The following is a 70,437-nucleotide window of genomic DNA, read 5'->3' on the forward strand; positions in this document are numbered from 1 at the left end:
TTCTGACCTAGGCTTAAGTCCATGGATGCAATAGCAGCAGTCCTGTTTAATGAAGACACTAAATGACTGTCTGCTCAAGTAAAAGAAGAGGTGTCAGGGAACCTGAGTCTACCAAGGACTACCTGGTCAGACATTTCCCCTCCTGGGCCTCTGGTTCCCCATCTACAGAATGGATTAATAGCCAATGCTCCCTCCAGACATAACATTGGGTCTTTCTCTGACCTGGGGTCAATGGGCAGATGGACCTGGGGGTTCATCCTGTCTCTGCCACAAAACCAATGCAACCAAGATTATAAGGAAAGCAGAAAACTCGGAAAGAATTTTTTGTAACCTGTATCTATGATAAAGTTCTCATTTCTCTTTCTTTTCTTTTCTTTTTTTTCTTTTCTTTTTTTTAGTGAGGCAATTGGGGTTAAGTGACTTGCCCAGGGTCACACAGCTAGTAGGTGTTAAGTGTCTGAGGCTGGATTTGAACTCAGGTACTCCTGAATCCAGGGCCAGTGCTCTATCCACTGTGCCACCTAGCTGCCCCCTCATTTCTCAAATATATAGAGAACTGAGTTCAATTTATAAGAATACCAATCGTTTCCCAATTGAGAAATGGACAAAGGATATAAACAGACAGTTTTTAGATGAAGAAAAAAATTATGGTCATATGAAAAAATGCTCTATATCACTATTGATCAGAGAAATGCAAATTAAAACAACTGAGGTGTCCCCTCACACTCATCAGAGTGGATGACATGGCAAAAAAGGAAAAAGGGGATGTAGGAAAACTGGAATGCTAATGTACTGTTGGTAGAGTTGTGAACTGATTGCCCTTCTGGGGGGCAATTTGAAACCATGTCCAAAGGGCTATCAAACTGTGCATACCATTTGATCCAGCAATACCAATGCCAGGTTTATACCCCAGAGACTTACAAAGAAAGAGAAAAAGACCTCTTTGTACAAAAGTACTGGTAACGGTTCTTTTTGTGGTGGCTAAGAATTGGCAAATAAGGGATTGGCTGATCAAGCTGCGGTATATGATTATAATGCAATATTATTGTGGTATAAGATACTATAAGTGGGATGACTACAGAAAAACCTAGAAAGACTTACATTAACTGATGTATAGTGAAGTGAACAGAAGCAGAAGAATGTTGTACATAGTCCCAGCAATATTGTTTGTTGAAGAATTTTAAATGACTTAGCTGTTCTCAGCTGCCCGCCTGGGACCTCTGCACAGGCCGTGCTGTGCCACGCCCGGGCTGGCCTGGATGAGTCTGGGATCTCTGGGGTAGATCCCCTCAGCATGGAGGGAACTGGGGCTTTTCCCCCGGCTGTCCGGCCTGGCATCCTGTAAGGCTCAAAGGGCTTCTCAGTTTTCCCTTGGAGGGGGAGGGGCCCCAGCCCCTCTTACACAGAAATAACCCCTGAGGGCCTAAGACTTTTTAATCTCAGCCCAAAGGCAGGGTCCCCAAATCACAATAAATTCCCACAAGTGGAAGAAAAACCTGAGGGCCTCCAAGCAACTGGAGTCCAAGCTTTCACTCTGAGTTGCTGAGTTATCAAGGGCATGTCACATGGCTAACTTGAGACTGTCTCTCCATCTAGAAAATAGCAAGCCTCCTTCTCCCACAGGGTGCAGGTGAGTCAAGTGGACTGCAAATGTCAAATTCCCATGAGAATGTGTTTATTGCTTCTCCTGAGCAGCCTCAGATGAATGGAAGGTGACTGGATCAGCAGCCATACTTTCTCCTCCATCTGAATGGACACCTCTTTCCAGAGGGTCACTTGGAGGATGTTTTTCTCTGTGTGAGAGGGCTGAAGACCTGTCTCTTCCCTTCAGGATGACCAGAACAAATGGCCAGTGTGCTGGACAGAATGACTTGTTTGGCTTTAGAAGAGTGTGAAATAGAAGAGCAACACCAGATTCTCCTACAGAATCTTCAGGTACCATCATCCCCTGCCATTAGACAGTCTGGGTTCTTCAATCCCAAATGGATCCTTTTGCCCAACCTCAACTTTCCAGTTGATGCATCATAGACTATAGGAGGTGGAGCCCTGGTGGTGGGGAGCAGTGACCCAGCCCGCCCATTGGCTTGGACTGAGTAGAGAGAACATTAAGAGCCCACTTCAAGTCCTAGCCCTGATCCCTGGGCGCCCCATGACTGTGGGGAAGCCATTCCCTTCTCAGAGCATCCCCATTCATTTTTAAGTTGGGGAGCAGCAAGCCAGCCGCCAAGGCAGGTCAAGGCCTGCCTCTGAACCTTACCTACTGAGAAGGCCTTGGCAAGCCCCTTGGTCTCTCAGAGCTTGAGGCCCTTGAGACCATTATTTCCAGAAATGGGGCCCAATTGCAAGGAAAGGGCAGAGGAAAGTGCCAGGAGATCATAATTTCATTCCCTCTCCTTAAAATGTTGGCATTTGTGCCCTCACAGAGTTGTGTGTGAGGTGACCAGGGGAAGGTGTAGTGGTGCCCTTGAAAATCCAACTCCAATATGCCTCCCTTCAGGTCAGACCTCCAAGCAGGCCCAAAGGGTCATAAGAAATGGAGAGCTCAAGGTTGTACTCAGCATGTCTGTTCTGCTTCCTTGAGCCCCCAGCCTTCCATATGGCTGGCTCCCTCAGTTCTTCCCAATGACTCCATCCTGCAGACATCTAATTGCTCAGATTCCCTTAAGGATTTGAGTCCAGCCATGGAGGAAGGCACTCATTCCATATAGGTAGACCTCTTTGGTCCTTCCCTTCCTGTCCCTGGAAGTTTTGATCTTTTCTACAATTTGCTTTGAGAGGTACTTCTTGGATCCCCCACAACCCGCTGAGTGTTAAATTCCCATATCTTTGAAGACTTAGCTCTTAGAATTATTTTTATGTGAATACCACCATTTAATCCAGTAATGTGGAGTTGAGCAGGCAGGAGGGAACCAAAGAGAGCAGGAATAGAGCAACTAATTGCATGAAGAACAACTCATCAAAGGATGAGCAGGATTGTTTCAGAAAACAAAACTGTCAGTCTTAAATGAATTGATGCAAAGTCTAGAAGTGAGCAGAACCAGGAGAACATGGTACCCAGTCGCTTCGAGATAATACAATGACCAATTGTAAAAAATGTATCTACTCCATTCAAGACCATGATCCAAGACAATTTGGGAGCACCATTCTCTTCCCCTCCATTGAGAAAAGGGTAAATTCTGAATACAGATTGAAGCTTACTTTTTCTCTTTACACTTTTTTTCTTTTATCTGCATATATATATGGTGTTTTTTTCCTGTAACATGGCCAATACAGACATATATTTTGAAGGATATCACATCTAGATTGATATCATGTTCCTTGCCTTCTCAAGGGTTAATGGGGAGAGCAAGGAAGAGAATGTTAAATTTTTACTTGTAATTTGGAAATATTTTTGGAACAAAAATATTTTTAAAGGGCATTCTTTATAATTTTTCATTGTTGCCTTATTTTATGTTTTAATAATCATCTTTATTTAAAATTGAGTTCCTGAATTCTATCCCTCTCTCCCACCTCCCTGAGGCAGTAAGCAATCAGAAATAGGTTATAAACGTGCTATTTCCATATTAGTCATTTTGTATCAGAAGACTCAAAAGAACAAAATGAAAAGAGTAAAAATTAGCATGCTTCAGCCTCTATTCAATAATATTCTTTATCTGAGTGGATACTATGCTTTGTCATCAGTCTTGGATCATTGCATTGCCTAGATTCACTAAGTTATTCAACGTTCTTCAAGGAACAATATTGTTGTTACTGTGTACAACATTCTCTTGCTTCTGTTCACCTCACTATACATCTGTTTATGTGAGGATTTTATTTTAGGATTTTCTGAAATCCTGATTTTCTTTAATCATAGAAGTATTTTATTTCCAGTTGTGATGGGTAAAACTAAATGTGTGGTCAACTTACCTGTCCCCTGTGTGGGGAAAGCTAGCTAGGACAACAGTTTAACAGTTTAGGTACTAAGCATTTCTTAAAATATATTAGAGGTTAATGAAGAGAGAACAGATGTCTCTGAAAGGATAGGAAAACCCAACTACCCTATAGGAGAGATAAGAGCTCAAACTCGACCAGCAACTGACCAAAACCAACTGCCTTACACACTGCTTCAGGCTGATTGGTTGAGGGTGGTCTCATGTTGATGTGAGGTAACTTCTGGACACCCACACTCTCTCAGCAGGGGACCCATGGTAATATTCTCACAGAGTTGCATGTAAAAATAATTTTCAACATTTGTTGTCAAGATTTTGAGTTCCAAATTTTTCTCCCCCATACACACACACACACACACACACACACACACACACACACACACACACCCATTCATATATATTTATGGGTGACCTCAGATTTTCAGTTGAAATTGGGCAAGGGTATAATGGTGCCCTTGAAGATCCAACCCCAATATCCCTCCCTTCATGTCCAACCTCAGATCAAGAGCCACCAGGTCAAAAGAGCTATAAGGAATGGAGAGTAGGGCCCAAAGTCTGCCTGAGCATGCCTGCCCTGCTTCCTTGAGCCTCTTCCTTCCACATGGCCATAGAAGATGGCACCTAGGCTCTGGCATAGCCCTGTTCACTGTCAGTGAGGGTTGTCTATTGCTCTAACCATTTCTTCTTGTCTCCTCCAGTCACTGGAAGAATGTGGAGGCCCCCGACTTCAGCACCTCAAGGGGGGGATGCTTGGAGCACAGAGTCCATTAGAATTCTATTGGATGTGTGGGCCTCCCCTGATATCCAGGCTATGAGGGAAACCAGGAAGAAACTCTGAGTGATCTATAAGGCTAGAGCTAAAGGTTTAGAGGAGGTGGGTGTGCAGAGATGCTGGAGGCAGTGTCGGGAAATGATGCTGGCTCTGGAAGACTTGTACTAGTCTATCCAGGAGGCCAACCAGAAAAGGCAGGGGGAGACCCCTTCCCCTGCCCATTCCATGAGGGCTTGGAAAGAGTCCTGCCCTTCACCCAACCCTGGCATGGAGGTCCTGAGCCTGAAGTCCCTGATGCTGAGCCCACAGGCTATGAAGCCTCAGGTAAGTACAGGACACAGGGATTTAGCAGTTCTACTCTGCCCAGATGGGACCCCCAGGGGACCCAAAGATCACTGACACTATCCTCACTGGAGGACACTAGAAGGGGCCATCAGGGTAAACTCCTTCCTATGCTACTTCCCCTTGACTACTCATTCATCTGTCCCTAGACTCCATCTGAGCCCCAGTATTCGAGCCACTAAAATGAGAGGAGGGCATGGGGAGAGGGCTTTTGGGAATAGACTTTTAAATAATGTAATTTGTTGACTTGTCACTTTTACAGGGGCACACCACTGGAACTCCATGCCAGCTTGGACTCCCCTTGGCTGGGTCAGATGCCACTGCAGGTGATCCCAAGCAGCCCCAGCCCTTTTCTCTCTGTCCCAAGCCAAATACCACAGGGGTACATCCCACATGGTATGCAACAAGGGATTCCATGGACCACAAGCCTTGTCAGCTCTATATCTCTTCACTTGATCCAGGAGAACACCTTCCAACATCCACCGCAGATGATCCCCATTCAGCTGATACCACTTCCTTCTGTCCAGTACTCTCATCAAGGGACAAATGAGTACAACTCCCACTATCAATCCCAGGACATCCCTTCAGATACTGGTTCTTCTGAGAATTTGGAAGATGAAGGAGCAAAACTACCCCGGGGGAATTCTTCCCCTGATCCCCATCTGAACAACATGTACCAGGAAGAGCCAGTTGGAAACTCTTCCCAAGAGCCTACAGCATTGACCCCAGAGATGGCTCCACTTCTGGATTCCATCCAGAGTGAGGGGACAGCTGAAAACTTCACCCTAGTCATGCTCCAGAGGAGATCTCCTCCATCCCAACAACCTGAATCCAGTATCAAGAGTCCTAGGAATTGGGGGAGTTAGGTGGGGATGTCAATAAAGCATGAGCCCTGGATTCAGGAGGACCTGGGATTCATTGAAAAAATGTCACCGGAGCTAACCTGTTATTGTGGTTTCTTTAAAGAAAGTCTGCCACTATTGTTGTCTCATTTTATTATTTTATTATTTTTAAATAAGCATTTTTAAAGTTCTGAGTTCCAAATTAGATCTGTTATCTCTGTCCCCTGGCTCTGATCAGGCAGCAACCATGCCTAATGGGCTTATCAACCTTACTTCTTAGGTGTGTCTGTCCTTTAGTTGAGCTTTTCAAGGACAGTTGAAAAGAAACAAAAAGAAGGAAAGCAGAAAAGAGCATTCTCCAGTCAATGTTCAACCAGTATTAGTTCTTTCTCTGGAGGTAGATAGTATGTTTCATCATTAGTCCTTTGTGATTGGCTTGGATCACTGTATTGTTTAGAATAGGTAAATCATTCCCAACTCTTCATGGAACAATATTGCTGTCATTGTGTACAACATTCTCCTGGTTCTGTTCACTTCACTATATGTCAGTTCATGTAAGTCTTTTTAGGTTTTTCTGAAGCCTTACTTCTCTATTTTTTAAATAAGCATTTTTATTGAAAGTTTTGAGTTCCAAACTCTATTCCTCCCACTGGCCTCCATTCCCCTCTCCCTGAGGGGGCAAGCATAAGATCTAGGTTACACCTGTAAATTTATGTAAAATATTACCATGTAAGTCTCTTTATATAAGAGGACTCGAATATAGGGGAGAAAAAATGAAAGAAAGACATTGGAAAAATCGCGTGCTTCAGTCTGCGTTCAATAAACATCAGTTCCTTCTCTGGGGGTAGATAGTATGCTTCATCGTTAGTCTTTTGGGTTTGTCTTGGATTATAGTATTGCTGAAAACAGTTATCATCCATGGTCCATCATGAATGTTGCTGGTACTGTGTACAAAATTCTCCTGGTTCTGCTCGCTTCACTATAGATTACTTCACAGAAGTCTTTCCAGGCCTTTCTGAAATCCTCCTGCTTGTCATTTCTTATAGCACCATAATATTACATTACAATTATTTACCACAGTTTGTTTAGCTGTTTCCCAATTTATGGACATCTCTTCCCCTCCCCCCCCCGATTTTTTTCTGGGTGGGGCAATGAGGGTTGTGACTTGCCCAGGGTCACACAGCCAGTAATTGTCAAGAGTCTGAGGCCAAATTTGAACTCAGGTCCTCCTGAATTCCAGGCTGGTGCTTTATCCATTGCACCACCTAGCTTCCCGATGGGAATCCCTTTAATATCCAATTCTTAGCCACCACAAACAGAGCTGCTATCAATATTTTTGTACACGTAGGTCATTTTCACTTTCTTGAATGTCTTTGGCATATAAATCTACCAGTGGTATTAGTGGATCAAAGGGGAAGCACAGTTTGCTAGTCCTTTTGGCATAGTTCCAAATTGCTCTCCAGAATGGTGGATCAGTTTACAACTCCATCAACAGCAGAGTAGTGTCCCAATTCCCCACATCTCCTACAACACCCAGCATTTTCTTGTTTTTTGTCATATTAGCCATTCTGATGGATATGAGGTTTTACCTCAGTCATTTTAATTTGCATTTCTTTGACATCCTATGCTTCACTTGCTAAGGTCCCTTTCAGAGCTGACTTTCTATATTCAATGATCTGTTTTGGCTTGAACATCCTGCAGTCAATGTCCTATGGTTTCCAGCAGGCTGTATCCTAAGATTTGCTAAGTGCTGCATGAAATGACTGTATGTGTAGAGAGCAACCCCTTTAAGGGCAGGATCCCTGGGACTGGCATCTGCAAGGAAAGCCTAGTACAATGCCCAGCAGTATAGTAATTTATCTAGAAATAGCTTGGACATTATTGACAGCTAGAGGCTAATGAGTTGGTTACCAACACCTGAAAATGTCCCCTCTTAAGTGGTTTTTCAAATTCTAGAGAATCTTTTTTTATTTTTTATTTTAGTGAGGCAATTGGGGTTAAGTGACTTGCCCAGGGTCACACAGCTAGTAAGTGTTAAGTGTCTGAGGCCCGATTTGACTCAGGTCCTCCTGACTCCAGGGCAGGTGCTCTATCCACTGCGCCACCTAGCTGCCCCTTCTGGAGAATCTTAAATACTTTTTCTGCTAAATCCTCACAAAAGCGGGAAAGAAGTCCGGGACTGAAAAGGGGTCTTTGAGTTCAGGACTGCTAATCCTTACCTAACTGAGGTGTTAAGCAGGCTGTCAATAGGCTGCTGGAATCAGGTGAGAACTCGCCTCTCCAATCTACTTGCAGGGTCTATATAAGCCTGAGGAAACTCAGTCTGAGCACATGCTGGTTGAAGAAGGCAGCTCCACGGAGACCAGCTCGAGACACTTTCTCCAAAACGAAAGGTAAAGGGCTTCTCGCTGCTCCTCCTCCCCCCAGCTCCACCAGGAACGCCAGCACCGACGCCCACTACCAGCGAGCACCATCGCTTCCCATTCTCCACCTTCTCCCTCCCGTCCCCTGCTTTTTCTCCTCTTCTGGAGTGCAATGGTGCTGTGCTAGCGACGGCTAAGCCTCTCGGGTGGGAGCTAAGGACATTGGGGGCGGGTCCCTGCACGCACCCGCTCGAATCTATGAAGCCGAAGAAGAAGAAGCGATCATCGAGCTGGCTCAAGGTCTCCGCCACCAAGAGCTCGTTGGACTTACCAGGAGACAAGAAGAGCTGGAACTTGACCTCCCAGGACCTGGGAGAGCTGGAGCAGAAGGACGTTTACTTGGACATCACCGATCGCCTTTGTTTTGCCATTCTTTACCAGAAACCAAAGAGGACCGCAACCACATACTATTTCTCCATAGATGACGAATTTGAATATGAGAACTACTTCGAAGATTTTGGACCCCTCAATCTGGCAATGGTTTACAGATATTGCTCCAAGATAAATAAGAAATTAAAGTGCCTTAAAATGACAAGGAAGAAAATAATTCATTTTACGGGCCCTGACCAGAGAAAACAAGCAAATGCAGCTTTCCTTATGGGGTGTTACATAATAATATATTTGGAGAAATCTCCAGAAGATACCTACAGGGTGCTGCTGGGTGGAAACCTATCCTATGTTCCTTTCAGGGATGCTTCCTTTCGTAATTGCACTTTCTACTTAACACTACTACACTGTTTTCAGGCAGTACATAAGGCGGTCCAGTATGGCTTCCTTAATTTTGAAGAATTTGACCTTGATGATTACGAGCATTATGAAAAAGTGGAAAATGGAGATTTAAACTGGATAATACCAGGCCGATTTATTGCCTTCTGTGGCCCTCACCCAAGACGCCGACTTGAAAGCGGTTACCACTATCATACACCTGAAGCCTATGTTCCCTATTTTAAAAGGCACAATGTTACCACCATTATCAGACTCAACAAAAAAGTATACGATGCCAGGAGATTTACAGAGGCTGGTTTTGACCATCATGAACTTTTCTTTGCTGATGGCAGCATACCTAGTGATGCCATAGTGAAAGAATTTCTGAACATCTGTGAAAATGCTGAGGGGGTTATAGCAGTTCATTGCAAAGCTGGCCTTGGGCGGACAGGCACCCTTATAGCCTGCTATATCATAAAGCATTATAGGATGACGGTTCCTGAAACCATTGCCTGGATCAGAATCTGCAGACCTGGCTCTGTGATTGGGCCTCAGCAACATTTTTTGGTGTCCAAGCAGGCAAGCCTTTGGGCAGAAGGAGACTATTACCGCAAGAAGTTAAGGGACGAGGAAAATGGGAGACATGCACCTGCAGTCACAGAAATTCTAACAGGGGTCGATGACGTTTCAGTAAGTGAAACCCTGTCCGAAGAAACTAAAGATTCCGGATCGTACAGTGACCATGATGCCGAGGACAACCAAGCCCAAAATGAGGATGAGAATGAGGATGAAATAAATGGAATGACACAAGGTGATAAGCTACTTGCCCTGAAAAGTAGAAGATGGGCAAAATTAGCCACTTCAATTCCTCTAACCCACTCCATTCCTAGGACTAAGACAGTCTTGTGGTGTTTTAAAAATGTGGCCAGAACTGAAGGAATCCTCTAGGAAAAGGAAAACAAAAGGACCTAGCACCGTTTGGAAACCAAACAAAAATGCAAAAATAAAATAAAATTCTTAGTTGCTTTCAGCTAAGAAACTTGGACAATGAAGAAAATGTAAATAAGAGTTTAATCAGTTCAAATTATTTATACTATTGAGTCTTGAGGCCAATGATTTGATGAGGAACTCAAATCTCTGTGTGAAGAAATATTTGAAGTTTGGCAAACAAACAAAAGTAACATATTGTAAATTTAGTCTCAGGTGTAAATGTGAAGCCTTCTATTGACAACAGGGTTCCAGAGTCTGTTTGGTGCACCTGCATAAATTGTGATGGCAATCATTTTAGCTCCTGGTCTCCAAAGGAATGGAGAATCCAGGCATTTTCTGTTTGTTCTTGCTACGTTCTATTAAGATGTAAAAGGAAAGTGCTTTGTTGAAAGAGTATTTTTTTCTTGATTTGCTGTAATCTGTTTTATTTCATGTTAGTTCGTCAAGTGCCACAAAACTGTTTGCTTTTCATCAAATAGTGTTTTACTGGTAACCTTACATAAACACTCTTAAGTGTTTCGGTACAAACAAAGTGGTTCTTTCAGAAAATATTTGAAAACTAGTGAAAGAATATGGTCATTGCTTTAATAAAGTATTTTAGTGAAGCAGTTACTTTTCCACTTGAAACATAACAAATCAGACTACATACTTTACCCAAAAGTTGCAAGGGAGTGCAAAATGAATTTTAATGCTCCAAAGTTCTAGGATAATATATTTTTTAACTGCATCAGAAGAGATTTATTCTGGTGCAACTGTTTAATACAATAGTCACTGGTTTAAGAGTCTCTAAATCAGAGCAAATCCATAATATAAGAAACACCATCCCCTCTGTTCTCAGGAACTTTCAATTAACCCATAGAATCCATGGAGTTTCTCAGTATGACTATATAGAAAACAAACAACAGCAAGAAAGTTGGTGGTTTTGGGAATCTATGTATCAATTCCAGAATAAGCTAGACTTTTTTGCCACCCCATTTGCCCTGTTTTACTGCAACCACTGATGGTAAATGGAATTAAAAAAAAATAGATATGACATTTTACAAGCCTACTTAAAGATATACACTTAAAGACCTTCCTATAAAAATTAGCAGTTTCCATGAACCAAGACTGGTTGTTACCACTGGAATTGAAATTCCTATTTTTTAAAAAAAGTCACTACAGCAATTCAAATGTCCATTTTATTGGCAACTTAGAATGTAAGGTTTGTTTCTAAACCTAAAACTTAAAAAACAAGATATCCAAGGTGAGTTTTCCAAAGCTGTATTATATATGCTTTTGGAATTAAACATGTATTATTACATATGCATATAATACAAGAGAGAACTTACTAAAAAACCTTAAAGTGGTAGGTGATACTTCTGTTTTGGGGAACTGGGATTAGATGAACTGGTCAATCTCAGTTGGTAACATCCCTTTTTTCCTGTGTGAGGGCTTAAAAATTTCTAGTATAGAAGCTTTGTACTTGGTCTTACACTGAAGATTTCTTTCCAAATGTCTCCTGAGAGGCATATACCATATAAAAGAATCCATCTTCCTCGTTCTCGATTTCATACACTTCGAAAATAGGTGTTGAAACTCTCACCATGCTGTGTCCATTCACCAATAGGAAGAAAGCTTGATTAGCTTTCAGCCTTAGGTGCCTTCGAATTATTTTGATTAACTCACTCATGTTGACATGATGTGGTACAAGAAATTTCGTTTTATCCAGTACAGGAAGTTGTTTCTCACCCTTGTATCTTTCTATTATCACCGGTATCTCCGTAGGATGTTGCTCTCGAATAAGCCTCACATCTTCTACTCTTTGTTCCCAGGTCCGGTGCTGCTTGAAGGTCTTCTCCGAAGGCATGGGGGGGGGAGGGCTGGGGAGGGCTGGGGAGGGCTGGGGAGGGGGAAGCGCACTTCTGCGGGTCTGACCGGCCAGGGGGCGGTGGCAGCTCTGGCGGAGGAGGCACAGGCTTCTGAGGTGCCCCTCCGGCCGGGCAGCCAGGTCAGGTGACGCCCGGCTCGTCACCATCGTCATTGCTTTAGAAAGTCAAGAAGGAGAACTGGTTTCAAAGAGTACAAATGCTGTATGACTTCATTTTTCATCCGTAAGTCCATTTAGTAAGTGAATAGTGCCCTGCGACTGGTCACTGTTTTGTTGCCCAGTAACATGAACGAAAACTTTTCTTTTTTTAAAAAAAGAACCCTTTACAATACAAAAATTATCAAGCAATTTAAATTTTTCTTATGGCACTACTTTAATTGAATTCTGCTATTGCTTTTTTCTTTATCTGATCTCCTTAATTTCAAACTATATATTGGTTTGCATCTATGGGCGTCCATTATTGGTTAAATATGAGACCTTATTTATTGCCTTTATTTAGCGTATACAAACATGTAACTATATAGTGTCTTCTTCAAACCAACGAAGCAGGCTAGTAGATGCTGAGAATATTAGATGACAATTACAGACTTTTAATTTAAAAACATGTATTGTGAGTGAGATTTTTCCCAACCCTTAGATATCAGTGATTCAATTGTGATAGTAATCAGTATAATAGACAACAACTGTTGATTTACTCCTGTTTAAGTGTTCTCTAGTCTTTTGGGTTAAGATACAATGTAACTGGGGCAGCTAGGTGGCTCAGTGAATGGAGCACTAGCCCTGGAGTCAGGAGGACCTGAGTTCAAATCCAACCTCAGACACTTGACAGTTACTAGCTGTGTGACCCTGGGCAAAAGTCACTTAACCCCAAATTGCCTCACCAAAAAATAAATAAATAAATAATAAAAAGATACAATGTAACTTGCTCTCAATGTACTCTGAGTATTCTTTGGTGGCTTAAGCAAATGCAATAAGTAGGAAAGAAATTGCATAACATGTTCCTATTGTGAACTTGTTTCTTGACCATCACCTTCCTGTTTTGGAACCAGGGTACTAAAATAGTATCTCCCAAGCTGGAATAACCAATCAGTATTTGATATGTTATGCATTAGACTTCTGCAAAAAGCTCTGAGATGATGCCTAAAATTGCCGACTGTCGGGTACTTGTTTGATCCTGTTGCCATCACTAAAGACCATGTCCATGACTTCGACATGGTGACCTTGTTAAATATTTCATTTCTGTACCATTTGCATTATGCTATGGGGAAACAATTCGAGGAGTTGGTCTAAAATTAGTAAGGTATAAATACTTTACAGCCCTGCCAAGGACATAAAAGCAGCCGGGTGACACTATTTGGGGTCTTTCAGGTCCTACCCCTGATTGACAGACTTTATTGTGAGACAGGTACCTTCTCTTAATAAACCTATTTTCTAGGGCTTGGAGACTTTGCTATTTCTTGTTCTTCATCAAACTTAGAAACTTTCTCCTTAACCCCCACTGCCAGAAAGAAAGAAAGAAAGGAAGGAAGGAAGGAAGGGAGGGAGGGAGGGAGGGAGAGAAAGAAAGAAATGCCAAATTGCCCTGGTCCCTCCCTAGCTAAGCCACCATTTCTGAATGTAAGTGATGAGGCTGTGCAGGACATGGGAGAGACGGTCCTGCCCTCTCCAGCATCTCTTCTGGTGGTTCGGACCCCACCTCCTCCCCCTCCCCTGGCACCACCTCCTACTCCTCCCATGGCCATGCCCCTTGATCTTCCTGCTAGGGATGTCACAAGATCTAATCCACCCTCCTCAGGTCCTGAGCTTGCACATCACAGGCCTCCTCTACCTGCACTTCCAGCTTCTACTCAGTTACCAGAGCAACCAGTCACTTCACCCAGGTCCCAGCCAGTCTCAGCCCTGCTCCAGCCACGCTGTAATTCTAACTCGACCTGCTGTAATTCTCCCAAACCAACCTTAGAAAACCCTTTAAATTCCAGATATGCTCATTTTGTTCATGATCATTTTGTTAATCTGCTTTTGTCTTTTATTAGTAACCTTATAAAGCATTCGTATTATGAAAGGACCAACAGCAAAATAAAGGGGTTAAAGAAAAACAAAAGAAACTTAAACTGAATAAAAATGTACAAGACAATTATCATCATATTTCAATAACCTACTTCTATTGCCATAAATGAGGACATATTTTGCAGAAATGCAGAAGTAAACAGCAAGATATTAATATGAACGTTGGGGATTTCAGATATAAAAATCCAAAATGTTCTAAATTCACTCAGAGAAATAATATCAGTTCAAATGTTACATAAGGTTTTCTATGCTATTACATCTACATTTTGAAATTAATAGTATGGGTTTGTTTTCATAGAGATTTTCATTCTTGTAAGATTCTTTTTTATACTTAGCTTAAAAAAGGAACATTTGCAAAAGTTTTTTATATTCATGTAATCAAATTTATATTTTATAATACTCTTATTAATATTAAGTTCATATTCATTAAGAATTCTCTCAAAAAAAGAATTCTCCAGTTTGAATTTCATTGTCTTTTATTCTTCCATGTGTATTTTGTTCTATTAATCTATTTCTCTATTTTTGAACCAATGCAAGATGGTCTTGATTTTATAATACAATATTAAGTCTGGAAGTATTATTCTTCCATATTCTAAATTGCTTGTTTTTCTAACTGATTATTTGATCAAATTCTATAATGTATTTCCCTGGTAAATTGGTCTATCCAGAAGGCCAACCAGAAGAGGCATGGGACCCCATCCCCTGGCCATTTCATGAGGCCTTGGGAAAAGTCCTGCCCTTCACCCAAACCTGTCATGGAGGCCTTGAACCTGAAGCCCCTGATGCTGAGCCCACATGCCTGAGTGCCCTCAGCTAAGTACTAGACACATGGATTTAGCCGTTCCTCTCTTCTCAGAGAGGACCCCCAAGAGACCCAAGAGTCATTGACACTGCCCTTATTGGAGGATACTAAAAGGGGCCATCAGGGTAAAGTCCTTCTCATGCTCCTTTCCCTTAACTAATCATTCATGTGGACTTGGCTCCATTTGAACCCCAGTTTTGGAACCAGAAAAAGGAGAAGGGGCATAGGGAGAGAGCTTTTGGAAATTGACTTTTAAATAATGTAACCTGTTTACTTGTCATTTTCACAGAGACATACTGTTGGAACCCCATGCCTGGTTGAACTCCTCAATGGCTGAGTCAGATGCCACTGCAGGTGATCCCATAGAGCCTTTATCTACTTCCCAAAGCAAAGGACAGATGGGACCATCCCACATGGTCCACCCCTCTTAACCTGTTGTTTTATACTCTGCATGTTCTTAAATGCTATTCCCCCCTCCTTAATCCTCCCCAAGGAGGTCCAGGACCCAGAAGGGGTCTTTCCTGTTTGTTTCCATGACTGCTAGGCCTTGAAGAGCTAAGGTGTTAAATGATCTGTCAATAAGAGGGCTGGCCTCAGGTGACAACCCAGCTCTCCAATCTGCTTCCGGAGTCTACTGTGGGGACCAATTTTTAATTGGGGAGTGCTAGATAAGCTGCTCCCCGCAATATTGGGGCAAGAAAGGAAACTGGCAGCCTCCTTCAAAACAGAACAAGATTTATTTTAACAAGAACGAACTTAAAAAAAAAACCACAAACAGGATCAGTAGGATCAAGGGAAAGGAAATAAAAATGGGGAAAGGGAAATTATAATACCTAAAAAATGCCACCGCCCAGGAATCAGCTAAAAATACAGCAGAATGCCTGTCCCTTTCCAGCTTCCACCTAGAATGCCCAATTCTCCTCCCCCAAACCTAGAAACACCCCACACAGCCCCAGCCAATGGGATGGCCGATCTGACAGTCACATGACTGCCCTCACTAGGCTTCCAATCAATATAATTTTGCCAGGCCCATGTAGGCTTCCGTGAATGGTGATGACTTGAGGTGCCAGAGCCCTGGGCTACAACCAGTGGGTGGAGCACCTTGCCGTTTGCGGAGCCCCAGGCCAGTGCTCCCCCAGGCATTAAAACCTCAAATAACAATTCATTCTTTACACTACACAAGCCTGAGGGAACTCAGTTTGAGCAAATTCAGAGTGGAAGAGGCAGCTTGAGCAGACCAGCACCAGCCACTTTCTCCAAGGCAAACGGTCAGGGGTGAGGAAGCTGCAGGTGGCCCACGAAGAAGCAGCGTTGTCTTTGGGATCCCGCCGCTAAGCCATTTCAGCAACCGAACCTTGGCCTCGGCTAAGTGCTCAATCAAGCGCTCGCCCTTCCGCCAAAATGCCTCCGATTATGATCAAAGGCGGCATGTGGAGGAATACTGAGGATGAAATCCTCAAAGCGGCGGTGATGAAATATGCGAAGAACCAATGGTCTCGGATTGCTTCCCTGCTGAAAAGTAAATCAGCCAAGCAGTGCAAGGCCCAATGGGACGAATGGCTGGACCCACGCATCAAAAAAACCAAATGGTCCAGGGAGGAGGAAGAAAAGTTTTTACACCTGGTCAGGTTGATGGCCACGCAGTGGAGAACCATCGCCCCGATCGTCGGGCGGACAGCCGCCCAGTGCTTGGAGCATTATGAATTTCTGCTGGACAGAGCTGCCCAAGGAGACAAGGAAGAAGAAACAGCAGGCGATCCACGCAAACTTCGGCCTGGAGAGATGGATCCGAATCCAGAAACGAAACCAGCCAGACTGGATCCCAGGGATATGGACGAGGAGGGACTCTCCGAAGCCAGAGCCCGCCTGGCAAACACGCAGGGAAAGAAGGCCAAGAGGAAAGCGAGGGAGAAACAGTTGGAAGAAGCCCGGCGCCTTGCTGCCCTCCAGAAGAGAAGAGAACTTCGGGCAGCTGCCTTATTAGACAGTCAGAAAAAAAGGAAAAAGGAGAGCGGAGTAGATTATAACGCAGAAATTCCATTGGCCAAAAAGCCTGCTCCAGGTTTTTATGACACGTCTGACTTGGCGCTGACTTGGGCAAGTTACGACAAGCAGATGTCGACAGGGAGTTGAGATCCGAAAAGGAAAGGAGACAGGAAGAACGACAAAGAACACTGGAAAAGGAAAAGGGAGTCGGATTTGCCGTCAGCTCTTCTCCAGACCAGCGGAGTAGCTGCATCGACCAAGAAGAGAAGCAAATTAGCCCTTCTTGCACCTCAGATATCAGAGGCTGAACTTCAGCGAGTTGTCAAAGCTGCGCAGGCAAGTGAAATGCCTCGTGAAACAGCCGAGGAATCCGGCCCCGTGGATTCTGCTTCCAGGACTCTTTTGTCGGAATATGATGTCACCAACGAGAGGAGCGCTCTCAGGCCCCCCAGAACTCCGACTGGCCCAGATCGAATCCTGCGGGATGCCCAGAACTTGATGGCTCTCACCAACGTGGACACCCCACTGAAAGGGGGTCTTAATACACCACTGCAGGAGAGTGACTTCTCTGGAGTGACCGTCAGATCCTGCAGACGCCAAACACGATCCTCTCAACCCCATTCCGGACCCCTAACCGCGGAGCTGAAGGGTGGACTCCTAGCCGAGACGTGACTCCTAAAGCGGCTGTCGGCACTCTGCCGGGGAGGCCTCCTCTAAGGGACAAACTGAGCATCAATCCGGAAGAGGGGTCGGCAGCTTGCAATGACCCCTCCTTTGTGAAGCAGGCAGAGAGAGAATCTGAGAACTTCTGCGTCTAGGCTTCATGAGCCTTCCTGCCCCTCAGAATGACTTTGACATTGTGATACCAGAAGTTTGGGCTCTGGGCACCTAGCTCCTGTGCCCCAAGGTCTGCTTTGTTCAGGATGGCTGGCTGGCTGATAAGTTTCTGGAGGGAACTTGAGCTGGGTAGCAAGGGAGACAAGTGGAGATTAATTATCAGATTTCATTCATGGTCTGACCTAGACTTGAATCAGTGGATGCAAGGGTAGCCTACTATGTGCGCAGGGAATTGAACCAAGGACCCCCTCTCCAGAGGATCTATAGAATGAAGTGGCTGGGGGTGGGGGGTGTCTCCAATGGCCCTCTCCAGTGAATATTCTGGGACCTTCTGGAATACTGGGCCAGTGGGCATAGGAGCTGAATGTGTACCCAAACTCTGCTATTTCCTTTGTGACCTGTGGACACCTTCTTTGGGCCTCAGTTTTCTCATCTGTCAGATGAGAGAGTTGGACATTATGACTCCATCTCCCCCACCCCACAATCTAGGATCCTCTTTTCAGCTGGAAGGGTGGGATGGCAGTGAAGAATTTGGTTTTTGGAGGTTTCCTTGTCTCATTCACTGTGGAAAAGGTTGGAAATTTTAAAAATGAAGACTAGCCTCTTGTTCTGGCTTAAGGATTTACACCAAGCCTGGAAATGTGGCCCAGTGGAAGCTTTGGCTAGGTTCAGGTGGCAGTAACTTCTTTGAATTAAGTGCCTCCCTCAGGGCTTATCAAGGAATGTGGGTGGGTGGGTGGATGATAGGGAGAACTTTGGAGGGCTTTACTAGCAAAGCAATGGGAAGGAGCAGAAGGAGTTACTCCTGACTAAGGAAGGGCTGGCACTAAATCAGCGATATGTCAAACTCAGATAGAAAGGAGGGTCCTGACTGTACAAAAATGTGGGAGCACATTGAGACTTGGCAAATGACACAGTAACATCATCCTGTTTCATCCCACTTTTTAATCTATTTTGTTACTCATTTCCCCAAATGACCAGGTACCTTCCAGGTGTCCCTCACCTTCATTTGAGTCTACTAGGAAAAGGGCAAACCCTGTACTTCTCAGGAACCCAGAAAATGGAATTGTAGAATACTGCTTGTGAAGATGAGAAGATGAACCAAGACAGCCCAATATCACTTCCATCCCTGCTCTTCCATGTGGTTTCCAGCCCTGCCCTTCAAGGGTCTCTGGCCCTTTCCACTGGGGACATTCCATGGTCCACTTGCTAAGGCCCCTTTCAAACCTGACATTCTCTGTTGAAAGATCCCCTTTGGCTTGAGCACCCTGCAGTCAATGTCCTATGATTTCCACCAGGCTGCATCCTAAGTGCTGCATAAAGTGAATGTATGTGTAGAGAGGAAGCCCTTTGAGGGCAAGTATCCCTTGGACTGGGCTCTGCAAAGAGTGCCTAGCACAATGTCTAGCAGGAGCATAACTAATTCAGAAAGAGGTGGTAAGTGACTGATTTAGAGACAACTAGCTTCTTACAAAGTTCCAAAGACCTGGTGGTGACCCCTCTTTCCTAGTCTTTAAAAGAACTCTAGGGGCAGCTAGGTGGCTCAGTGAATAAAGCACTGGCCTTGGGTTCAGGAGGACCTGAGTTCAAATCCAGCCTCAAACACATGACACTTACTAGCTGTGACCCTGGGCAAGTCACTTAACCCTCATTGCCTAAAAAAAAAAAAAAAAAAGAATTCTAGTACTCACTTGATGCTCACAAAAGAGGGAAACAAGTCCAAGACTGATAGGGGGTCTTTGTTTGCACGACTACTAGTCCTGAGTAAATCCTGTTGGAGGAGACAGCTTGAGCAGGACCAGCTGCAGCCACTTTCTCCAGGGTAAAAGGTCAGCAGAAGCCTGGCCATGAGCTTCCTTGGGCTTCAATGGACCTACCTTGTGTCTTAGGGTCAGTTTGTTGAGGATAGTTGGCTTGCAGATCAGTTCTTGGACAGATTTGGGCTGGAGATCAGGAGAATGAAATGGACAATTGTCATCTCCTTTCAGATTCTGACCTAGGCTTAAGTCCATGGATGCAATAGCAGCAGTCCTGTTTAATGAAGACACTAAATGACTGTCTGCTCAAGTAAAAGAAGAGATGTCAGGGAACCTGAGTCTACCAAGGACTACCTGGTCAGACATTTCCCCTCCTGGGCCTCTGGTTCCCCATCTACAGAATGGATTAATAGCCAATGCTCCCTCCAGACATAACATTGGGTCTTTCTCTGACCTGGGGTCAATGGGCAGATGGACCTGGGGGTTCATCCTGTCTCTGCCACATTCTACTTGTACCACCTGTCAGATGTCACTGTCATTTTCAGGCTGACTTTGGCATCAAGTGAATTCTCCTGCCTTCTGAGTGCTACGGAGGCTGTGGAAATGTCTCTGAATTGGGAGGCCAAAAATTTGGATTCTAATCCTGCTGCTTAATCCCTAAAGGCACTTAAAGGGTGTTCTTTCCCTTCCCTGAGACTTAGTTTCTTCCCATGTATATGAAGGGTGGGGACTAGGCTGGCCTCAGAAATCTCAAAATGCCCTTTCCAAAAAACAAAAAATCCCTTTCTAGTTCTTCATCTGTGTTCTTTAGAAAGATAAAAGGTCACATGGTATGCTAAAATAAGGTCAAAATGGGTTCATGATTTACACATAAACTGTGATACCATAAGCACATTAAGAGAGCATGGAATAGTTTATCTGTCAGATTTATAAACAGAGGAAGAATTTAAAAGAAAAAGAGAATTATAAAATGTAAAATAGATAATTATGATAACATAAAATTCAAAAGCTTTTGTAGAAACAAAACCAATGAAATCAAGATTATAAGGAAAGCAGAGAACAAAGAAAATTTTGTAAACTATATCTCTGATAAAGGTCTAATTTCTCAAAATATATAGATAACTGAGTCAAATTTATAAGAATACCAGTCATTCCCCAATTGAGAACTGGTCAAAGGATATGAACAGACAAAAACTATGGTCACATGAAAAAATGCTCTAAATCACTTATTTATTTATTTTTATTAATGAAGTATTTTTTTCCCATTACATGTAAAGATAGTTCTCAACTTTTGTTTATACAAACTTTCCAATTTCAGATTTTTCTCCCTCCCTCACCTCCCTCCCCGATACCCTAGACAGCAGGTAATCTGATATAGGTTTTATGTATATATATATATATATATATATATATATATATATATATATATATATACACACACACACACACACACACATACACACATAATAACATTAAACACATTTCTGCATTAGTCATGTTATAAGAGAAAAATCAGAGCAATGATGAAAAACCTCAATATAGAAAAACCACAGCACTAAAAAAAAAGAAATTAGTATGGTTCATTCAGCATCTATACTCCACAGTTCTTTTTTTTTTTTTCTGGATTTGGAGATCCCCTTCCCTCATGAGTCCCCTGGAACCCTTCTGTACCATTGCATTGGTGAGAAGAATCCAGTCCATCAGAGTAGATCAACATGCAATATTGATGATACTGTGTACAATGTTCTTCTGGTTCTGCTCATCTCACTCATCATCAGCCCATGTAAGACCCTCCAGGTTTCTCTGAACTCCTCCTGCTCATCATTTCTTACAGCACAATAGTATTCCATTGTATTCATATGCCACAACTTATCCAGCCATTCCCCAATTGATGGGCATCCCCTCAACTTCCAATACCTTGCCACCACATACAGAGCAGCTATAAATATTTTTGTACATGTGGGTCCCTCTCCCCTTTCCATGATCTCTTCGGGAAAAAGACCCAAAAGTGGTATTGCTGGGTCAAAGGGTATGCACAGCTTTATCGCCCTTTGGGCATAATTCCAAATTGCTCTCCAGAATGGTTGGATCAGTTCACAGCTCCACCAACAATGCATTAGTGTTCCAATTTTTCCACAGCTTCTGCAACATTTATTATTTTCCTTTTTTGTAATTTTAGCCAATCTGATAGGTGTCCCGTGGTACCTCAGAGTTGTTTTCATTTGCATCTCTCTAATCATTAGAGATTTAGAGCATTTTTTCATATGGGAATAGATAGCTTTGGTTTCTTCATCAGAAAACTGCCTGTTCATATCCTTTGACCATTTCTCAACTGGGGAATGACTTGGATTCTTATAAATTTAATTTAGTTCCCTACATATCTAAATCACTATTAATCAGAGAAATGCAAATGAAAACAACTCTGAGGTACCACGGGACACCTATCAGATTGGCTAAAATTACAAAAAAGGAAAAGGAGATGTAGGAAAACTGGAATGCTAATGTACTGTTGGTAGAGTTGTGAATTGATTGAACCTTTGGGGGGGGCAATTTGGAACCATGTCCAAAGGGCTATCAAATTGTGCATACCCTTTGATTCAGCAATACCACTGCTAGGTTTATATCCCAAAGACTTACAAAGAAAGAGAACAAGACCTCTTTGTACAAAAGTATTCATAACAGCTCTTTTTGTGGTGGTTAAGAATTGGCAAAGGAATGACCACCAATTGCAGAATGTTTGATCAAGCTGTGGTATATTATTGTAATGCAATATTATACAGAAAAACCTATAAAGACTTACATTAACTGATGTATAGTGAAGTGAACAGAATCAGGAGAATGTTGTACATAGTCCCCAGAAATATTGTTCAATGAAGAATTGTAAATGACTAGGCTATTCTCAGCAATACAAGCATCCAAGACAATCCCAAAAGACTAATGGTGAAGCATAATATCTGCCTCCAGAAAAAGAAATGAAATTGATTGACCACAGACTGAAGCATGCTGTTTTTCACTTTCTTTCTTTTTTCTCCCTCTTATTCAAGTTTCCTTATACAAAATGCCAAATATGGAAATGCTTTAAATAATTGTATATGTATATATGCCACTGTGTGCCCCCTTCATGGAGAAGAGAGGAGAAGGCAGGTAAGAGGGAGGCATAGAATTTGAAACTCAAAACTTTAAATAAAAATGTTAATTTTAAAAGAGAGAGAAAAGGTGCCCTGCCTGGTCAGGGCTCACCTGCAGTCATAGGTTCACCGCTGGGCACCATGTTTTAGCACAGAGGGCCTTGATAAGATAGAGAGTGTCCAGAGGAGGGCGGCCATCAGGGGCAGCACTTCAAGCTCCTGTCTTGGGAGTTTAAGGAACAAGGGACCTTTCCTGGGAGAAGACTTGGGGTGCTCACAGGTATCCTCACATATTTGAGAGGTTGTGACCTGGGAAATCAGGTTGATGTCTACTTGTCTCCAGAGGGCAGAACTGGGAGCCCTGGGTGGTGTTCCAGAGAGGCAGATTAAGGCTTGATGTCAGGAAAACCTTAGTAGTTCCCCCTCAAGGGAGGGCTATGGGCAAAATCAGGGAGAAGACACTTTGTGTCTGGTGCAGTTGGGCATTCCTTGTTCTGGACTAGGTGGAACTGGCCTCTATTGTCTGAAATCTCAAACTCTGACATTGTAGGAACACTATCTGGGGTGGGGGTCAGGATATGGCTGGCCAAGGACTGCTTAGGAAACTTTCCCCTCCCTTTATTCTTCAAATACAGGTGTGGAGGGACAGGGAGCAGGGACTGTAGTGGCAGAGAAAACCTGAGGACCTCCAAGCAACTGGAGTCCAAGCTTTCACTCTGAGTTGCTGAGTCATCTGGGGCATATCACATAGCTAAGCTGAGACTGTCTCTCCATCTAGAAAATGGCAAGCCTCCTTCTCCCATGGGGTGCAGGTGAGTCAAGTGGACTGCAAATGTCAAATTCCCATGAGAATGTGTTTATTGCTTCTCCTGAGCAGCCTCAGATGAATGGAAGGTGACTGGATCAGCAGCCATACTTTCTCCTCCATCTGAATGGACACCTCTTTCCAGAGGGTCACTTGGAGGATGTTTTTCTCTGTGTGAGAGGGCTGAAGACCTGTCTCTTCCCTTCAGGATGACCAGAACAAATGGCCAGTGTGCTGGACAGAATGACTTGTTTGGCTTTAGAAGAGTGTGAGAACAGAAGAGCAACACCAGATTCTCCTACAGAATCTTCAGGTACCATCATCCCCTGCCATTAGACAGTCTGGATTCTTCAATCCCAAATGGATCCTTTTGCCCAACCTCAACTTTCCAGTTGATGCATCATAGACTATAGGAGGTGGAGCCCTGGTGGTGGGGAGCAGTGACCCAGGCCACCCATTGGCTTGGACTGAGTAGAGAGAACATTAAGAGCCCACTTTGAGTCCTAGCCCTGATCCCTGGGTGCCCCATGACTGTGGGGAAGCCATTCCCTTCTCAGAGCATCCCCATTCATTTTTAAGTTGGGGAGCAGCAAGCCAGCCACCAAGGCAGGTCAAGGCCTGCCTCTGAACCTTACCTGCTGAGAAGGCCTTGGCAAGCCCCTTGGTCTCTCAGAGCTTGAGGCCCTTGAGACCATTATTTCCAGAAATGGGGCCCAATTGCAAGGAAAGGGCAGAGGAAAGTGCCAGGAGATCATAGTTTCATTCCCTCTCCTTAAAATGTTGGCATTTGTGCCCCCACAGAGTTGTGTGTGAGGAGACCAGGAGAGGGTGTAGTGGTGCCCTTGAAAAATCCAACTCCAATATGCCTCCCTTCAGGTCAGACCTCCAAGCAGGCCCAAAGGGTCATAAGAAATGGAGAGCTCAAGGTTGTACTCAGCATGTCTGTTCTGCTTCCTTGAGCCCCCAGCCTTCCACATGGCCATTAATGATGGCATCTAGGCCCTGGGACATACCCATTCACTGTCAGTGTGGGCTGTCCACAACTCTAATCATTTCTTCTTATCTCTTCCAGCCACCGGAAGAAGGCAGAGTCCTCACCTTTCTGCACCTAAGGGGACTCCTGGAGCCAAGAATCCATTCAAGTGTTGCTGAATGTATGGGATTCCCCTGATATCCAAGATATCAGGGGCACTAGGAAAAGACTATGCCATCAACAAGTGTATAACCAACCATTTACAGAAGCAAGGCATGCAGTGATGCCTGGTTCAGTATCAGGACGTGATGCTAACTAATATACTGGTCTATTTAAGGCCCACTAAAAAAGGCAGAGTGAGGGGCAGCTAGATGGCGCAGTGGTTAAAGCACTGGCCCTGGATTCAGGAGTACCTGAGTTCAAATCCAGCCTCAGACACTTAACACTTACTAGCTGTGTGACCCTGGGCAAGTCACTTAACCCCCATTGCCCCGCAAAAAAAAAAAACCAAAACAAACAAACAAACAAACAAAAAAAAGGCAGAGTGACCCCATCCCATGTCCATTTTATGAGGGTTTGGAAAAAGTCCTGCCCTTCTCGTGCCTGGCAGGAAGGCTCTGGGCTTGAAGTCTCTGATGCTGAGCCCACAGGCTATGATCCCTCAGTTAAGTTCTGGAAAAAATGGATTGAGCAGGTCCAGTCTCCTCAGGTATGACACTTTTAGGGGACCCAAGAGAGTCTGCTTTTATCGGAGAGCACCATAAGGGGCCAACAGGGTGAAGTCCTTCCCATCATTTTCTCCCTTCGACTCGACTCCGACTCCCTGCTGGAGGCTGGGCTAGCATCTTGGGACAATGGAGCACATGAGATCTAAACTACATTATCTTCCGATCCAAAGTACATGGTATGTCTTCCTGCTTAGTGTCTATGAGCTCTTAGGAAGCCACATCTGGCCTGGCCCACGTAGGAAGCCCTAAGCTACAAAATAAAATTGTCAGGTCCTATCACTGTTTCCTTAGCAATTTTTCCCTTTCAGGTGGGCACCTAACTTTCTACTCTTTGATTCAAACTCTACCTCATATCCCCATCACTCTAGGGACTTGATGGCTATTGTCTTTTTTGTCTTCTCTTGCCCCACCTTCACATACAGTCTCTGCTGTCAAGATTTCTCCCCAAGTATTCTATATGGTGGAAATCAAATTGTCTCCCTAATTCTTCAAATTTGATGGATGGAGAAATGGAGTTACAAAGCTTAAATGAGGGGCTTAAGTTGAGCTGAGATTTGAGAGCCCAGAGTTTACTCTAAATGTTGTGCTCTAATAATTACAAAGGAGAGGTCCAGATAAAGTGCTTAAGAAGTATGAGGAGGGAAAGGCCAATCTCAGCTGGGAGAAGCAGGTGAAGAAACTGACCCCTATACTTTTTTTTTTCCAGTGAGGCAATTGGGGTTAAGTGACTTGCCCAGGGTCACACAGCTAGTAAGTGTTAAGTGTCTGAGGCTGGATTTGAACTCAGGTACCCCTGACTCCAGGGCCGGTGCTTTATCCACTGCATCATCTAGCTGCTCCCCCCCCCCCCCCCCCCCCCGCCCCCAGCTTATACCTTTTTACAGAGGTTAGTTTATCTGATTGGACCAGTTCCCTCAGGTCTTCCCTCTGACTCTAACTGGCAGAGATCTGTTTTCTTTGATTCCCTTAACGACTTGTTTGCACTATCAGAGCTGGGCATTTATTCCTTATAGCTCCTCTCTGGTCATTCAGGTTCCTGCAAATGGTGGTCTCCTAAGCAGTTTAGTTTGAGAGCTGCTGACAATTCCCTTTCCTCCTCAGATCATTCATAACCACTAAGGTCAGTTACTACATCTTTGAAGAATTAGCTCTTGGAATTTTTTTTTTAATGTGAATGCCTACTAGCCAGGAAAGGATGGAAGTGAGCAGATCAGAAAAAGGGCAACGAATTCAAAGATAACAACTTTGGTTCAGTATGCTATTAGAAATGATGAAGAGGATGGTTTCAGAAAAAGCTGGGAAGTTTGAAAGGAACTGCTGCAAAGTGAAGTGGGCAGATCCAGGAGTACATGGTCTACAGCCACAGCAATATCGTAAGATGACCAACTGTTGAAAAAGGTAGCTACTGTGATCAAGACATTGATCCAGGGGCAGCTAGGTGACTCAGTGGATAGAGCACTGGCCCTGGAGTCAGGAGTACCTGAGTTCAAATCCGGCCTCAGACACTTAACACTTACTAGCTGTGTGACCCTGGGCAAGTCACTTAACCCCCACTGCCTCACTAAAAAAAAAAAAATTAAATTAAGACAATGATCCAAAGCCATTTGAAAGCACTCAGGATGAAACATTCTCACCGGCTCCCAGAGAGAGAATTGATGAACTCTGAATACAGATTGAAGCTTACTTTTCACTTTCCTTATTTTTATTTGTGTGTGTGTGTGTGTGTGTGTTTGCAACATGGCTTATATGGAGACCTGTTTTTTACAAGTTGACATATATAACTGATGTATTGCTTGCCTTTTCAAGGGACTGGGGTAGAGAGCAAGGAACATAATTTGCAACTCAAAATTTTTAATAATGAATGTGAAAAGTTTATTTTTAACTGTGAAACAACTATTGATATAAAAATTCCTTTTTTTTTGTTTTGGTGAGGCAATTGGGGTTAAGTGACTTGCCCAGGGTCACACAGCTAGTAAGTGTTAAGTGTCTGAGGCCAGATTTGAACTCATGTACTCCTGACTCCAGGGCCAGTGCTCCATCCACTGCACCACCTAGCTGCCCCTAAAAATTCTTTTTAAAAAAAGAACAACTTTGACTCTGCAGTCAAAATCCAGAGCACAACACTTATACCTCCCTCTTAACCACATGGGATTGAAGAAGTCCCAGATGATACTTGAAGTCCTTTGTATGATGATGGGTACAGAAAGAGGCTTGAAAATTGGTAGGTCCCCAAGGAATTCATGAACACAGTTCTTCCCCCGTCCCCCTGCCCCCAGTTTTTGAAAGGAAGATTTAAGAAGTTTCACTTAGCTGGGGCAGCTAGATGGGGCAGTGTATAAAGCACTGCCTTGTAGTCAGGAGGATCTGAGTTCAAATAAGGCCTCAGACACTTAACACTTACTAGCTGTGTGACCCTAGGCAAGTCATTTAACTCCAATTGCCTCTCCAAGAAGTTTCACTTAGCAATATACCTAAAAGGATATCACAATACAATGAAAGATTTAAATCAAGGCTTCGGAATTTAATTCAAACACCAAGACCAAATCCTAAAGTATCTGTATTGTGTCTCAAAATTGTCCCCATAACTTAAAAAAAACAACAACCAAAAACCCTTAAATGTATGTGCGCCTTACAGGATAGTAAATGAAATAAACTAGAACAAACATGCTATATGTTTCAGTTTTGAATCACAGACACAGCTCCTATATTTGTTTTACAAAAAGTCACGTCTCCCAACATGCATCTCAAACAACATTCCACATAATGTGGTACAAGAGCAACATTTAATATAATTGAAACTGCTTTAACCTAAATAAGCTTACTGCTAAAGTACACTCCTACAACATTGAGAAAAGCTGAAATTGTTTAACAGTCTTTACTCAAGTTGCTTATTCCACCCTATTTCTTGATCAGTTACTATACTGCTGGGCAGTGTACTAGGCTCTCCTTGCAGATCTCAGTCCAAGGGATCCTGCCCTTAAAGAGGTTGCTCTGTACACGTTCGTTCACTTTATGTCGTATTTAGAGACTCAGGATACAGCCTGGAAGAAACCAGAGGGCCTTGACTACAGGATGTTCAAGCCATAGGGATCACTGAATATAGAATGTCAGATATGAAAGGGATGTAACAAGGGAGCACAGAATGTCTCCTATGGAAAGAGGCAGAGACCCTTGAAGGGCAGGGCTACAGAGTCCATGGAATAGCAGAGATAGGAGTGATATAGGACCGTCTGGGACAATTCTCTTCTCTTACAAAGCAGTCTACAGCTCCACTTTCGGCGTTCCTGAAAACTACCAAGTTTTCTATTTCCCCCTCGGACGCCAATGAAGGTGATTGACACCTGGAATGTGATTGACCTTAGTGGTCAGCTGGGGAAGTCGGTAACCAAATAGATAAAAAGTAGCATGAGATAGATGATGTTATTAAGCGGTTTTCTAACTCAACCTACAGCCACTGAGACCTTTTTGTACATTTGTGTGGCCCTCATTTCTGTTTGGGTTGGACACCACAGATTTAGTGCCAGCCTTCATTGGGCAGGAGCAGATTCCTGCTACTCTCTCCCATTCCTTACTAGCAAACTCCTCCAGATTCCTCACCTAACATCCCTATCCCCACACCCATTCTCCATTTAACACTAATCAAAGCTTTTCATTAAAAGAAATCGCTGACACCTGAACCTAGCCAAGGCATCTACTTAAGCTAGTTCTTTGCTGCGCTTCCGCCGCTCCAGGGGGTTGGACGAGGGTGGGCCATGCGTCTGCGTAGTGCGGAAGCCTAGCTAGCTGCCTCCCTAGCTCCCCGCCTGCCTTCTGCTGCCCGCGGCGCCATTGCGAGTGCGAGCGTGCTCCTGCTCCGCCGAACCTGCTCCGCTGCGTCTCGCCGCCGCTCCACTCCCTCGGGACCATGGCCACTGACTCGTGGGCTCTGGCGGTGGACGAGCAGGAGGCGGCCGCCGAGTCGGTGAGTAGCCGCGTCCGGCCGGGCGGCGAGGCTGGGCCGGGGAGGGGAGGGGAGAGGAGGGGGGCGGGGCCCGATCCCGCGGGGTGCACCCCTGTGTCTCGCTGGGTCTGGCCTGGCTTGGCCGGGCTCCCTCGCGCCTCGGCGGCCGCGCTTGGCGTGCCTGTGCCCCGCGCCCCAGGGGAGTCCGAGCCCCGATCGTGCCCCGGGGAGCCTGTCCCAGACTCTCCTGGTCAGCCGCGTGATTGCGAGCCCTTAGTGCACCCAGGCCTCAGCCTCAGTTTCCCCATCCGTATAGCGGAGAGAATAAGGGCCCCGACCTCCCGGGATCTCCCTGCCAAGCTCTCTGGCGGCCTTTCTCCGGCGCCTCGTGGAGCCTTTGCTCCTCCTGAGCCAAGTCACCCCAATTCCTGACGGTGCCACCCCCCCTTCCCCACCCACCCCCCCTGCGGAAAGCGGGATGGGGAGGGGGGGGCATGTGTGCTCGTCATGCTCGCTACCTCTTGGTCTTCTCTGAAGCCCACGTCTTGTAGAATCCGACCCTGGAGGTACCCGGGAAAGGGGCCCAGATGCCTAAAAGGCAGGGCCATTGTCCGCTAGACAGGTGGGCGCAGGAGGGGACTCGGCGGGCAGACAGATGTGCAGAGGCTTCAGCTCCCCCTTCAGCAAAGGGGATAAAAGATGAAACGGGCTGTTCAGGGGCCGTTGTGGGTGTTGTCTAATGTGGAAACGCGATTAGACTCTTCGGAACCGCTGGCCCGGCGAGTCTCTTACCGGGAATGTGGCCCGAGGAGACAAAGAGAAAGGTTCAAGGGGTTTTGGTGGCAGCCAAGAAAGTGGGAACAAAGCCGGGCCTCATCGTGTGGAGATACACTGCCTCCCTCCCCCCCCCCCCCGCCCCGCCCTTTTAAAGATGAGCAATTAAGAGAAATGGGCAGAAATGGCAAAGAAAGCATAACAAGGCGGTAAATGAAATGTAATGAAAATATCATGGAAAGGCAGCTGAATGGAGATTAAATGCCCTGGACCAATATTGATGGCAGAAAACTGATGACGAAACACTCCTCCCTCTTCATGGAATAGGGGAGGGGGGAGGCACATGTGACTTACACGTGTGTAAGTCACCCCATTGGCTAGTTTAGCCGAACTGGTTACCTTTATCCATCTTGAGGGTTGGGGGGGAGGACTGACTGACAGCTCTTTCCAGCCTCAGGTGTGCTCCTGAGATGTACCCGGCATCCTCACCCTTCTCCCTTCTCATCCAACATCTCTCTGCTTTTTCACAGTGTAGTCATCTTGACTTCCCACCCCCCAGTCCCACAAACACAACCCGCGGTTATTTTGGTGTTTAGTTTGTATTTAATCTTATATTCGTATGTCTCCTCAGAGCTAGGAACCAGTTCATTTTGGTGTTTGTGCCCAGGTGTGGCACAGGGCTGGGCACTTAGAAGCCTGAGAAATGGTTGATGAGTAGAAATGATTTTGTGTGTGTGTGTGTGTCTGTCTGTCTGTCTGTCTGAGCAGATATATTTTTGCAGCCCTATTGAGTTATCAAATTTACCTACTTGAGGCTTGCCTTTCCAATATAGACAATTTCTGGTGCTCAAAGGGTAATGAGGTTGTTTCTGACCTTGCTCCTGAGAGCAGAGAAGTTGAAACAGTCAGTTTGAAATAAAATTTTCCAACTGAGAGGGGGCCTGAATTGAATTTATTGAATATAAATAGGTCAGAGAGGACTGGATGGTGAGTAGTTGTGTGTAAAGTAAGTTGTTTTAGCCCATTTTGACCAAGCTGTAACAAGAACCCTATTTTTTGAGTAATTTCACCCAGATTACACATAGTATTTCCATAGATTTTACTTAAGTATTAGATCCCATTCACAAAGAACACACAGTTACTCGACTCATTAACAGCTTGGTTTGTTAGATGAATGGTCCTTCCCTCTGAAGCAAACCACAGACTTTATCCTCCCACTGACTGTGTCTGTGTTGAAGGAGGGATCGCTGTTTGTGCTTTGAGAATCTGACTTCTTTGGGTAGTGGGTCTTTTCATGGCCCTAAAGGATTTTTAGAAGTAATCATGATAAACTAACTGCCTTCCATATAAGTACATTATTATGGTAAATATCCATGAGTCAATTCTTTCTAACAGCAAACTTTGATTTAACACTATGGTTCAATTGCAGGGCAGACCATGTGAAAGTTGGGTTGATATTGAAAAACTAGCAGCAACAATGTTGCCCACTTTTGTATCAAAGAAATTGAGTATTGTACATTCAGGTCTGCTGCAAGGCAGTTTTGTGGAGTCAGTGGAAGCTGGTGTTTTTCTTTTCTTTTTTTTTCCTCCAGAAAAGTATCTTTAATGAGAGGTTATGTACCTATTTTATTAATTATTTGGTCATAAATGAGTAATTATAAAGTGTTCAAAATTATTTGTTCGCAACTAGCTGAATTATCTCTTGAAAGCTTGTTCACACTATCCATACACACAATCAAATTCTTTGCCTGGCACATAATATTGAGTCTAAATTTTAGCAAATGAGGAGTTACCAAATCTAAATTAATTAGATCTTCCTATATTATCAATAACAATGGTGATGTTGAACAAGCAGACTTCCAGAGTATCTATTGGAGAAATTTTAGAAAATTTGAATTGAACTTGAACTCTTGTTCATACAATCAATCGTTATTGAATGTCTGCTATGTTATAGTAATACTTCATACTGTTGTGAGGGCTTGTGGAAAATCATAGCAAAATTTGGTTGCCCAGAGTTCATCCGTATTGTACACCAGTTCCATGACAGCATGCTTGCAGTGGTCCTGGATAATGGATAATGCTCTTGTGCTTACCCAGTCATCAGTGGAGTGACACAGGGCTGTGTGCTTGATCCCATGCTTTTTAGCATGATGTTTGCAGCGTTGTCAGTTACTGTTTCATACATCTCTTGAGTCTTGTATTTGAAGATCAAATTTTCTATTCATTTCTGGTCTTTTCTTCAGGAAACCTTGGAAGTCTCCTATTTCATCGAATATCCATCTTTTCCCCTGAAAGATAATGATCAGTTTTGCTGGGTGGTTGGGTTGATTCTTGGTTGTAATCCAAGCTCCTTTACCTTCAGAATATCATCGTCCTTTAATGTTGGAGCTGCCAGGTCCTGTGTAATCCTGACTGGCTCCATGATATTTACATTGTTTCTTTCTGGATGCTTATAGCATTCTGTCTTTCTTTGAAAGACAGGACTTTTATGCTTCCTTAGTATTCCCAAAGTATCTTCTAGTGCAGTGTTCTACACAAAATGGGTACTCTAGAAGTGTCCTGGACAAGCATTAAGGGCTAGAATTGGGCCCAGAGTTTTGTTCTAGAGTCTGTGCCTGAGAGTTTCAAGTACAGAAGTTATTGGCCCCTCTCCTCCCCTCCCCAAGCAGAAAGAAGGAATGTTGGGTATTTGGGGTATCTGGGTTTCTAATAGATTCTAGGTGTGCCAGACCACTAACATTTCTGAATTGGTGACCCATGAAAAGAACCAAGAGCCCTATGATTTCATTCCTTCATGATTTCAATTTTGTGGAAAACTGTGGGGCTGGGGTGGGATAAATAGTAGTTCTTAAATAAATTTGAGTAAGCTAATGTCTGCTTTAGTTTTAGACTACATTCTCAGAATATTTACAGGCTAAGACCTCAGTGTCCTGGGACATTTTCCTCCCTTGCTTCTTGTTTAGTAAGATGTATCTGATATCTAAGAAACCAATTCTGCTCTAGTTGCTAAATGGATTTGTCAGTGAATAAGAGAAGCTAAAGAAAGCTGTTCAGCTTTTACTTTTTTGTTACTTTTTTAGTGAGCAGATGTTTTAAATGAATGAGAGCCTTTATTCTACTTTTCTGATTCTCTTTCTGTTATAAAAGTCCTTGAGAACTAAATGCATGTTTTATTTTTCCTTCCCGCCCCCCCCCACCTTTTCTTCTCCCCCTCCTCTTCCCCTCTTACTGATCAGCACAGAAACTTTCAGCCTGCCCACTTTTCTGATCTGGCCAATTGGCTCCTTCTTTGGTAGCCTGGTGACCCTCTGCCCCTCTTAGGCACTTGCCATATAGGCCTTAGCCGTAGTTGGGAGCTCCCCTGCCCTGGTCAGACATTGGTCATGTGCTTACCAGGATCCAGGCTCTGCAGCAGGAAGTGTGTGTGTGTGTGTGTGCGCGCGCGTGCGTGCGTACGCGTTCAGTCACACAGACACTGGATCTCATAAAATCAAGTGATAACTGACTTAGGCTTAGAGAGGTTAAAGGGTTAAAGTGTCAAAGTGTGTTGCCTGAAGTCATACTTGTAAGCAAGAGAAGTGGGATGCGAACCTGTTTGCTTGGACAACCAATCCATTGCCCTTTCTACTGCCATGGGACAGCAGTGCTCAGTGAGTGTGAATGATGCGTACATCAAACTTGAGGACCTACAAGACCATAGAATTCCTAACTTGCCCCAATACCACCTGCCACACACAGTTTCATCCTGACCAGTGCCTCTGGACATGGCTTTGTAGGTAGTTTGTATTTGCTTATTTGTTGTCCTGCTGTTTCTTCCCAATAGGATGTAAGCTCTTTGAGGACAGGAACTTTCTTCTTTTTCCTTTTCCTTTGTACCCTAGGGCCTTAGCACAGGGCCTGGGAAATAGTGCTTAACAATTGTTAAATCTATCAAACATTTATTACCAGTCTCCTATGTGCTAAGCACTATTCCAAGGTTACAGAAAGAAGCAAGAGACAGCAGCTGCCCTCAAGGAGCTCACAATCTAATGGGGGGAGGGGGGGGAGAATAAGCAAAACAAACCGATCCAAACTGTAGAGGAGCAATAGGAAATCATTAAAAGGGGGAAGGCCCTAGAGTTAAGAAGGGCTGGGAAAGACTTGCTGTTAAAGGTGGATTTCAGTTGGGATATGAAGGAAGCCAGGGGAATGAGGAGGGAGAGAGCTCAGCCAGGAGGCCAGTGTCACTGCGTGGAAGAGTATGTGATGGGGACTGAAGTACAGGAAGACTGGAAAGGTAGGAGACCATCAGGTCATGAAGAGCTTCGACAGTCAGAGCACTTTGTATTTGGTCCTAGGATGAGAGAGGGCCAAGGGGGTGGGGGAGGTGACATGGGCGCTCCTGGGCATACTTTAGGAAGATGACTGTCAGCTGAATGGAGGATGGACAGGAATGGGGAGAGACTTGGGACAGGCAGAGCTGCCCAACAGGCTGTTGTAATTGTCCAGGCATGAGGTGACCCGGGCCTGCTCCATAGTGGTAGGGGTGTCAGAGGAAAGAAGGGGGCCTGTTTGGGAGAGGCCACAAAGGGGAGGCAAGAGGCCTTGGCAACAGCTTGGATAATTGGGGAAGGGGGAAGGAGAGATGTCTAGGAGTCCAGGATGACTCCTAGATTGTGAGCCATGGGGATGGGAGGCTGGTGTTGATGGGGATAGGGCAGCTAGGAGGGGAGAGGGTTTAGGGGGAAAGAGAGTGAGTTCTCCTTTGGCCAGAATGACTGTAAGGTGTCTGCTTGTACATCCTGTTTGAGAGGTCAGCAGAGAGACTGAGACAGGAGAGGTAGATTTGAGAATCACCAGGTAGAAATGGTGTTAAATCCCTGGGAAGTGATGAGATCACCAAGCAAAATAGCATAGAGGGAGAAGAGGGCCCAGGACAGAGCCCTGTGTGACAGCTAGGGTAATGGGGGGGGGGGTGGTTTGGATGAAGATCCAGCAAAGGAAACTGAGAAGGAGCAGTTTGATAGGGAGGTAGAGGACCAAGAGAGGGGTGTCCGGAAAACCTGGAGAGGAGAGGATCAGGGAGCATCAGAGGCTGCAGAGAGGTCAAGGGCCCTGAGCACTGAGAAAAGCCCATTGGCTTTGGCAGATAGAAGGTCATGGGTCACTTTGGAGAGAGCAGTTCTGGAGGAATGGCAAGGTCAGGAGCCCCATTGTGAGGGATGGAGGAGAGAGGGTCAAGACTCTTATTGAGATGCCTTTTCAGAGAGTTGGTAGAAAACAGCAGGAGAGAGAGGACAATAGTTAACGGGGATAGAAGGATCAAGTGAGGGCTTTTTCAGGATGGAGGAGAGACTTGGGCATGTTTCCAGGCAGCAGGGAAGGAGTCAATAGAGAGGAAGAGAGTGGAACACAAGGGCGAGGGAGGAGATGGGATGGAATGCAATGGGACGACTTGAACAAGTAGCAGGGTTAGCCTTGGTAAGGAGTAGGACCACTTCTTCATGGGAAACAGGGGTGAGGGAGGAAAGTGGCAGAAGGCACCTCACTGATAGGAGATGAGAATGAGGGGAGAAGAAGAGGGAGCTCATGGCAAGTGACTTGAGTTTTTTCTGTAAAATGAGGCAAAGTTCTCAGCTGAGAGGGTGGTGAGGACACCCATGGGAAATTTGAGGAGGCATAAAAAGGTTTGGAAGAGCTGCCATGGAGAATGGGTTAGTAATTGGTTGGTGAAGGAGGTGCAGAAGGATTGCCTCTAATGACAGGGAAGGTCCAGTTGAAATTGTGTAGCATAAACTTGTAGTGGACCCAGTCAGAAGGATAGCCTCAGAGTTAGTAATGGTGTTGACCCTGGGCAAGTCACTTAAACTGTGCCTCAGTTTCCTCATCTGTAAAATGAGCTGGAGAAGGACATGGCAAACAATGAAAGTTGGACACGACTGAACAACAAGATACTTTTATGCCCATTTCTTCATTTTAGCTTTGCAACCATACTGTGAAGTCATCAGGAAAGTCATTATCATTCCCTATTTTATTGATAAGTGCCTGAATAAGGGTGGTGGCTGTGGGGGTGAAGAGAAGGGAGGAGATTGCCAAAGATGTTATGGTTGTAGAAATAAGATTCTGCACCTTGTGACAAAATAATGGGATTTAGCAGATACTCAAAGGCCCACATGGAGATTAATCTAAATTGATTGAATTAAGTGAGAGTGATTGACTACTGATTAGCCTACTTCAAGTTAACTAGATTGTAAGCACTCCTGGCTAGCCCTTAAGAAGGTATTGTTCTCAGAAGACTTTGAACTTAACTGGAGACCACCTTCAAGTCCAGTGACTGATGGATTTGGATGAGACTAACCTATCCAGCTTGAAGCAGTGTGTAAGGACCACCCATGCTCTGGACCTATAAAAAGCTTCCACACTCAGTTTGCTGGGGAGTTGGTGGTTGAAGCAGGCTTGTGGTGGAGGACTTGAGGAAACACCAGACCAGGCTGGAACTCTAGGCTAGATAGGCCTTTTCTTAACTTGCTGAACTCCACATGAATACCTGGTATGCTTTAACAAATGCTTAATGCCCAAAGACTGGTGCTAAAGCTTCTAATTTAAGGTGACTACACATTTAGATTTTTTTAGACATCACAACCTGAATGAGAGAGCGAGGAGTCAGATGATGCTAAAGCTGGGATGTGAGCCCTGGTGACTAGAAGGTGAGGGAGACCTCATTTTTCCACTAGGACCTTTATAAGCTGCTGCTGCTGCTGCTTTGGATGCCTGGAAGTAATTGTTAGAAACTGCTCTTGGTCAAAGCTCAGGCAGTTAAGGACTTGAATAACTGAGGCAGGGGAGTGTTGGAGTGTTTGGGGGGGGGTGATGAGGGGAGGTCTAGTTGGAGACAAGCACCCCAGGAGGGATACACCCACTTTTCCACCTTCTGGTTAGTAACACACACTTGAGAGGCTTGGTTCCCACCTTGTAGGTCACTGGCTTGTATGATCCTATATAGACTATTGGTATTTAAGGCCTTCCCAAGACTGGCTCCCTCCAGTCTTTTTTCATTGTGCTCTTCATGTGCTTGACATTGTCACTACTACTAACTGTTTCCTGAATTCAACCTGCATCACCTTTCAGAGATATATAGATAGATGGAGAGGGAGGAGTGGAGCCCAGCATTTATTACTTACTAAATGTTTGGCACTGTTCTGTTAAGCACTTTGGATACAAATACAAAGAAGCAAGACAGTCTCACCCCCCAGGAGGTCTAATGTTAGTCAGTTTAGAGGCATCACATCCTAGTGGAGGGAACACAGAGTTTAGTATCTGAAGATCTGGTTTCAGTGCCTCTCAAGCATTGTTACACCCATTGGCCGAGTTATTCAGTTGAGAAGGACAATCCTAAAGATCTTAAAAGAACTCTGTCTATGTGCTTAAGCAGGTAGCCAAGCTTCAGTTTCCTCATCTACAAAGTGGGGGCTAAATTATCTGCCCTGCCTATCCCCTAAGGTTGCTGGGAGGGAAACACATTACAAATCGTAAAGTGCTAAATGAATGTGAGCTGTTAACTGTCACAATCAATGTAATCATTTATTAAACGCCTATGTGTCAGGCACAGTGTGTGCTAAGTGCTGGGAATACAAAAAGAGGCAAAAGATAGTCACTGCCTTCAGGGAGCTCCCACCATCTAATGGTGAAGTCCACATGCATGCAAACATAAATACATACAGGCAAGCTACGTACAGGACAAATAAGAAGTAATTAGCAGAGGGAAGGCCCCCCAGAGTTAGGAGGGTTTGGGGAAGGCTTCTGGTAAAAGATGAGATTTCAGTTGGGTCTTGAGGAGAGCCAGGAGGGAGAGAGGTGAAGGAAGAAGAGCCTTCTGGGTATGGGGTTTGCCTGAGAAAATGCCTGGAGCCAAGATCTGGAATGTCTGGTTCTTTATCCTGATGAGCAAAATAGTGCCGAGAGTCGTGAATCAGGACTCTTTCTGGCCTAAAGAAGTGACCAGGAATGAAGAGTAGCCAGTGTGGGCTATAACCAGGGTCTTAATGAAACCAGGTTCAGCAAAGTAAAACTGGAAACCCAAGTGTTTGCCTACTGATGCTCCTTTCGAGTTTTCATGTAACTTTGAGGTTCATTTTTGGGAAATCAAAGTATGTGGGATGTTTTAGATGACATATTTTTTCACTTTGCCAAGTCACATGATACTGTGCTTATATGAAAGTTTTGGGAGGTGGATGTGACTTGACCAGTGGTGTTGGAGACTGGCTGAGGTATAGCTCAGCCTATGCACCTTTGAGTCAGTGAGATGCCTGAGGCATCCAGAGGTTCAGGGACTTGGCCCTTGGTCACATGGCAGTGATGTAGGAGGCAAAAAAAGGGTTAATGGAAAAGCCCAAGACCCAAGCTCTAATACAGATATGAGCTCCAAAAGGGAGTCAGATCCCAGTTAATGGATAACTTATGCTAGGTTCTCTGAACCACAAGTGATCAGCATCCATAGGACCAGAACAGGTCAGGTCAAAATAACAATAAAGGAAAAAGACAACCTATAGAAATTCTAATGAAAAAACACCCCTAGGTGGAGATTATTATTGTTGTTGTTATTGTTATTATTATTTTTTTTTGGTGAGGCAATTGGGGTTAAGTGACTTGCCCAGGGTCACACAGCTAGTAAGTGTTAAGTATCTGAGGCCAGATTTGAACTCAGGTCCTCCCGACTCCAGGGCTGGTGCTCTATCCACTGTGCCACCTAGCTGCCCTGGTGGAGAATATGAGTAGACAGCCCCCCCCCCCCAAGGTGGTGATTATTTTAATGAGACTGATAATCAACTTCTAAATATAACTCTTTTCTTTCACTATTCGAGAGATACCTTTTTAATATTTTGGTTCTCTCCCTGTGATCACTCACAGTATTGCAATAAAACTTGGGAAACTGAGTCACTGAGTCTTGTAATTCTTTTGGGATGACTCACAATCAATTTGACCCAAATTCCATCCCACATCAGCAGGGTGTGTCGGAAGCAGGGCTTGACCCCAGCTTTTCCTGGTGCCCCTGCTCGACCTCCTTGAACTTAAAATTGCTGCTTCACCCAAGTAGGGTGTAGCTGATAAACAAAATCAACTAGGTTTATAAATCCCAAAGCACCTGCATTCTGAACTCACCAGGTAAAATCTGACCTCTAAACCCTAAGGTACTGCTCTATGCTCAGTGATTGAAAGAAGTAAGACCGAAGAGATGATTTCTGCCTCAGGCCTCCCTATAGAGGCTCTTAGGGCTGGTGGAAGTCTCTGTTTAACCAGTAATTTGCCTAAAACTTTTGCCTTTTGTTCTCCTCTTAGTTGAGCGGTTTGCAAATCCAGGAAGAGAAAATCAAACTAGGTGAGTAGTAAAAGTGAAATGTGTTTTCCTCTGATTTTTGCTTTGAATTTGTAACAGTTGCCTGGAAATGTAGCTTTTATTTTGCATTTTTGTTGTTATTCAGGACCTGTAATTTCATCATGTTGGGAACTCCCTCTACAATTAATCAATCAACAAGTATCTGCCCTCCCTCCTCCCCATTGCCTGGAGCATAAATTATAAACCTCTCGGTTAACTCTTTTTTTGGGGGGGTGGGGGTGGGGCTATGGGGGTTAAGTGACTTGCCCAGGGTCACAAAGCTAGTATGTGTCAAGTGTCTGAGGCCAGTTTTGAACTCAGGTCCTCCTGAATCCAGGGCCTGTGCTTTATCTACTGCGCCACCTAGCTGCCCCCTTCTGTTAACTCTTTAAAGACTTTCATAACTTGGCTCCAATCTATTTCTAGCTTCATTGAACATTACTCCCCCTTCCCACACTTCCATTTAGCCAACCTGTCCGTCTCTGTTCCTCACACATGACACTCCTGTCTTCCCGTGGCTGAGCTGCGCTCCCCTTTCATTTCCACTCCTTAGAATCCCTTTCTTCATGACTATCTGGAGACTCAAGTTGCATCTTCTGCATGAAGCCTTCTTGATCCCCCAGCTGCTACTGCCTTCCTTCTTGGCCTTCTTGTAATTCACTCCCTTAAATCTACTGTTTTATTCTATCCATGCTTAAATGTGGACTTGTCTTCCTTGTTGGGATACAAGAATTTCTCCAGTAGTGTTTCCTTGATTGCACTTGTCTTTCCAGTTCCTGGCACATATTCACCTTTAATAAATGCTTATTGACTGATTAAATGAATATCAATGAGCAAATCCTGGAATTTATGGCCTTAGAGGGTTGTTTAGGGTGCTGAGAGGTAAAGGGACTTACTTAGAATCATAGGCTCTATATATCAAGGTGGGACATGAACCCAGGTTTCCCTGACTCCAAGGCTGTCCTGCCATCTACCAGGCCAAGCTGCCTCTATCAAGTTTCAGATATATAGATAGTAAGTTGTGTGGTGGTCTTTATCTCACCAGAAAGAAAGTGTTTCTTTGTGTGATCTATAAAACATTTAGGAGACGGAATTTCTGGGTAATGACTTTATTAATTATTGCTAGTGGACAATTAATAAATGGAGTCAGGGGCACTCTTGAATGTCAGAGCCTCCTCATGGAACCCACTCAAATCTGATAAGCCCTTGGAAGAGTGGTGTTTCTGAGGATGGCTATCAACTCTGATTGGTTAATGAGAAAGATGATGAGAGATGGACTTATTCTAATGAGAGACTGGGAGACCTGACTTTGATCACTCTCTCCTAGCTCACCCCAAACCTCAGGCTTTCTAGACAAAGGATCTACCTCCACCCAATCCTGAGTAAAACACAATGGGCCTGAATTCACTTTAGATGAAATTCTTTATAAGGTTGTCTAGTTCAGAGCTTCTTAAACTTTGGGGTCCTGTAACTGAATGTGGGGGGTTATGAAAAATTTGGCAACACTAAGAAGTTTGTGTACCTATTTTATATGCCTATATATCCGGGGTCCCATAAAGATTTCTAGGAGAAAAAAAGCGGTTGACAGTGGAAAAAAGTTTAAGAAGCTCTGCTTTAGTTCAGTGGGTTCTCCCACCCAGGATCAAAAGGCAAGGAGATTTGGGCAATCTCATTATCCATCAACAATTTCCTTCATTTTAATATAATTCAGTAATTGATTATTAGTTTAAGAGAGAAATAACCATTTCATGTTTATGTCTACATATTATACCTAGTAAATGGTAGAATTCTGTAAGCCCAAAATGTCCAGTTATGGAAGCCTTATTAGACGATAGGTACTTTAGCTGCCGATATATGTAATAGTGTTAGGAAAACGCTGGTGTGGGGTTTGAGGAACAAAACCCCCAGTTTTATAAGTAAATTTGTGCTTCATGTGCAAGTAGCTGTCCAGCAGGTGACCACAAACTCCCTCATAGCCTTTAACTACCAGTGCTAAATTGATATTGGTTCTTTTTATTTGGGATGGCTAGAATAGCCAGAGTGTGGCTACCAGAGGGGTTCCTCCCTCAGATGACACTGCAACTAAATCTGTCATAGTATTTAAATGGTCAGATCTCTGAGATGCCCTTGAATAATAGCAGTTGTCTTTCTGATACAGGTATTCTCAAAGTGGATGAGAATTCAGGGAAAACAGATGAAGAAGAGAAAGGTAACTTGGGCTTTCTTAGAGCAGAAGAGAAATTAGATGCTGGGAATTAAGTTCTAAAAGGTTCAGGGTGTTCCTTCAAAGCTTTTTGTGTGTGTGTGTGGGGGGGGGGGCAATTGGGGTTAAGTGACTTGCCCAGGGTCACACAGCTAGTAAGTGTTAAGTGTCTGAGGCAGGATTTGAACTCGGGTACTCCTGACTCCAGGGCCGGTGCTCTATCCACTGCATCACTTAGCTCCCCCTCCTTCAAAGCTTTTGTTTTGTTTTGTTTTGTTTTGTTTTGCAGGGCAATTGGGGTTAAGTGACTTGCCCAGGGTCACACAGCTAGTAAGTGTTAAGTGTCTGAGGCCAGACCTGAACTCTGGTCCTCCTGAATCCAGGGCTGGTGCTCTATCCACTGTGCCACCTAGCTGCCCCTCCTTCAAAGCTTTTTAAAAAAACTTCATTTTGACAAATAACTTAGAACCTTTTTTTGGTGCCCTGGAGGGTAGAGTACCAGGATTGGCATCATGAAGACTTATTTTTGTGAGTTCAGATCTGGTCTCAGACACTTAGTAGTGGTATGGCTCTGGGCAAATCAGTTCACCCTGTTTGCCTCAGTTTCCTCATCTGTAAAATGAGCTAGAAAAATGAATGACAAACCAACCATTCCAGTATCTTTGCCAAGAAAAGCCCAAGTGGGGGTCACATCAGGTCTGACATGACTGAAAATAATTGAACAGGAACACCTCTTCACTGTCAAGGCCCTGTGTTGTAGAACACAATAAATAGGATATGATTCTTGCTCCTGAGGAGCTCCTGTTATAGGACTGACTGGCAGCAGGAAGGCCTAAGGCCCTGAAATAGTCTAGGGGTGAATTCTGTCTTCCTAGGAGACTTCCAAGTAATGGTCAGTCAGCTGATCCTTACAGAGACTGCAATATGCAGTGTTACTGTGCCTGACCAAAGTTTTAAGATGTTAGCTCTGTCCATTAATATTATTTAATATTCCCCATCTAAACTAGCTTACCAATTTTTGCACTTTTTTTGGTGGGGAGAGCATGGGGGCAATGAGGGCTAAGTGACTTGCCCAGGGTCACACAGCTAGTAAGTGTCAAATGTCTGAAGCTGGATTCTGCAGAATCCAGGGCCAGTGCTTTATCTACTGCACCACCAAGCTGCCCCAGTTTTTGCACCTTCTGTGCAAAACTTGATCATTTTTGGAGTTTGGTTTCTAGATTGGAGTTTTGGGTGAGGCCAAAATGAGAAGTGAAAAATTTGACTGAGGAATGGGAGAAAAGTCTTAAGGAGGAAGGATGTTTGTTGACAGACCCCCAGGACCAGACAGTGAGTGATTGGACTAGGTAGGTGTGCATCATCGCTTGTAACCACTTTGATTGGCTGGACTTGTCATCCCACTTGTAGAAGACAGAGCTGCACAGTCACTGCTCAACAAGCTGATCAGAAGCAACCTCGTGGACAACACCAATCAAGTGGAGGTCCTACAGCGGGACCCGAATTCCCCCCTCTATTCAGTGAAGTCTTTTGAAGAGCTTCGGCTGTAAGTATCACTTGTCTTGTTCTCCCTGTTGCCAAGGACTTGGAATTGGAGAAGCAATGGTGGGATGGTGATATATCAGAGCTAACCAGAGAGCTTGGACCTCTCTCACTCTGCTCTCCTTTATGCACACACATGTACTCACCCGTGTACAGGCACCATTCATGACTGCTTAGCCATTTCCCCTTGGTGCTGTTGATTCCCAACTGTTGTATATTTACCTAGGACATTCCAGTATGAGAGCAGCAGCTCCTGAGGGTTTTTATTGTTGTCTCCATCCCTGAAACTTAGCCCACTTTCGGGTACACAGAGAGCACTTAAGAAATGCTTGTTGAATTGAACTGACATCCACCTACCACCAGCCCATATATTCCTTCCCTGTCTCTACTTGTACACATTCCCTTCCTGCAAAGCCCAACTCAGGTGCCTCCTCCAAGAAGCCTTCCCTGATTTTTCCCCCTGCACAAACTGAAAGCAAACCTTTTTTCAAGTCTCTTGGAATTTTGTTTGAGTCTCTCTCTCTCTTGCTCTTATTCCTTTCCCCTTGTATATCATTCTTACATGTGTATACATGTTTTGTCTCTCCTCCCCAATTAGGGGTCAGATCTTTGAGAGTAGAGGCTGTGATGTGGTCATCCATAGAGCCATCTAATACCTAGTCCTGCCTTGGGCAAAGTAAAGACTTTGATGTTGCCCCCTCCAAAGAGGCTGTGGTCTTAGCCTCAAGCTCTGTGCACAGCCCCCTTTCCTACTGGAGCTCTACTCATCTTCCCTCATTAGAATAGATACACCATGAGGACAGGGGTTGTATTGTTTATTTGTAAGCTTCATGATGGGAGCACTTAGAGCACCCCCTTTGGGCAGGGCCACAGGGCTGGACACACCTGCTTAATTACCACTTTTGTATTAGATTTTAAAAGCATTGAAGTGGAGCTTAGTGGAACCTGATGATGCTGCTAATGAAAAATTGGCAGCTAAGATCAAGAAGTAGCTCTGTTAAGAGATCCTTCTTTTTTTTTTGCCTTCCTTTGTAACACACTATGAAAACACATTCCACTCTTTCCTTCTTTTTTTATTAATAAAGTATTTTATTTTTTTCCCATTACATGTAAAGATAGTTCTCATCTTTTGGTTTATACAAGCTTTACAATTTCAGATTTTTCTCCCTCCCTCCCCTCCCTTCCCCCTCCCCTAGACAGCAGGTAATCTGATATAGGTTTTATATATATATATACACACACACACATATATACATATACGCATAATAACATTAATCCTATTTCTGCATTAGTCATAAGAGGAAAAAATCAGAGCACTGATGAAAAACCTCAAAATAGAAAAAAACAACAGCACCCAAAACAAAAGAAATAGTATGGTTCATTCAGCATCTATGCTCTGCAGTTCTTTTTTTTTCCCCCTGGATTTGGAGATCCTCTTCCATCATGAGTTCCCTGGAACTCTTCTGTACCATTGCATTGGTGAGAAGAATATAGTCCATCACAGTAGGTCAACACTCAATGTTGATGATATTGTGTACAATGTTCTTCTGGTTCTGCTCATCTCAATCATCAGCTCTAGTTTTCCTTCTTGTTTCACTTCTGTTGAAGTGGCCACCCCAGGCAGCAGTCACCCAGGGCCAAGAGTCTGCTCAGATTTGTCTGTTTCATTGCTGCTTTTCAGGAACTGGACAAGACATTCTCATTGATTCCTGCACCTGTTTGATTTCTTTTTTGAAAGAATGAATTCTTATATAATATTGACATAATGTGGTCTCCTTGAAAGACAGATTCTCTTGTGTTTGACTCTAGTGAACAGCCAGATGGTACAACATTGAACCTATATTTGATAATGGACTTGGTTTGTTTTTTGTGTCAAATCTATAATTTATTGTGTCAAAGGAAAGTGGCGAATCAGTGGGAGCACTCTGAGTAGCTGAGTCTTCATTAGATGCCTCCTCCAAGTAGCCTTGGCAGCAGATTCAGAAACAGGGGCTTTGTGGTCCTCTGCTTTCAAAGGAAGGACATAGAAAGGTTATGCTTGGAGAGTATTTTGTGTTTGTGAACTGGAGTCTGCAGGCAAAAAGTGCTCTTAGGAAGCCTGTTGAATTACAAGCTCAGGGTGTAGGCAGAAAATTATTTAGGGAAAAAATACACACTTGCTAAATTGAGTTGATTTTTGGTTATTAAATAGTTAAAGGCACTAACCAACTAGCCAGTCTAGCTAAAAGAGCAGCCTTGAATGATATTAGAAATCTAGCTGCCTACTCTCTTGTCATTTCTTTTTCTTTGCCTTGAGATTTTGTGAATAGCAATTACACCTTTGTGAAGTCAATTGATGATCAAGTCAATGTTTTTGGTACTGTGCTCTTAATTTTAGCCACAGACTGTCTGAGACAGTTTACTGATATTGCTTATCCTTTCTGTTTTGTGAAAGGATTAGACAATATTCTCTCCCAAGCAACTGCCAACTTACATTTTATAGTAAGCAGGGAACAAAAGGTGGAACTCCCAGCAGAGGAGAACCATAGGTATGCAGTTTGTTTAGTGTTTGGCTAGCATACAATCAGAAAAAATACTTTTGTGGATCTAATCACTCCCTGGATTGTGGGTTAAACTTAAATTCAAGTTATTCCAGCATATTCAAAAGTTAAACTTCTTTTTAATGCAGCAGGTATTCTTGAACCATGAAGTTCAAGTAGAATTGCTTGAATCATTGAACATTAGAAAAACATCATGTAATTTTTTTTTTTAAGTATAAATTGCAACTTCCACTCCACAGTCTTTGAAGCAGGAACTGAAGACAGTGACCTCTAGTCTGTTGGGGCTCAGGAAGGGATTTCTGACTACCTTCTCATTCCCTAGGCCAATCCCATACTGTCTTTCAAATGGGCTCAGGGCAGAGGGCCTTGGTGGCCATAAAGGCTGCCACAGCCCCAGGAGGCTGCCTGAGGTCCCACTGCCACCCTTACTCCCCTTTCAGTCTGATCAAAGGTGAACAAAGATATTCTTTTCTTAATTAAAGTGAGCAAAGACATCATCTTAGTTTGGTCACCATTGACAAGAATGGTTCTCTTTTAGAGAATGAAGATTCCTCCCTGAAATCGTCTCCTCCTCAAGGAAGGGAGATCAGGTCTTTGATTCAAGTGAGACCTAGGACTTGAGACTAGGTCGCTGTCATTGTCAAACTTCTTAAACTTTCACAACCCAACTTGGGCCTTCATGTTATGTGCTTCCCCACCCCTGACCTACATCGGATTCTGTTAAGTGTCTGTACTGAGAGTAATCACAACCGAACTCCTGTGCTGTAAACTTAAGTTCTTTTTATCATAAGAAACAACTTCTATTTAAATAAGTTTTTTCAGTTGTCTGCTATGAATCACTTGATAATCATAACTCCTGCAGTTTTCAAAAAAGATTCAACATCGAGGCCTGGCCTGATTTGTGGCTGGATGGAAGTTTGTGTTGTTCTCAGAAAGATAGTTATTCTGAATCTTCTAAGTTAAAGAAGCCATCGAAGATAGAAATTGTGAGAAAAGGTGCTGGTGTTGATGTCCTGGAGAAGTGTCTGGTTGATAGCACTGGGGGCCACTCTTTGCTAGATGGGAAGTAGACTGAATTATCACTTACCTACTGTGTTTTGGGATGATCAGCCAATTTCATTCTGTTCCATCCAGGAAACCACAGCTTCTGCAAGGGGTCTATGCTATGGGCTTTAACCGGCCATCTAAGATACAAGAGACCGCACTACCCATGATGCTTGCTGAACCGTATGTATCCACACAGTTGAGTCCTTTCCTGAGGTAGCTTTAAGTCTTCGCAGTTGCAGGCTATTTTGAGTAGTCTGGTTTAGCTGCTATCATTTTCAAGATCGTAGATTAGTATTATTACAAACATTCCTCCAAGAAGACCAGAGACTTAATGTATCTCTTGTATGAAGTATTTTTAATACATTATTTACCTGAAATATTTAACATTGACTTTTATTAAAATTTACACTATTGTGGCAGCTAGGTGGCTCAGTGGATAGAGCACCGGCCCTGGGGTCAGGAGTACCTGAGTTCAAATCTGGCCTCAGACACTTAACACTTACTAGCTGTGTGACCCTGGGCAAGTCACTTAACCCCAATCGCCTCACTAAAAAAAACAAAACAAAACAAAAGAAAAACCTACACTATTAATGAAACTATGAGTATCTGTTATAGAAATAGGGGCTAGTTAGAGTGCAATCCAGGAATCTGAGATCTGTGGTAGAGATGCAGATCATGGCATAGGAAGTAGAGAGGCAGCATCTCAGGATCACTGGTGGCTCCTATACACCAGTTCTAGAATGTAGAGAACTAAAATGACAGTTTAAGAAATTTTCAAAGAAAGCTTTCTTGAATTGGTGAACTAGGCAGCAGTAACACACAAGTAGAACCCAGCACTGAATGTGACCAGACACCTGAGTTCTGACACTGTCACAACAGGGAAGAAAAGCCAGGCATCCAGGACAGTTCTGGGAGCTGGCCCAAGCCATAGAGGATGAGAGCCAAATGTACTGTCAACAAAATCACAGGCTGGGTCATCTAACAGACAGAGCTCTGTGCTTGAAGGGTGCAAGGGATGAGACAGAAATATTTGAAAGATGTCTTGGGAGAACAGTCAGAACTCTCACTCCCAATTAGGTATTTCAAGTAGTTCCTCCTGCTCAAACACAGAAAAATCCATTGCTAACAAAAAGAAGAACCCTCAGAATAGCATATTGGCTAAGTCACCAGATGTTTCAGAAGTTTTCAGAGAAATGGAAAAAAAAGACAGAAAATGAAAGGAGAGAGGGAGCTAGGGCAGGGGAATCCCAAAGCACAGCTCCATGGGAGTTTCATTGATAAAGGGAAACTCCAGGGGAAAGAATCTGCCGTGGTAGTAATAAAATGCAGAAGAGTCTTCTTTAGAATAGGCTCACTGAGGTAATATTGGCTTAATCACAAGAATCACAGTGTGAAAAATACACACTTGAAAATTAATGGTCTAAACTCTACTAAAATGACAAACAACAAAGAAATGAGTTTAAAACAATTCATCAATATGCTATTTATAAGAAACACATTTCATCCAGAAACATTTAAGTATATTTCAAAGAAAGGATATTTAAATTTAAAGTATCAGTTTTAAATATATACCCACCCATCATTCTGTAGTAAAACACAGAGAAATACCTCAGTCTTGCAAGAAAAAATGGCTTCTTGCTATTTCCTAATGAAGAAGTAGGAAATGTTAACACCTCATTATAATTACATGATAAATTTAACAATGGAGAAGAATGAGTGCATATATTATAGAGTTGAGGAAAGTAGTAAGCAAGAACTAATAGACATGGATAGAAACAACTAGGAAAAGAGAAGCTCTAAACATAGTCACATTACATGAAACTGTAATGATTCAGAGACAACATATAGGATTTAAAGTCTGTAACTGAAGGAGTACCAAAAAGCAGACTTATTCCACAGTCACGAATGTGGGTAAGTCAATAAGATCTAGCAGGGGATTAGAGGGATGTAAAGATTTTGGAAAGCAGCCTTGCATTATATACAACAAGAAGTCCAAAGGTGCTCATAGGTCTTGTCCCCACAATTCTATTACTAGGGCCATATTTGTAAAAAGCAAAACAAACAACAACAAAAAAACAAAACTAAAAAAAGGACCTAGCTGCACAAAAATTTTTTAAACCCACACAACTGGAAAATATCTATGCCAATAGCTGGAGAATGACTGAATAAATTATGGTTAATTGATGGGTTAGAATATTGTAGCTCCAGATTGACATGAAATAATACAAAGTCGATCAGAAGACCGGAATTATAGAGAGAATCCTAGTTTTTGTGTTGAAGAGAAAGCCAAAGGTAACAACTTCAGACAGACCTGAGAAGGGACATAAGAACTTGGGTATTTTTATTTGTTGTCCATTCATTTGTTCTAACTGTGTTAGATATTGGGGGGTTCATGTAAGATTTTATTTCCCATTTTTTTCTGTTTGATCATTTGTCTAAGTTTATGAGGAAAAAACTAAAAAAGAAAGAAAAGTAATTTTGCTCCAGAGTTGGTATTTAAACTTACCTTCACATCAGTCCATGAACTTAGGCTGTCAGGCATTTTGAAAACAAACTTGATTTTTGAGATTGCTGCTCTGTCCTGGTACAGCCCACAGAACCTGATTGCCCAGTCTCAGTCTGGTACCGGTAAAACAGCGGCCTTTGTCCTGGCTATGCTCAGCCACGTGGAACCACTGAACAGATACCCCCAGGTAAGGGTGGGTGGGTGAGGGTCCCCTGCCTGGTGCACCATTGGAGAGCCAATGAAAAGCTAGCAAGGCCTTGGAGGGAAGGGGGAGCTTCCAACTGGAATCTCAAGGCCTTCTTTGTTCCAGCAGATTTGAGCAGTTCTTTGAGGCCCAAGCTTTGATCATATTAGAAAGGCTTTAGTTTGTCTAGCTACACCTGGGTCCATCTCTGAAAAGCAGCATTTGCCCAAGTCAGGGCACCTGTGCAGAGGCACCATAATGCTGAGGTTGCCAGCCACTATGGGACAGCCAAAAGATGTCCATGAGGAGTATTGTAATTGAAAGATGAGGGTGGGGGGCAGGGGGGAATCTGTCCCTTGCCCTTCATTGCATATGTTGCTGGGGTTATGGAAAAGTAAAAATCCCTCTGTCCCCGTGTGCCCCAGCTCCTGGAAACAGGTATTTCAGTTCTGCTTTGTACTAAACAGTAGGAAGCTTCCTTCCTAGTGGCCATGCCCAGAAAGGCCTCAAGTATCCTTTGCTTTTTCCTTTTCAGTGTTTGTGCCTCTCACCCACTTATGAGCTGGCTCTTCAGACGGGAAAGGTGATTGAGCAGATGGGCAAATTTTATCCAGACCTTAAGCTGGCCTATGCTGTTCGAGGCAACAAGTGTGAGTCTCTTTCCTAAAGGCTACTAGATTGAGGGGGGGGGGGGGGATGGTTTGAATTGAGGGACATTGGACGCAGATGCTGGTGAGACCCACAAATGTCAGTCTTGAAAAGAGGCCGTCAGTCTGGAGTGACTTGCACTTTGGATGAAAGAAAAGAAACACTCAGAAATCCTCTGGAAGGGGCTTGTGAAACATTCAAAGTGTTGTCAGTAACTGAGGCAGTGCTCTTCAGTGGAGTAGGAATTGACATTTTTATTGCTTATTTTTACTTTTTGAGCAGGTGTTAGAATGTTATGAGGCTAGACACAGAAACTTCCAGGATTGTTCAAAAAAGTTTGTTTCCAAAAGTTTGGGGAATACTGTAAAATGCTGTTTGCTTCAAATCCCTCTCCTCAGTTTAACAGCTGCACAAAGTAATGCCCTGGTTCTTTGGCCCACAAAGGACAATCAGACTCTAGTTGTTTTCTTCAAAAAGAATCTTGGCTGAAGTGGTCAGGAAATATTAATTGAGAAAGGTAATACCTGAGCTAGTTCTGGAAAGTTGGGTAGGATTTGTCTGGACAGGCAGGAAGGAGAAGGGCATTTTAGGCCAAAGAAATGACAGGTCAGAGAGGCAGCACTTGGAGAGCAGACCTGCAGTTGCTATAGGAGACAGAAGGAAGCTGTGGCAGATTGTTCTTTCTTGTGTTTTTTTTTAATTCTTGCTTTCTTTTTTTTTGTTATTTTACCTTCCTGCCAGAGAGGCACATGACATAGTGGATAGAAAACCAGTCTGGAAACCAGGAAGACTCCACTGGCTGCATGACCCTGGGCAAGTCATTTAACATTTGAAGGGAAGGTGCCCCCAGGATTGGTAGAAGGAGTTTCCCTACCTAAAGTTCCCTATTCTTTGTTGTTGTTGTTTTGTTTTTTTGTGGGGCAGTGAGGGTTAAGTGACTTGACCAGGGTCACACAGCTAGTAAGTGTCAAGTGTCTGAGGCAAGACTCGAACTCAGGTCCTCCTGAATCCAGGGCCAGTACTCTATTCACTGTGCCACCTAGCTGCCCCTGAAGTTCCCTATTCTAATGATGCCACAAATTGTAATCTCTGTTGCCTGTGCTCTTGCTCAGTAAACGCCATTGGTTTCTTGTTAGCGCTAAGATCCAGGGCATTTAAAGCTCTTCAGCATTTGGTGCCTTTCTCCCTTGCCCTTCTTTGTATCCATCCCTGTCTTCCTTGCATTCTGCACATCAGACACCATGCTGTCTCCAGCACCACTCTCCAACCCTTGGTGCCTTTGATCTGGCGCTCTCCTTCCTAATCTCCACTCTATAGAATCCCTCATTTCTTTCAAGGCTGAGCTTTGGAGCTCACAAAACTGCTATCTCCCAGAGAGATTTTCTCTTGTCCATCTTATGTTCTAAAGGAAGACATAAGTTCCCTAAAGGCAGGGAATGTGTCACCAATCAAGACATCAGCCATGTCTAATAGGATATGTGATACTCCACACCTGTTATCTCTTACCTCCCACACCTGTTATCTCTTACCTCCCAAAAGGACCCAGGGAGATGCATTTCCTTGGCGCCAAGCTGGGTCATTGCCCCTAGATTTTAAATTTAATTTTGGATTTTGGGTTCTTTCTATTTAGGTTGGCTATTTTGGTGTTTTCTGTTTTTCCTTTGTTTACTCTGCTGCTCTGAATTCTTTGCAAGTTTTCAGTGTTTCTTACAACCCAGTAATGTCCTCTTACGCTCCTGTTCCCTAGTACATGCCAAGCCCTGAGCTGAGCTTTGGGAACACAACTACAAGCAAAAGAAAGCTCTTGTCCCCACAGAGCTTCTGTTGGAATGGGGGGGAAGACAGTCCCTCATTGGGAGCTAAAAACCTGAGCGGTGGGAGTGGGGAATGGAGGTAGCTGGCCTGGGCCGAGGTTTTGGGGTCTCAGAGGAACAGAGCTGACAGCAGAATGGAGGCTGGAGGCTCCCAGAAGAGTGTCATCCATGGGAGCTAGCCTGGCCTGGTAGAAGGCTTGTGCAGGCAACTGAGGGAAGGTCCAGGACCAGACAGCAGAGTAGGCCCGAGTGTCAGCACACATGCAGGAAGGGCTTTCTTTCTAGGTCTGTGCTAGGACCAGATGTGTTCCTGTCAGTCTTGGTGCACATGGAGCCTCTTGGTTTTTTGGGGGTTCCTTGGAGCATCTGCCTGGCAGTGGAACTTGGGGCCACTTGAGTCCATTTTTCCCTCAAGCAGCATAACTCCAGATTGCTTTTCAGAATGGCTGAACCTCTTACAAACTCTTCATTGCTGTCAGAATTGACAGTCTGGCAAGGGACATGGAAAGCTGAGTGTGGAAGCAGTGTGCCCAGGGGGTTGGAGGCATGTCTGACAGGAAGTAGCCAGGGCCTCAGGTGGGATGGTGGTGGTAAAGAGGAGGGTGAGGAGTACCTGCCAAGAATGAAGTGCCAGCATGTGGAGGCTGGCTCTGGAGGCCAAAGGAGGAGCCACAGGGCAGTTTTGCCTCTTAGGTTTCTGTCTGTGGATTTAAAAGCCAGCACGAAACTCTAGGCTTCCCATCAGTGGGTTTTCCTTTGTCTTCTCTTTGCCTGGGCTCCTTCTGGGGTCCTATGATCATTCTGTGGGACCAGGGGGATGAGGCAGATGAGAAGCTCAGAAACTCTTTGACCCCAAGCAATCTCATGCTGAGCTGGTTTTGCTTCAACAGTGGAAAGAGGTCAGAAGATCAGTGAGCAGATTGTAATTGGCACCCCTGGCACCGTTCTGGATTGGTGCTCCAAGCTGAAATTCATTGACCCCAAAAAGATCAAGGTGTTTGTTCTGGACGAAGCTGATGTGATGATTGCTACCCAAGGCCATCAGGATCAGAGCATCCGCATCCAGAGGTACAAGGTGCCGCGGGGGTGGGGCAGGGAATCTTCCCAGAGGAAACCAGCTCTCCTCCCAAGCTTCCTTCTCTGGCCTAGGGCCTTGAAGCTGAAAACTGTGCTGTTGATCCAAGAGGAGGGCCCCTTACTGAGGGAGGCCAGAGCAGTTCCCTGCATGGCACTACAGACTGCAGCTTGTCTTCCTTGGCAGTGTCTTAGCTGTGATAGCTGCTGAAGACATAGTGACAGAATGAGGGACTCTTGACCCCATCTCAGTCTGTGTGGTGGTGGCTTTAGGACTGTCACCACAATAGAAGGATTCCATAGCAATGCAGGGATTGGTTTATCCTGTCTGGCCCAGAGGTTCACTTCTTTGATGATTTGTCCCCTGCAACTGACAGCTCAGGCTGCCCACTCTGTCAGCCCTTCCCCTCCCAACTGACCATTCTGGAGCATGTGCTATCATAGCAGGAGGAGGAGGAGAATCTTCCCTGGGTGGGTGCTTGGGTAAAAGGTGCTGCTGGCAACAGCTTGACCATGCCCTGGAGAGGGGGTGATGGGCTTTGTGTTCCCTTGAAACCAGTTTGTCATTATTTACAGCCATAGGTCCATAGACATTGAAGTGGCTTGTTGATACTCCATTTCCTCTCATTCTGTCCTGTTCCATGTTTCTAGGTACAGGGTGATGGAGGGTATATCCTCAAGCCTCAGGGCCCTTCATTGACCTAGGAAGGCAGTGCATTCTGTAACCTTCCAGTTCAAAATTCTGATTGGTGCACATGGGCTTGCCTTTTAGGATGCTGCCTAAGGATTGTCAGATGCTGCTTTTCTCTGCCACCTTCGAGGATTCCGTGTGGAGGTTTGCTCAGAGAGTTGTCCCAGACCCCAACATCATCAAACTGAAGCGAGAAGAGGAAACTTTAGATACCATTAAGCAGTATTACGTTTTGTGCAGTGACAGGGATGAGAAGTTCCAGGCCCTCTGTAATCTGTACGGGGCCATCACCATTGCACAAGCTGTGATCTTCTGTCATGTGAGTAGCACCGGGCAGGGTGCAGGGGTAACCCCAAGTAGGAAAAAATGGTTTAGCTGGAGATTCATTGAGTTACCAAATAAGTGTAGCTGATGAGGACAGAAAGGAAGGAAGGTTCCAGGGGCCATTAGCCAGCCCCCAGGGGTATCACTGACCCGGAAGGGGGCTGGGGGGAGAGACATTTTGAGCAGAAGCAGGAACAGCGCAACCTGACTGGTCTTTGTCATGAATAGTACTTGGGTTAATATTACAAAGCCTCAGGCTTGCATGAAGTCCAGGTCTCCTTAATGTGGTTGTCCCATTGCCCAGTGCAGCAGGAGCCATCCATACTTGCTCAGGCTATGCAGTTCCTCTTTGGGTTTCCTGTCAGTCCTCCAAAGAGGATCTAGCCAGTGTCCTGGAGGGCTTCCCTCATTCTTTCAGCGTGTCCTTGAGGAAAAGGTCCTAAGTGCCCCAGTGAGAAAAATGGGGAAACTTCTTGAAAGGTTTCAGAAACTTGACTCTTAGCTCTTTAATGGGAGGATGAAGTCTTCATTTAAGCTAACAATTGAAACCACTTTCTAGTCTCTTCATTTGATCAGTCTTTTTCTTCCAGACCCGCAAAACAGCTGGTTGGCTGGCAGCTGAACTATCCAAAGAAGGCCACCAGGTCGCGCTCCTGAGTGGCGAGATGATGGTGGAACAGAGAGCTGCTGTGATTGAGCGTTTCCGGGAGGGCAAGGAGAAAGTGTTGGTGACCACCAATGTGTGTGCTCGAGGTGAGGAGAGGCTGCCCCACGGGGATACCTGGGGGCTTAGGAAGGAGCAGGAGGGAGGCTGTGATGCTCTTTCTGGCCTCTATCAGCAGCTCCCTCTGCCTTGGCAGAAATGGTCTCCTGGGCATTGGGTTGCCCTCCATGGCACTGCTGAGCATGTGGCCATTTCCCCAGGCTACCAGGGTGACATCTGTGCCTCCAGGTGGTCTCCATGCTGCTTTGTCTGGGGAATAGTCTGTTCTTGCATGCCCTGGAGTTCTCCTGATCTCAGGCTGTAGGAGAGGAGAACTTGCTCAGCTCCCAGAGCCAGGCTCATGTTGGCTACTCATTTGCTTCAGTGGCTCCAGGATGTGGCTGTGGCAGATTGATGGCATCAGGCAGTTTGAAGTGGAACTGCCTCTCATCTAGACCTTTCTCCAGCTGGGTTTGGGAGGACTCTTGGACTCCTTCAAAGCAGAGATTCATTTTGGGTGGGTCTGATCCTTTGAGCAGTGTCCATTCAGGTCGTCCTGTTTTCTACCCCTAGGGCCCCCATCCTGTTGTGTGGGTAGCAGCTGCTGGTGCTAGACTCTGATAGATTTGGCTGTTGGTATCAGTGTGTTTTTGTCTGCTTTCCCCATCTCCCCTCCATCTTCCTGCCCTGTAGGTATTGATGTAGAACAGGTGTCTGTGGTTATCAACTTTGACCTGCCAGTGGACAAGGATGGGAATCCAGACAATGAGACCTACCTCCATCGGATTGGGCGCACGGGGCGCTTTGGCAAGCGAGGCCTGGCCGTGAACATGGTGGACAGCAAGCACAGCATGAACGTTCTCAATAAGATCCAAGAACATTTCAGTGAGTGTCCCAGAGCATCTGCCCTCTGTGGCCCATTGGCTGTTAAGTGGGGTAGCCCAGGGCTCTTAGTAAGGGCCTGGGTCCCTCATCTGCCATCTCCCTCCTTGTTAGGGAAATAGGCATGGGAGAGAAGAGCAGGATCCACTCTGTTGTCCCTGGGCCTAAACTCTCACACAGGAATGTCCAGGGTGCCACATGATATTTGATGCCAGGCTCAGTTACCTTAAGGCTTTATCGGTCCAATGAGCAAGGAGCCCTCTTTGTCAGTACTTGTTTATTTCTTGATGGCAAAGCAGAGTTTTGTAGATTGTCCTCATGTTCCAGTCATAGCTGAACTAGCCTCTCCAAGGCGGCCCTATTTTGATTCTCTCTGGTTTATTGTCTTTGCAGATAAGAAGATAGAGAGATTGGACACCGATGATTTGGATGAGATTGAGAAAATAACCAACTGAAACTCCTTGTCTAGAGTTGACCCACACCCTCCAGATGTGTTATCTCCAGCTCCATTTGGACTGTTTTTCAAATTGACACATTTCTTAGCCAGTCACAAAAAAGGACTAAGGGGGGGAATAAATAGAAATTACCTACCTCATTTCAAATTATGTTTGGACTTAACAAAGAAAAATTGTGAAAATAATGGGGGGGAGGTAGAAAGAGGAAAAAAGTGTTTACCTGAAGTTTTCAGATTAGGTGTAAATGGACAGAAAATGCCTTTTGAACAAATCTATTTTAAACACAAAAAAAGCCAATGTGTTACCATCTTAATGGTCTACTCCAGGAACTGTCACATCTGGATCATTTGGCTTCCAGTATTCACTGTGGTAGCATCTGGTTCTGTTCTCCCAAAGTGAAACAAGTACATCCTACAGTGCCAGCCAATTTACAGGAAACTGCAAGGGGGACAGAGCTGAGGTGACAATGGGAAGGAGGGGCAGAGCTCAGAAGGGCCTCCTGGACAGCTTCCAAGCCAAAAGGGAGTGGGGAAAGTTCGCAGCTGGGATGGAGCAGCTCCTTCCTCCCTGACCCCCACAGCTTGAAGACATTGTGTTCTTTCTTATGAAAAGAGCCCACCAGATATCCAAGGGGGCTCCACTTCTGGATGGAGCTGGCTTCCAAGATGTGCCAGTATCGATTCAATAACATCATTGTCATGGAATCACTTACTGTGTGGTCCCCAGCATGCCGAGGACCGACAGGAAATGCCGCATAGACCTGGGGCTTTCCACTGGAAGGACCGAAGGCAGCAGATCTCTGCCTCTGTGACTTGAAGAGAGGAGACCCTCAAGAGGGACAGAGAAGGAGGATCTTCTCCCCTATAGCAATGTTGGCAGCTTCATGCCTTCATTGTCCTGGCAATGTGGCCTCATTCTCCCTTTGAAAGTCATGTCAAGTCTGGACAAATCACTTCAGGACCCCAATGGTTGTACTGAAGAAAGGCTTCTATCTTCTGTAACAATAGAAGTGGCTGGGCCAGCGAGTATAGCAAGAGACTGTGTCCTCCACCCTCTGCACAGGGACCTCCACTTCCCTGACTAGCCCTGTCTGTCTCCTGGCTGTAGGGTGGCCGTGGGTGAATTCCCATGTGCTCTCTGGTTCAGAAGGTTCCCAGACCATCTCTGGGCTCTCCTTGGTATCCAGATGGAAGACAGCACCCTGCTAGGGAGGTGCTGAAGACATAGAAAAGTGGGAGCAGTGGGACAGATTCCTGAGGCCACTGTGAGCGACTGTGACTTCTCCCATACCCAGGATAGGATAACACAGCCAACATAATTCCTCCTTAGGACCTTGGAGAAGAAATGATCAACTACCTGGGGAAAACCTAGCCCAGACCCAGAGGTTTTTGTGGGTGGTGGGGTTCCACATTCCACAACCAAACAGCTGCTCTTCAAGGGAAATAACCCAACTACAGCAATCACTTGGCCTGTTTAAATCATACCTAAGAGAAGACTTGACCACCACCTCCCCTGTCTTTGGTTTCTCCTGCCAGCATGGGACATGGGCGGGTAGAATGTCCAAAGTCTGGTCCCCAGAGTATGTGTTGGTTCATGTGGGTGTTGATGGGAACCATGTGTATGAAGTGGTTTGACTAATGGGACCTACCTGTCCTTAAGCCTGTTTGTGCACCCAATGTAGGAGTTAGGACCTGTAATAGGTAGAAGCCAAATGGATCTTCTTTTGGGTTTCTGTCTGTCAGCTCCTTGCTTTCAGCTCCCTGGGGCTTTGCTGGAGATCAGGGGTGGGCAAGAGCCATTATGGACCATCTCTGCTTCTAGGAAAGCCTGTGGCATAAGGCAGTGGGCAACAAGGATGCTATTTCCTGGGCACTTTGGCTGGAAGAAGCAGCGTTGATGTCTCCTAGCCCAGGCTACTGAGTTGGAAGCGTTGGTTTCTATTTGGGGAGTGGGCATCTTGGGCTCTTTCACCAGACTGGCTGTCCTTTGGTGGGAGTTTTAATGAGATAATAGATATGGTGTCAATCAGTCAAAAAGTCTTTGACAACTTGAGGGTCACCTATTGATTATTGTAGATCTACTTTCTACTTGTGTGAATAGATTGTGAAAATCTTGTCACTAAATTATTCATCTAGTTTTCTAGTAGTGAAATTACGAATCTGTAGTAATTGAGTGTTTTGATCACCTTCCATCAATGTGAACTGTTGTTCACATTGTCTGGGGGATTAGGAGGTAGGATGCAAGAAGGACATTTGCTGTCCTTTGCCTCAAGCACTTGAGGATCTTGTTAAAGACAATTCTTGCATCCATGAAACAACCAAACCAAGGACTTTTTTTCTTGAGTGTGTGTTCTCTCCCCTCTTTATGTCCTTTCTCCCTTCCCTTGCACCCCCTGGCCAAAACCTCACACCTTCTGACCTGTGTCTCATCCCTCATGTTTTCAGAGGTGCTTTACAACCTACAAATGACCATTCCTGACGTCACCCCAACACGGCTCTTGTTTGGTAGTCCAGGTGCTAGGCTTTGAGGCAGATAATAAAATAACTAAAACAGGATTGGCTTCTGACCTTGTAGGACAGGATACAGAATGGAAAAATGACCATTTGGGTCACCATGTTGCCCATCTCCCCAAAAGGAAGTTTCATAGGGTCCTGGCATTTACAGCCTAAAAACACCTTGCAGATCACTTTCAACACCCTTACTTTACAGATGAGGAAGGTCAGGACCAGAGAGAGGAATTGATATGTTCAAGAAGTGAAATTGGTCTCTTTAGAAAATACATGTGTAATACAGCTGCGGTCAAGGGGAAAAGAACTTATAATAATAGGCCCTTCAGGATTTCTTCAACGCAGATGTAAAAAGTATGGCCAGTATTTGGACCAAGATTCTACAACTGAATAGTAGTAAGAAAAGAGTAAAGCACCACAAGATAACATAAGACGGCACAACTATCTTGAATAAGGTTATTTGTTGTTTGAAATTGGTTCTCTTCCATGCATTCACTTTCAGTAGGGTCACATTTTAAAGGGCTAAGAACTTGGTGGCTATGGGAGATCTGGAGGAACAAAAAGACTTGTTAACATCTCAAACTGCTCCACTTGGATGACTCCTTATTCCAGTGTCCTGAACTAAAACAGTGCTGTAAAGAATGCTCAGCCTCATTGTAGGGTACACACAGGTGCTCACAGTGGGTCAGGGCATGGGGATCTCTGCAGGATGGAGTTGCTGGAGATAGGTTAGTAAGCTGGTCCAACTTGGTAGAGTGTTGTCTGGACAAAGATGCTGGCCTAGGTCTTTCCACTCTCTTCCCCCAACTGAAAGTGTCTTTTCCTTTCTCATAGTTCTTAGCACTTGAGCACTCCTGTGTACTTGATGAGAACACAGTATTTACCATCAGAAAACCTGGCTTCAAATGATAGCTTGCCTCAGGCTGGTCATTTAACCTCAGGATTGTTTCCTTACTTTTCCAGGGAGGGATTGCATTAGATAGTCTCTGTGTATTGTTTCCCTTTTAAATTCTTGGCCCATTTTGCCTGTTACTATTGGAATATGTGTTCTTCCTCCTAGATTATAAATTTTGTGTGGGCAGAGAGGAGGATATTTGTCATTCTCCTCAATACCTATCACCTAGTGACTTAATACAGAGTTCTAAAACTGAACCTGCATGCTACGTGGACAGGGAAGACACCAGTCCAAATGCAAACTCCAGTGTGTTTTAAGGTCTGGTGGATAATTAAGGGTAGGTTAATTATTGGAATCACTGAATGCCAGAAAAAGGGATAGGGAGTCTGTGGGGGCCATGAATGGCTGACAGAAATGTTGGGGGAGCAATCTTGACTGGGGAGGCTATGCATGAAGGAACAAGACGGAAGGGAAGGAGACAAATAAGAGGGTAACTGTCATCTAGTCCTGAAGGGCTGAGTATCTATCTAAGCTTGAGTTTTATTCATGAGAGGAGAATTGCTAAGGAAATGTTGATAGGACCTGACAATTTTGTTTCTTAGCTTACTGGCTTCTTCTATGGGGACCAGGACACACACAGATACTAGGCAGAGCAAACTTACCATGAAGGACTTTGGATTGGAAGAGGAGATAGTTTAGATCTCATGTGCTCCATTGCCAGAGATCTTGGCCCAGGCATCAGGAGGAGCATCTGACAATGGTGCAGCTGAGATCCCCTTACTTCCCATCAGAGGGACCTCCTATTGGATTTAGATAATGGTCTCTTCTCTTCCATGTGTGATCCCCCACCATTTCCCCCTGATCTCCAGATAGATGACAACTCACAATTTGTAGCATATCTTGGTTTAAACTGTCAAGAGGAAGACAGGTAAAATGAGGACATGAAAGCCAGAATGTAGGGACCCAGCCAGGACCTGTAGCAGCTAAGGTGAATGCCTTGTGAGTTTTTAAAAGATAATGCCTTTACTTGAAAGTTCCTATCCCATTGAGAATTGGAAGGTTGTGGAAGGTTGAAAACTGCAGAGATGGGCAATAAAATTAGAGGTGTCCACATGGGGAGAAATGATGTGCCCATTAAGCATGGCCTTGGGAGGGAGGATTATTCGATGTCTCTATTTGGGATACAGAGTGTTGGGGTATAGGGAATTGCCTATAGCATATCTGTTAAATGCTGGCTCATTTGCTGTGTTGGTTAAAGAGATAGCAATGGAAGTGATCCACTGGTAGTGATGTGGGGATGTGAGGGGAGGTGTATTTGACTCTCCATGGTCTGTAATATTCAAGGAAGGAAGAGTGGAAGCTATCCCCTGGGGATGACATAGGTAAGTGTTTTGCGCTACCTCTTCATACTGTTGGTAAAGAAGTATAACAATAAAATGGATCTCCTGGAGATGGTGTGAAGATGTTCTTGGCTAACTCTTCATTGTCATGGCCAAAGGAGGAAAGGGATCCCCAGGACACAAACGGGGGGGAGGTGTTCTCAGCCATCAATTCATTGTGTTAGTCAAAGGGATAATAGTGAAAGGATCCCCTGGGGATGATCTTGTAGATGGTTCTCTGCTGTCTTTTAATTAACGTTGGTAACGGTTGGTAGAAAGGGTCTCCTGATGTTTATCTTAGAGGATATTCTCATCTGTCTCTTGCTCAATGTCAGGAAGCACCTTTACCTGGCATAGGATGATCTGGGGTTGATGTTGGGGTGTGGGGTGATATCCTTCTGGGTCCTGTGACTTAATTTATAAATAAAAGAACTTGTCCAGAGTCTGGCCTAACAGTGGACATGGAGGTATGTGCTCTTGGGTCATGCCTTTTGTGAGGATGACAATGGGACTTTGAGTTCATGGGATACCTCCTGAAATAAACCCCTGGGTATTATCAGCTACCTTCTAATTCTGCCCATTTGTAAAAAGGGCAATGGTGTTCTCGGTGCCCTGGGGTTGATTTTGGGGGGTGGTCTTACCTCCCTCTTCATCACTATTATGTTAAGAGCATTACTAGTTCTCCTGGGGTTAATAATGGGGGTTCTCCTCAGTCTCTAGATGCCAGCATCTAGGGAAGAAGTGTTGGCTGGTATGGGAGGATCTGTGGCAGATGTTGGAAGGTGTTCTGAGTCAAGTGCTTTGGGAGATGAGAGGTCTCAGGGTCCTTGGGATATCTTGTGGTGGACTTTGTGAGGTGTTTGCCTATGTCCCTTGTCTCAGAATGTAGAGAAGAGGCACTGTCTGCCATGGTGTGACCTGGGGTGGACTTTGGGGGATGTTTCCATCTGTCACATGGTTTGGGATATAGATCAAAGGGCTTGGGGGTCCATGGGATCATCTGTGGTGGTTCCCACTGTATGGCCTTATGAAAGTGACAAGTATAGAGAGAAATGGATGAAGGTCTTGGCATCTCTCCCCAACTATCCCACTGGTTGGGCCTTCAGGTGGACCCCAGGGTCACATGTATTATTTGCCAACTGGGGAGGGCCATGGGAAGGACTATACCCTGAAGGCCCCTTCCAGCATGCTCCAATGAGAGCTGGAATATGATACTTGGGTCCTGCCTGAGCAGACTAGAACTGCTAAATCCCCATGTCCAGCACTTACCTGAGGGTTCATAGCCTATGGGCTCAGCATCAGGGACTTCAGGCTCAGAGCTTCCACGGCAGGCTTGTGTGAAGGGCAGGACTTTTTCCAAGGCCTCATGAAATGGGCAGGGGATGGCTTCCTCCTGCCTTTTCTGGTTGGAAGACTTGTACTGGTCTACCCAGGAAGCCAAAGATAGCATCATTTCTTGACACTGCACCCAGCTCTGCTGCCATTCTTCCTTTTGTAAATGCTTGGCTATAGCACTGTAGATCAGAATCTCTTCCTGGCTTCCCTCGAGGCTGAGCTGTTGGGGGAGGCCCACACAACCAGCTGGATCCCAATGGACTCTGTTCCCTGTGTCCCCCTGAGGTGCAGAAGGGCGAGGCCTCTGCCTTCTTGCAGTGACTGGAGGAGACAAGAAGAAATGGTTAGAGCAGTGGACAGCCCATACTGATGGTGAACAGGTCTACCCTATGGCCAAAAACTATCCTCTATGGCCATGTGGTAGGATGGGGGCTGAAGGAAACAGACTAGCCATGGTCCAGCTGTCAGCCTTGCTTGCCATTTCTTATAGCCCTTTGACTTGGTGGTTTCCTGATATGAGGTCTGACATGGAGGGAGGGATATTGGAGTTAGATTTTTAAGGGCACCATTATACCCTTCCCTGGTCACCACCACCTCCCACACATACACATACACACAACTGAGATCACCAATGCCACTATTTTAGGGAGAAGACATGAAATTGGGACACTGGCACTTCCCTCTGCCCATGCCTTATACTGGGCACCATTTCTACAAATAAGTCTCTGCGGCCTCAAGTTCTGAGAGGTCAACTCAGGAATGCCCAGCATTCCACAGCCAGGAGATTTGAGGGAGGTCTTGAACCCAGGTTTTCCTGACTTAGAGCCTGGTTTGCTGCTCTCCATCAATATTCTCCCCAGTTTACAAATGAATGAGGATGTTCTGAGAGGGGAATGGCTTCCACACAGTCATGAGGCTCTCTGGATCATGGCTGGGACTTGAAGATGGCTTTTGGGAGCTGAGTGCTCTCTTCTTTCCATCCCAGAATGTGGCCTGGGCCACTGCTCACCAGTTCCAGAGGTCGTACCTCCTCTGCTTGCTGGTCTTCTATCCTTGCATGAGGAGGGAGGCCTCAGTGAGAAGGTGAGGTTTGGCATTCAAGGAACCAAAGTATTCTATCCCAGCTGCAAGCTCTCCACACTCCCTTTTGGCTTGGAAGCTATCCAGGAGGCCCTTCTGAGCTCTGCCCCTCCTTCTCGTTGTCGCCTCAGCTCTGTCCCCCTTGCAGTTTCTTGTAAATTGGTTGTCACTGTAGGATGTACTTGTTTCACTTTGGGATAGAGAACAGAACCAGATGCTACCACAGTGGATATGGGAAGCCAAATGATCCAGATGCAACAGTTCCTTGCCTAGAGCATTAAGATGGGAACACATTGGCTTTTTTTGTTTTTGTGTTTAATATAGCTTTATTCAAAAGGCAATTTCTGAAAAGCTCAGGGAAACATTTTTTCCTCTTTCTACCTCCCATTATTTGAACAATTTTTGTTGTTAGTCCAAATGTAATTTGAAATGAGGTATGTAATTTCTATGTATTCCCCCTCTTAGTTCCTTTGGATGACTGGCTCATTGTGTCAATTTGAAAAACAGTCCAAATGGAGCTGGAGATACACATCCAGAGGGTGTGGGCCAACTCTAGACAAGGAGTTTCAGTTGGTTATTTTCTCAATCTCATCCAAATCATCAGTGTCCAATCTCTCTATCTTCTTATCTGCAAAGACATTAAACCAGAGAGAATCAAAATAGGGCCACCTTGGAGAGGCTAGTTCAGCTATGACTGAAACATGAGGACAATCTACAAAACTCTGTCAGTAGTTGTTTATTTCTTGTAGGTAAAGCATAGAGGGCTCCTTGCTCATTCGACTGATGAAACCTTAAGGTAACCGAGCATGGCATCAAACACCATGTGGCACCATGGACATTCCTGTGTGAGAGTTTAGGCCCAGGGACCACAGAGTGGATCCTGCTCTTCTCTCCCATGCCCATTTCCCTAACAAGGAGGGAGCTGGCAGATGAGGGACCCAGGCCCTAACTAAGAGCCCTGGGCTACCCCACTTAACAGCCAATGGGCCACAGAGGGCAGATGCTCTGGGACACTCACTGAAATGTTCTTGGATTCTGTTGAGAATATTCATGCTATGTGTACTGTCCACCAAAAAGCAGGGCAAACCTTCCATGAAGGACTTTAGATTGGAAAAGGACAGGCTTAGATGGCCTCTACTCCATTGGCCAGAGATCCTGACCCACCCTGGAGGAAGGACTGCCCATGGTGCAGCTGAGATCCCCCTCAATTCCCATCAGATGCACCTTCTACTCCATCTTGGTCTATTCTCTTCCTGTTGGGATCCCTCACCACTTCCCCCTGGTCTCTAGAGAGATGATTACTCACAAGTTGTAGAAAATCTTGATTTATTTGGATGAATCCAACCAGGTGGAAGAGAGGTGAAATGAGGACAGGGAAGCAGGAGGCTAGTGAACCAGCCAAGGTCTCCAATAGGCAAGTCCTTTCTGAAGTAGGTAACAGGATTATCTTCTGTTTTTGAGAGTCTTTACTTTTAGGGTCCTATCTTGTTGGGATATACATGTTGGGAAAGAAATGCAGAGGTGGGGGGAAGAAGAGTGGGGATCCATGGAGGTAGGGAAATGGGGACAGACACACTAGGCTTGGGTTTGGTGGGTGGTATTCATAGGAGCCTTGATGCTGGAAGCAGGTTGTTGGGGTGTAGGAGATCTCCTGTGGAGTATGACCAGGGGTGGAGTTTTCAGCTGTGCCCTCACTCTGGATGGAATCCAGAAGTGGCACTGTCTCTGGGGTCAATGCTGTTGGCTCTTGGGAAGGGTTTCCAACTGGCTCTTCCTGGTACATGTTATTCAGATGGGGATTGAGGGAAGAATTTCCCTGGGGTAGATTTGCTCCTTCATCTTCCAAATTCTGAGAAGAAGCAATATCTGAAGGAATGTCCTGGGATAGATAATGGGAGTTGTACTCATTTGTCCCTTGATGAGAGTACTGGACACAGGGAAGTGGTATCAGCTGAACGGGAATCATCTGCAGTGGATGTTGGAAGGTGTTCTCCTGGATCAAGTGAGGTGATATAGAGCTGACAGGCCTTGGGATCCATGGAATCCCTTGTTGCATACCATGTGGGATGTACCCCTGTGGTATTTGGCTTGGGACAGAGAGAAAAGGGCTGGGGCTGCTTGGGATCACCTGCAGTGGCATCTGACCCAGCCAAGGAGGAGTCCAACCTGGCATGCAGTTCCAATAGTATCCCCCTGTGAAAGTGACAAGTCAACAGGTTACATTATTTAAAAGTCTATTCCCAGAAGCCCTCTCCCCATGCCCTCCTCTCCTTTTGGTGGCTCCAACACTGGGGTTCAGGTGGAGTCTAGGGCCAGATGAATGATTAGTCAAGGGGAAGTAGCATAGGAAGGGCTTCACCCTGATGGCCCCTTCTAGGGTCCTCTAGTGAGGGCACTGTCAGTGACTCTTGGTTCCCCAGGGGGTCCTGCAGAGAGAAAGTTCTAAATCGCTGTGTCCTGTACTTACCTGGGTGTTCATAGCCTGTGGGCTCAGCATCAGGGACTTCAGGCTCAGGCCCTCCATACCAGGCCTGTGTGAAGGGCAGGACTCTTTCCAAGCCCTCATGGAATGGGCAGGGGATGGGGTCCCCCTGCCTTTTCTGGTTGGCCTCCTGGATACACCAGTACAAGTCTTCCAGAGCCAGCATCATTTCTCTACACTGCCTCCAGCATCTCTGCACACCCTTCTTGTGCAAACGTTTGGCTATGCCCTTGTAGATCACCTGGAGTTTCTTCCTGGTTTCCCTCATTGCCTTGATATCAGGGGAGGCCCACACATCCAGTAGAATTCTAATAGACTCTGGGCTCCAAGCCTCCCTCCCTTGGGGTGCAGAAGTCTGAGGCCTCTGCCTTCTTCCAGCTACTGGAGGAGACAAGAAGAAATGGTTAGAACAATGGACAACCCACCTTGACAGTGAACAATGCTATCCCAGGGCCCAGTCTGTCTTTTTTGTGTGTGATGCAGTTGGGGTTAAGTGACTTGCCCCAGATCACACAGCTAATAAGTGTCAACTGTCTGAGGACACATTGAACTCAGGTCCTCCTGAATCAATGGTCAGTGCTCTCTCCACTGTGGCACCTAGCTGCCCACAGACGCCATTTTCTATGGCCATGTGGAAGGAGGTGGCTCAAGGAAGCAGGCCAAACATGGTTAGTCCAACTTTGGGCCCTGCTCTCCATTCTTTATAACCCTTTGGACATGCTGGCTCTTGGTCTGAGGTTTGACACGAAGGGACTGATATTGGGGTTGGATTGTCAAGGGCACCGTTACATCCTTCCCCATTTTCACCCCACAAAATCTTGGTGAGGTCACCCAAGCTAGCATTTTAGGGAGAGAGAATGAAACTGGGATCTCCTGAACACTAACTTGGGCCTCCACAGCCAGTAGATTTCAGAGGCAGGCCTTGGCCCCAGGTCTTCCTGGGCTGGAGGCCAGCTTGTTGCTCTCCAACAAGGTTCTCCCCATTTTCCTAATGAGTGAGGATCCTCTCAGAGGGGAATGGCTTGGCCAGTCATGGGCGGCCTCCCCATGGGGAGGGGCTGGGACTTGAAATGGGCTATTGACAGCTGAGTGCTCCCTTTACTCTGTCCAGGCCAATGGGTGAGCTGGCTTACTGCTCACCAGCACAGGGATTGCAAGTCCTTAATTCCTCAGCCTTCCATCCATGGATAAAGAAGGAGCCCTCAGTAGCAAAGATGGTGTTGGGGGAAGGATCCACTGGGACCCAAGGAGAGCAGACTGTCCAAGGGCAGGGGGTGGTACCTGAAGATTCAGCCAGAGAATCTGCTGTTGTTGCTCTATTGTCATGCTCCTCAGAAACCAAAGATGTCTTTGTATCAAGCACCCTGGCGGCCATTTTCCTGGTGATCCTGTAAGGAAAGCACAAGACTGAAGTCTTCTCAGAGAGAACATTCTCCCAGACATCAAGCTTTTATTTCTCTGTATGCAATTTCTGTAACCTGGTGACAAGCAGGCAGCAAATTCATTTTCCAACTCATGACTATTCAACAATAGAAGATAGGCAGCTAGATGGTGCAGTGGTTAAAGCACCGGCCCTGGATTCAGGAGTACCTGAGTTCAAATCTGGCCTCAGACACTTGACACTTACTAGCTGTGTGACCCTGGGCAACTCACTTAAACCCCATTGCCTGCCCCCCCAAAATCAATAAGAGAAGATACCTGTGCCCACCCCAAGTCTTCTCTGTGCCAAAATGCCCTGCTCCTTAAACCCCCAGGACAGGAGCTTGAGATGCTGTTCTGTTATCTGCCCTCCCCTGCAAACTATCCAGCTCTTCAAGGCCCTCAGAGCTAAAACATGGTGCCCACCACTGAACATGTGACTGCAGATGAGCTCTGATCAGGGATTCCTGATCAGAGGGATCCCTCTGTCCTTGGGAATCAGCATTGGTACCTTTTCTCTAAGGAGCTCAGATGAAAAGCTGGAAGGGGCCCTAGGAGCCATAAGAGACTAGGCTAGAGGCTCAACCCATATTTAAAAAGGAGGAAACCGAGGCTCAGAGAAGCCAAAGGACATCTGGAAGACATCCTAGGGATAAAACTTCAGAAGAACCCAGGCTTGGGGCCTGCAAATACAGAGACATTTCCACAGCCTCCCTAGCTCTCAAGAGGCAGGAATTTTCACTCGATTCCAAAGTCAGAGAGTATTAAAATGTCAAGACATCCCCAAGGTTGTAGAAATAGAATGTGGCAGAGTTGGGATGCACACCCAGGTCCTCTGCCCATGGCCCCAGGTCAGTAAAAGACCCAATGTTTTTTCTGGAGTGTACATTGGTTATTAACCCATTTGATAGATGGGGAACCAGAGGCCCAGGAGGGGACGTGTCTGACCAGGCAGTTCTTGGTGGACCCAGGTCTCCTGCCTCCTCTTTCCTTTCACTTGAGCAGACAAAGGTCATTCAGGGCCTTCAGTAAAGACTCCTGCTACTAGAGCATCCATGGACTGAAGCCTATGTCAGAATCTGAATGGGGATTGGCCATTCTCTACTTTCCTCTGATCTCCAGCCCCAAGTCCCTCCAGGACCTGGTCAGCAATCCAACCATCCTCAACAAACTAACCCAAGGGAGACCCAAGGCAGGTCCATGGAAGCCCAGGGAAGTTCATGCCCAGGCTTCCCCTTACCTTTGGCCCTGGAGAAAGTGTCTGCAGCTGGTTCTGCTGAAGCTGCCTCCTCCAACCAGGATGTGCTCAGTCTGAGTTCCCTCAGGCTTATGTAGGCTCTGGAAGTAGATGGGGGAGGGGAGTTCTCACCTGGTCACAGACCTCCTCTTGACACTGTGCTTGACACCTCAGCTAGGTAAGGAGTAGCAGTCCTGAACACAAAGACCCCTTATCAGTTCTGGGCCACTTTCCCTCCTTTGTGATTTATTAGCAGAGAAAGTATTTAAGATGCTCTAGAATTTGAAAAACCAGGTAAAAGGGGACAGCTTCAGGTGTTGGGAACAAACTCATTAGCACTTCTTTGTCTCTATATCAATCATATCCTATCTATTTCTAGATCAATTACTATCCTTCTGGGCACTGTACTAGGCTTTCCTTTCATATTTCAATCCATGGGATCCTGTTCTCAAAGGGCTTCCTCTCTACACCTACAGTCACTTTATTCAGCACTTAGCAAATCTTAGGATACAGCCTGCTGGAAACCATAGGGCCTTGACTGTAGGCTCTTCAAACCAAAACAGATCATTGAATATAGAATGTGAGCTCTAAAAGGGACCTTAGCAAGTGGAGCATAGAATCTCCTCTTCGGAAAGGGCCAGAGGCCTTGAAGGGCAGGGCTAGAAACAAAATGGAATAGCAGAAATTGGAGTGATACAGAACTGTTTTGGATGACTCTTTGACAAAGCTGGAATATAAAACTCCATTTCCTGTGGACCTGAAAATCACAAACTAAGCTTGAGTTTTATTCATGAGAGCAGTTAAGTGCCCCATTGAGAGAGGAGAATTGCTAATGGAAATGTTGATAGGCCCTGACAATTGTTTCTTAGCTTAATGGCCCCTTCTATGGGGACCAGGACACACATGGTTTCCATGTCATAGTTACTAGGTAGAGCAAACTTACCATGAAGGACTTTGGATTGGAAGAGGAGATAGCTTAGAACTCATGTGCTCCATTGCCAGAGATCCTGGCCCAGGCATCAGGAGGAGCATCTGACAATGGTGCAGCTGAGATCCCCTTACTTCCCATCAGAGGGACCTCCTATTGGATTTAGATAATGGTCTCTTCTCTTCCATGTGTGATCCCCCACCATTTCCCCCTGCTCTCCAAATAGATGACAACTCACAATTTATAGCACATCTTGGTTTAAACTGTCAAGAGGAAGACGGGTAAAATGAGGACATGAAAGCAGGAATGTAGGGATCCAGCCAGGGCCTGTGGCAGCTAAGCAGCTAAGGTGAATGCCTAGTGAGGTTTTAAAAGACAATGCCTGGGGCAGCTAGGTGGCGCAGTGGATAGAGCACTGGCCCTGGAGTCAGGAGTACGTGAGTTCAAATCTGGCCTCAGACACTTAACACTTACTAGCTGTGTGACTCTGGGCAAGTCCCTTAACCCCTATTGCCTCACTTTAAAAAAAAAAATGCCTATACTTGAAAGTTCTTATCACATTGATAATTGGAAGGTTGTAGAAAGTTGAAAACTGCAGAGGTGGGCAATAAAATTATAGGTGTCCACATGGGGAGAGATGATGTATCCATTAAGCTTGGATTTGGGAGGGGGGATTATTCGATGTCTCTATTCTGGATACAGAGTGTTGGGGTATAGGGAATTGTCTATAGAATATCTGTTAAATGCTGGCTCATTTTCTGTGTCAGTTAAAGAGGTAGCAAGTGATCCACTGGCACTGATGGAAGGGGGGTGTATTTGGCTTTTCATGGCCTGTAATAGTCAAGGGAGGAAGAGTGGAAGCTATCCCCTCGGGATGACATAGGTAAGTGTTTTGAGCTACCTCTTCATACTGTTAATAAAGAAGTATAACAATAAAAACTATCTCTTGGGGATGATATAGAGATTTTCTCAGCTAACTCTTCATTGTCATGGCCAAAGGGGGAATAGTTGAAGGGATCCATCCCCCAGACATGAAGTTGGGGCGAGGTGTTCTCAGCCATCAATCCCTTGTGTTGGTCAAAGGGATAATAGTGGAAGGATGCCATGGGGATGATCTTGGAGATGGTTCTCTGCTGTCTTTTAATTAATGTTGGTAAAGGCTCTACCAGTAGAAAGGATCTCCTGATGTCTATCCTAAAGAGTATTCTCATCTGTCTCTTACTCAATGTCAAGAAGCGCCTTTACGTGTCATGGGCTGATCTGGAGTTGATGTTAGAGTGTGGAGTGATGTGCTTCTGGGTCATGTGGTGTAATTTATAAATAAAAGAACTTGTCCAAAGTCTAGCCTAAAGGTAGACATGGAGTTATGTGCTCTTGGGTCAAGCCTTTTGTGAGAATGACGATGGGACTTTGAGTTCATGGGATACCCAGGGATTTATTTCAGGAGGTATTTTCAGCTACCTTTTAATTCTGCACATTTGTAAAAAGGGCAATAGTGTTCTCAGTGCCCTGGGTTTGATTTTTGGGGGAGTGGTGGTCTTACCTT

At 45.0% G+C, this 70,437-nt stretch overlaps 4 protein-coding genes across 4 annotated transcripts; 3 read left to right on the forward strand and 1 right to left on the reverse strand.

The window, feature by feature from the left end:
- The first annotated feature begins 8,408 nt into the window (after nucleotides 1–8,408).
- LOC122739495 (dual specificity protein phosphatase CDC14B-like) lies at nucleotides 8,409–10,279 on the forward strand. The gene is made up of 3 exons (XM_043981222.1): nucleotides 8,409–8,912; nucleotides 9,057–9,848; nucleotides 10,248–10,279. Exons 1-3 carry the CDS (start codon nucleotides 8,507–8,509, stop codon nucleotides 10,277–10,279), a joined length of 1,230 nt encoding a protein of 409 aa, XP_043837157.1. The 5' UTR covers nucleotides 8,409–8,506.
- A 1,192-nt stretch (nucleotides 10,280–11,471) lies between these two features.
- LOC122739903 (microtubule-associated proteins 1A/1B light chain 3B-like) lies at nucleotides 11,472–11,849 on the reverse strand. The gene has a single exon (XM_043981631.1). It carries the CDS (start codon nucleotides 11,847–11,849, stop codon nucleotides 11,472–11,474), a length of 378 nt encoding a protein of 125 aa, XP_043837566.1.
- A 4,291-nt stretch (nucleotides 11,850–16,140) lies between these two features.
- On the forward strand, nucleotides 16,141–17,617 carry LOC122739497 (cell division cycle 5-like protein). Its single transcript, XM_043981224.1, is given in 5 exon segments — nucleotides 16,141–16,816; nucleotides 16,819–16,885; nucleotides 16,887–17,299; nucleotides 17,302–17,523; nucleotides 17,526–17,617. Coding segments are annotated over 5 exon segments (1,470 nt in total).
- An 11,100-nt stretch (nucleotides 17,618–28,717) lies between these two features.
- On the forward strand, nucleotides 28,718–60,481 carry LOC122739900 (ATP-dependent RNA helicase DDX19B-like). The gene is made up of 12 exons (XM_043981626.1): nucleotides 28,718–28,914; nucleotides 38,983–39,022; nucleotides 41,178–41,228; nucleotides 42,630–42,765; nucleotides 46,436–46,528; nucleotides 48,939–49,041; nucleotides 49,574–49,688; nucleotides 52,391–52,568; nucleotides 53,347–53,584; nucleotides 54,180–54,342; nucleotides 54,986–55,177; nucleotides 55,568–60,481. The coding sequence occupies exons 1-12, from the start codon at nucleotides 28,858–28,860 to the stop codon at nucleotides 55,627–55,629; spliced, it is 1,428 nt and encodes a 475-aa protein (XP_043837561.1). The 5' UTR covers nucleotides 28,718–28,857; the 3' UTR covers nucleotides 55,630–60,481.
- The last annotated feature ends 9,956 nt before the right edge of the window (nucleotides 60,482–70,437 follow it).

Source organism: Dromiciops gliroides, chromosome 2 (genome assembly GCF_019393635.1).
Source record: "Dromiciops gliroides isolate mDroGli1 chromosome 2, mDroGli1.pri, whole genome shotgun sequence".
Lineage (NCBI taxonomy): Eukaryota > Metazoa > Chordata > Mammalia > Microbiotheria > Microbiotheriidae > Dromiciops > Dromiciops gliroides.

What these genes read in the sequence shown, in the direction of transcription:
- LOC122739495 (XM_043981222.1), top strand. Translation starts at nt 8,507, where the DNA reads ATGAAGCCGAAGAAGAAGAAGCGATCATCGAGCTGGCTCAAGGTCTCC. An exon ending in TGCAGCTTTCCTTATGGGGT is followed by an intron (nt 8,913 to 9,056) that starts GTTACATAATAA and finishes GTTTTCAGGCAG; the next exon opens with TACATAAGGCGGTCCAGTAT. An exon ending in TAAGCTACTTGCCCTGAAAA is followed by an intron (nt 9,849 to 10,247) that starts GTAGAAGATGGG and finishes TATTGACAACAG; the next exon opens with GGTTCCAGAGTCTGTTTGGT.
- LOC122739903 (XM_043981631.1), bottom strand. Translation starts at nt 11,849, where the DNA reads ATGCCTTCGGAGAAGACCTTCAAGCAGCACCGGACCTGGGAACAAAGA.
- LOC122739900 (XM_043981626.1), top strand. Translation starts at nt 28,858, where the DNA reads ATGGCCACTGACTCGTGGGCTCTGGCGGTGGACGAGCAGGAGGCGGCC. An exon ending in GGAAGAGAAAATCAAACTAG is followed by an intron (nt 39,023 to 41,177) that starts GTGAGTAGTAAA and finishes TTTCTGATACAG; the next exon opens with GTATTCTCAAAGTGGATGAG. An exon ending in AACAGATGAAGAAGAGAAAG is followed by an intron (nt 41,229 to 42,629) that starts GTAACTTGGGCT and finishes TCCCACTTGTAG; the next exon opens with AAGACAGAGCTGCACAGTCA.